The sequence below is a fragment of the Haemaphysalis longicornis genome, unplaced genomic scaffold (genome assembly GCF_048455015.1).
Source record: "Haemaphysalis longicornis isolate Haplotype H1 unplaced genomic scaffold, Haemaphysalis longicornis Haplotype H1 scaffold_4, whole genome shotgun sequence".
NCBI lineage: Eukaryota > Metazoa > Arthropoda > Arachnida > Ixodida > Ixodidae > Haemaphysalis > Haemaphysalis longicornis.
Window position 1 is genome coordinate 223,245,545 of NW_027526361.1, and position 60,464 is coordinate 223,306,008.

Here is a 60,464-nt window from a genome sequence, read left to right on the forward strand (position 1 = left end):
TATCAATTTTGCTTTCTGATGCTTTTCGGTGCCATAACGCGTTTCAAGTACCAAATTTACGTTGAAAGGGCGCCTTTTTGTGAACTTGATGCTCCTTTCCCGCACTCAGAATTGTTGAGGGGATGCTAGCTGGGACACTGCACTGGGCGGTGACGTTCTTGTTTCCCGCCGGCAGAGACGGCCTTTAGAAAATCGAACTCGTCTTCAAGAGACAAAACTTTTCCTTTTCTAGCAGCAGAACTCATCGCCGACGACCGACACCACATATATTAGTGGAGGCGTGCTGCTACACTCCGACAGGAAGGCCAAGCACCCAACCGACACTGCACTCACACGTGGAAAGGAACGGTAGAGTGCGGTGCGGGCCATATTCTCTAAATTGGGGCAATTCGCCTGCGATTTTTTAGGAAAGGGGGGAAAAACATTTACTCATCGGCGTAGCGAATTCGTTAAATCAAGGATAACCGTCGCAACTCATTTTTTGCACATAGGTCGCAAACACATAGGCTTTAATGGAGGTAGAAATGGGGAAATGAAAAACTTCGTTAAATCCAGGAATTCTTTACACGGAGGTTCGTTGCATCCAGGTTTAACTGTAAACAATTTTGATATTGTGTGCCTGCAGGTTTCTTTGTGGAATGTTTTTCTCACACACCAAAACCGCACGGCAAGCGGTTTTTCTTGTACCAAGTACAGAATTCCGTAGAACTCCCATTGCATCAGGGTGATAGGTTGCAATCAAATAAAGCGATTACCAACAAAGCTCCCGTGGTAATCGTGGTTTGCAAACACAATGGCTTTTTAATTATAAGATTATGTAGAGCCTAACCTTAGCCCTTACCTGGTTTGCCTTCGGTGTGGCGTCGGAGGACTGTTTCAACTAAAGGGTTTCGACCATATGTCATATCTTGAACCATAGAACAAGAGGCCGCAAAACGAGTTTTGTATGACAAGAGTGCGGCAACAGCTTGAATTTAAAACAGAAAAGGAACAAACACCACATCGTAAGTTTAATTTTCGTGTAAGAAACTTGTACGGAACGTTTCCTGTTAGTTGTCGCACGGTTGAAAACATCCCTTTTTCTGTAGCGCCCAAACTGTTTTCTTCCAGAGGATGTGCCGACGCAGACTGTCAATGCATGGAGCGGAATCGCGTCTCGGCGGTGGCCCACGCGAGCCTGAGTGGCTGCGTCCTGCCCTCCCTCCGCGATGCTGCCGAGCGCAGTCCAGGACGTTGCTTTACTGGCTCGGGAACAATCAGTGGTGAAAGGCACTTTTCAAGGAGCCCTGCAGCACTTACCATCGACTACCTACTCGGAATGTATTTTGGGGTAAAGTCTATTGTTCCAGAAATCTCCTACCGCAAGAATTATGAAAATCCATTCTCTATCATGGAAACTACGCGCGATGAGAAATCGGGCATACTTTTTACCTCTCAACTCGACCGCGGACAAGGCGATGAAAGCGGCGCGATTTCTCCAGGAGAGTGGGGCTGCCCGCGGCGTTCTCTTCAGCCGCCTTTGATATATCACATGCCGGGAAGTTTTCTCCTTTTCTCCGCAACGTGGAGGGGGTCTATTTCCGGTATGTTGGTGCAAAAAAGCAGGCATGGCTGCCTGCTCACAAGCGCGCGCTGAGGCTGGTAGGGCGTTTTTGCATCTATAAACGTTTCTTCTCTTTGAAAACTCCAACCTCCGCGCGCACTCAAACCCCCAAAGAAACGCCAGAACTGTGCATACAGGTTCAGGCATACAAGAGGTTGGTACACAGCGCCTACGGCGGCGGATCGTCGCAGGAAATGCGACAAATAAGGCGCGAAGTTGACCAGCGACCACCAATAGGACAGCCATGGCCAAAATGACATCGTTGAGGCCATGTCAGGAGTGCAGAATGAGGAGAACTGAAGAGAGCACGGTTGTTTTTTCGGCGTTGTTCACAGCAATTTGCGCAGTCACCGCTTCTCGTGCACGTGTAATATTTGGCTGAGGTGTCCTGGCACTGTAATCTAAACGTCACGCACGTTTACTTGCACTGCTCAAAGAGTTGCAGGGTCCCTTTAAGAGCAGATTTTCGCTTTCCGGTCCCACTCCGCTGGCCTTGAATAACATTTAGCATGGATGCGGAGGCCTGTGGATCTCTTTCCACAAACCCAGCTTTCTTCTGCAGCCACTTGCGGCCCATGCAGCTAGCGCGATCTACACTTCCAGCGTTGCCCGGTCTAAGGGTCCATCTGCGACTTACTTGCAACCAAGTGAGGGTGACACCGGTGTCCCCGGTTTGATAGTATGCAGGCAACGACGCCAATATCTTCATCAGAACAAATCCCCCCCCCCCCCCCCCCGATGCAGTACCTAAACCCAAGAACTCACAACAAACACAAACATCGCACTGTTCTTTTCGAACACACATGCGACACAAAACCTAATTCACTCCCCTTGTACAAGCCAGACATTCGTTAGTTACCTAGGTTGGCTTACGTGTTTGCTTTCTCTAGCGCGTAAGCAGACTTCACTTCTTTTCTCCAACATCGTTTGCTTCGTACTTTATCGCCCCGGCGATATACCAGAGGCGGTGGATGATTTCCTAACTGTTATGTCTCTATAATGTTTATTGTTCTTCCCCAGAGCTCACGAGATCTTAAAGCTAAATATACTCCCAGTAATTTAGTGGGCGGTTTCCATCCACCGTTTGGTCGCGTATTATGTAAATTTAAAATGCTGCCCCTAATGGGTTTTGCGCAGTTGCATGCTTTAAAGGGGCCCTGAATAGCCTTCCAAAGGTGTCCATTTCAATCGCGCCATCGCTAGAGTACCACTTCACGACAGCATATACCAAATGTTACACCTCTGCGTAAAGGAGGGACCGCCACAAACACGCAACAAACGTCGTTTCGTTCTTTCGTTGTTTACCTACCGCTTCCTCGCCGCCATACTGCCTCGCTCTGACGTAGTGCTGGCTCTGACACAGCCTCTATGACGCACGAAGCACTGAACCCATAGAGTTTCTTAGTAAGTATACTAGAGAGGAAACTGCGCCTCGTAAGCCATGTCGTCGTGGGGGTTCATGGGAAGACATCCTTTTTGGCTTGGGCTTGGCATGACAACTGGATTCTTAAGAGGTTTTTGGGATTTGGTTTCTTCACTATGCATTCACATGTTTACGAGATACAAGGAAGCCGAAAGCCTCCCGTTTCTGTGGTAGCCGTGTTCAGTGAAACAGCAGGCAATGCGTGATCGCACCTGACGTTGCTCATGCCGCAATCGAAGGACGTATGACTGAGCGGGTAATATGCCGCCGCGAAATTTGTAGCCGACGAAAAGAAGAAACAAAACGTACTTCGACGAAGACAAGATACGGCAGATACGGGCGCTTGTATGCGTCCTATCTTGTCATCGTCCACGACTGTTTCAACGCCACGTTTTCATTTTTCTTGTTATACCAGCTGGCGGTCGCGGTGCACCGGTTCACCACGAAGGCAACGTTTTCATAGGCACTCTCAAAAAACTTTCGAAACTCTTCAAACAACCTATTTTTTGAAATAATGGTAAAATTAATAAAATTACATTCTCTAATGATTTACCCCCAAATAATAACATTGTTCGTAACTACAACCTTGGCCTGCGGAATAGCAGGCACAACCGTTCCGGTAAAAATACGCTTTACTTTTTTTTCCTTAGTTTAAACAGCCTGTTTTTATTTTCCACTTTCATAATTGCACACTATTCTTCGCGTTTTTGAGGCACTTTGTTTAAATTTGCGGTCACTAAAAAGTTTCAATCCAAGCCAATGATGAAACTAAGGCGAGCGCGATGTATAATGGCGGTCCATGACGACACAGACGACCTAGATGTGAGCTACATAGACGCTAGCGCCATATTCCTCTCTAGTGTATACTGTAAGAAAGTCTATGACTGAACCACGGCCGGACTGGAGGAGCGGCGTGCGCGCCCGCCGCTCCTCCAGCCCGGCCGTGACTGAACCTACCTTACGGCGCAGTTATTGGTGCGCCCCTTTAAATGTTGTAGCCAATCAGCATTCCCGGGCCAACTCTGGGGAAACGCGGGTGCGGTCCTGGCAAGCGGCGCTTCGGCACCGGCGGCACGGCACATCCTTGTAGGGACGAATATCGATCGTCGCTATCCGTCACACAAGCTTGGCTGAGTTTATAGGTACAGCGCGTCGTTTACCAGGTATGAATAACGCTGCAAAACACAAGAATCCCTGCAGGAGGAAACGCCGCTACACGCGCGACCGCGGCAAGCGTCTGCCTGCACAGCTGACAAGGAGCCCACTGCGCGGTGTATGCACAATATGGCATAAACCGCCGCAGCTAAAACTTGTCACCGTCCGGCAGAACGACACTATTGCAGAAAATGAGTTTATAAATGCGTGAGAGGGGGTGCTAGTGCAGTGAAAGATTGCGCTGGTGATCGTTATCGGCGCGGCTTCGCAAAGCGGTGACGGTGATGGTAAGCCTTTTCCGAGCGTCGGGGCTTGTTCGCCGCTACAGTGCCGCATGCGGAAACGCTAGCCGGTCGGTAGTCGTCGGTGTAAATCTTCAATTACCGTCATGGGCGAGCATGTTGTGTTTGGGACCCTCCTACCTGGCCTTCAAACGCTCGTTTCTCGTTTTCTAAAATTGACGTGCCGACGCGACCACGGCCGACGGGCGGAGCACGGTCGCCGGCAGGTTCCCGACCGGTCCCACTCTGCAGTTGTAGGAGGAGCCTGCGCTGCTAAAAAAATTGGCCTTGTATCTGCTCCTTTCCTTGCAGATGGCGACAAAATACTATAGGTCTTTGTCGACAATTGCAAGTAAATGCCTCCCTTCGCTTTACCCTCACTTCTCATGTTGTTCCTCTTGCGTCGCGCTTCTCCCAAGATAAACACGCTAAAGGTTTGCTCAAGCCAGTTTATATTCACCGGGTTCCACTGCTCCAGACCGGGTGTCTCGATGCCAGCCCTGCCGTACGGCGGAGACGCGCGTGAATGGAGGAGCCCTAATTCAACGTTTATAGAATCGCGTTCCCTAGTCCACGTGCGTTCTAAGCAGAACGTGGAACCTGTGTAGTGAAACCTTTCGTAACTCTTGGAGCTTGATTTCTTAAAATGCCGCCAGAAGCTATAGTGGCGTGGGCGACAGCAGGCGACAGTGTTCATTTTTTTTTTCTGCAGTGGATGCAGTGTTTCATTTCGCAAAAATCAAGTATCCATGATTTTTTTACCAAGGAACACTGCAAATATCCCTTATGTATTGATTTGCTGCCATATATTTGCGTAATGTTCTTGTTCAAGAATGTTGACAAGTATTAAGATATAAACCGGACTTAGACGTTTAGATTTCGCTCTGAGTATATAAGACTATTACGAAGACTTCGTTTCAATTTGGCCGGGTGGCTGAATCCAGTCACAGACAGACAGACAGATAGACAGACAGACCGATATTTGTGGGTTGAAGTAACCCAAGAAAGACTATCGTCATTTTCGCGGCAGGACGTTCCTTGGATAGTAGTCCAGCTTTTGCGCACGTAAAATTGCAACCTTTAAAACCCTGTTTACGGCCACTTTAAGTGTTTTTATATATTTTTTTCGAGTTAGGGCTCACGGGTTTTTCTGATCAATAAAATCACGCTTTATATTAAATGCAGAACATTTCAGTAACTCATGATGTCACCCGCGTTGACGTCCGTAGTCCGCATCGCTCCCCCTACATAATATAAAAAAATAGCTACCGGCGCCAGGTTTCGATCCCACGACCCTGCGGGCGGAACGCTAGGTACATGGTGCTCTACCGACCGCGCCACAAAGACGACACAGAATGGAAGGTTACGCACGCGCCTTATATCCTTGACTCATTCAACCGTCGGCCACAGGTGCGCCCTCTCCTCCGCGTCCTCCTCGCCTTCTCTCAGCTCGCAACACCCTCTCTCGACGCGTTCGGTTCGGGCGCACAACAGGTGGGGACGTGCGCAACACCCTCTCTCGCCGCGTTGGGTTCGCGCTGAGCAACAGCCGGTTCGCGCGCAAGAACAGGTGGGGGCGCTCGCATCGCGCTCTCTCGCCGCGGTCGGTTCGCGCTGCTCCGGTCGCTAACATCTGTGGCGTGATCGTGACGTCAACATCAAGCGTTCGTGTGGTGGCGCGATTTCGGCGCTATAACACTCTATCGCGAGGGGCATTGGATTGGATTCGATTGGATTGGCTTGGCTTGGCTTGGCTTGGATTGGTTTGGATTGGATTAAAGTGGATTGTGTTGGATTGTGTTGTGTCATAGCCGCGCCACGTTGCGTCATAGCCGCGGCAGGGGGTTCACGGCACGTTTCACGTTTCACCATCGACTTCATCGACAATGTCTACGCTGGATGACAACAATTACAACAACAACCAATACGTAATCCATACGACTTGCAGGCGCGCCCCCCGCGGAAATGCTCTGCATTTGATTGTGCCCCTCGCGAGGGGGATGTTTTTCATTTGGTTAGCGGTCCTCGGCCGAATTACGGCAAGCGAACGGCCGCAGAATTTTCGGCAACCGGTGTTCAACAGGAGACCGGCCTTCGTAAGGTATCAGGTTATACGTCATTATCCGAACAACGGCGCGCGTTTGGGCGCCCAGAATTCATGCACAGACGTGCTTGGAAGAAGACCCGCCCATGTAGGACCGGTTTTTTCCTGGGTGAAGAAAGAGCCGTTAGGGAGTCGAATGGCGCAGACACGTTTTTCATCCGCTCGGTGTTTCTGCGTTTTAAATGAACGAACTACGTTTGTCAAACAGTAATGAGTGTTCTAGGTGAACGGGCAAGGTGCAAGGACTCACTGGACATTACCAGGGAAACGTTTAGGCCATCGAAATGTCATTTATTGCCACAAGAAGACTGTGCCACACCGACGGGTGAGCTAAGCCTCGCCAGTCATAGCCGCTACAACGCCTCGCCCGTCGGCTTCGTCGACGCATCAGCTCGAGGCTATTCGCCCCCTCAAGAAATGGAGACCATTGGAGACATCGACCAGGCAGCGATGTCCGACCCGAGATGGCGGTGGTTCACCAAAATAAGTGGCCTTAAAGGGTGTCGACCAAGCGGCCACCACGCAGGAGCTCAACCGGCACCATGTCAAGGACTCCCCACCAAAGAAAGGCAAGGGAGCGCAAAAGCGCAAGTCTCCGGCTTTTGTTACGGGAAGCAGGTAAACACCACTGATACATAGCTCCAGGGGACCCACGCCGAGGAGAATGAAGCAGTGTATGGCACGGGCTCAGCTCGAGTTTTCATGGCCGTTCGTACATAGTTCTCCACGTAAATATATAGCTGCACCATCGTCCAATATCCGTCTCATCTTTACCTTTTCCCCACGTAACAATTTAGTGAGGGTGCGGTCTTCGTCCCCATACTGGTTCCCCAGCTTCACCCTCGAACCCAGGATTCCTGCCCAAGCGCCTCCGCGGAGAGCAGCGCCTTCTGTCGGCGTGTGGCGGCGCGACGCTCCGTAACTGAAGGGAGCGAAAAATGAAAAATCAATAGCTCCTCACCCAAACCAGTGAGCTAATTGCTCTCCCGGTTGTATGCAGAACAGCTTTCACTCTCCATTACTGTATATTTTCAATCATGTAACTCGAACGATGCGCGTTACCTGGGCATATAACTTTTTGTCAATGGCGTCTATAGGCAGTCCCTGAAAAATGGACCACTTGGCTCTCCTAAATCGAGCACTGTGTCGCTGCAAGATCAGATATCCAATTGCTCTCCCGGATTTGAGTACTACAGTATGTTAACTTCAAGACGCCATAAAATTCCACGTGATTGGTTCACAGAAAAATGTTACTGGGCACTTTTTGTCTGGAGTCTGATGCCAGGTTAGAGAGTGGGAACGTGTGGTGCCCTCTCTCGTAGTGGTCGGCATCCTCTACAGCCCCCATAGCCTCCGCGGTCGGCTGCCGGCGGCGGGCCGCCGGCAGCCCCGCTCGGCTCCGGTCTTTTCGGTGCAGGACGTTTCGGTACAGTGCGTTTCGGTACGGTCTTTCCGGCGCACAGACCTTTCGGAACACGGGCGTTTCGGGACGCGGACCTTTCGGGACACGGGTGTTTCGGTACAAAGGCGAATTCCGGCATGCGCTGTAGGCTGCGCGCGTTGTTTACGTGGTGGTTGCGAGCACGCAATTCGTACCTAATTATTACAGATGTTCTTGTTCGCAGTTCTGCGTTATTTTAGGCCAGCAGTTGGTTATGCGGCCTTGCCAAAAAAAAACTTCTGTTTATTTGTTGAATATTAGCTGGGATATTTGTAGCATTTATAAAACCTAATTGTTCATTATTCTTTTTGTAGCGACTTATTAAGTATTTTATATAACAAATCAGGGACAGTATCACCGTATTTCCTCGGTCGTGTTTTGACGACTTATTATCGCTTTTTTTTTGAAAAATCAGTGAGAGTAACTATTTTATTTTCACACTTTGCGGATCCCCTACGACAAAGGCTGCGGAAATGAGGGCCACTGCGCGGGAAAAGGAACCTGTGCCTTTTTAGACCGCTAAATGATGTAGGGCAACTTCTCGGCATTCCGCATTTGTATGCGTTGGTTTTTTTTGATAACGCAAGTGGTTAATAAGGCGTTTTTAGAAATGCATTACGGAAGGCACCTATTATATTCGTCATACCTGTCACCCTCTCCATCTATGCTCTTTCCCCCTTGCCCACCCCCACACAAAGTAGCAGGTCAGAGACTATACGATCAGGCCGACCTCTCTGTGTTTTCTTTCCATGCAATAAATTACTCTCTCTCTCTCTCTCTCTCTCTCTCTCTCTCTCTCTCTCTCTCTCTCTCTCTCTCTCTCTCTCTCTCTTTATCGCCGCACGCTTCCGTCCCGGCTTCGTTGTTAGCAGGGGCTGCGGCGGGTTTGCAGTGTTTGTTTTATCAGAAGTTGGAAATGCTTTGTAATAATGTTTTCTGCAGCATACGTACAGATAATTAACTTATCAAGGACTACTCATTTGGAATTTTTCTAAGGAACAATGCAAATATCTGTTATGTATTGGTGTTTTATTTCAAATATGTTTAAAGTTTTGTTTCGGCTCAACAATAATCACAAGTATTGACATTGCCAGCGGACTTGATTGTTTAGAACTCTCCTCTGCATTAACTTTGGCCGGGCGGCTGAATCGAAGAACAGAAAGACAGGCTGACAAACAGACCAAGAGAGATACCAAACTTTCCGCGTTTAATGAGCCCCTCAACCGTCACGAAAAAAATAAAAAGGAAACAAACCAAAGTGCCTTTTAATTAAATCACGTGTGCATTCGCCTTTCCTGATATTCTCTATCACCCCGTCGTCGTTGCATTCGGTGTATTGAAGGACTCTGGTTCTACTGAAAAATAATCAGCTATCGCACTTACAGTGGCGTTGCTAAGGGGATTGACCAGGGAGGGGGGGGGTTGTTGCTGGAGAACCAGCCTCCTAGGTCGGGGGTGCCATTTGTGCTTTTCCACTGTGCAAAGTGGGCGCCGAAAGCTTATAAACAACTGTTGCAGCTCTCGCCATACCAGCCGATTAAAAGTTCCTTCCTATTATAATGGGAGCAGGCGAGGAGACGTCTGCATCCAACAATGTCGGAAGTGTTATTATACCCGGCTTGAAGCCGTGGAGGCCAACGGGGCGAAAAAGGAGCGATTCCTAGAAAGGGGCGCCATCGGTATGACCAGAGTCCTTCAATGCTTTTCTTAAGGGACTCTGGTATGACTAAGGCAGGTATGACGGCGAGGCGCGGAAGGGTGCAGGGAGCAAGCCTGTTCCTTGAGATGGGCGACACTGGGGCGAATGAGACTGGTCATTGTGTCCTCGGGGGCTTCTTCGGTGGCTCTTTGTTGTGCAGTAAAGAGATTATGTCAGCTCATGGTGCATGTATAGCTATAGCACTGCCATGCACCCGGCCACAGAATTGACTTCGTCGGGACGGCCATCGTCGAGAACGAAAACTTGGTGGCACAACGTCACAATACCTTAATCGCTACCTTTGGACTCTCACTTTTGTGTATACGCATGGCCTGCGCTAGACAGAGAGGGGCTTTGTGAGATACCTAACGCGTTGAAAGGCTATCGGACGCGGCAGCAGGCTGACCCCAGTCACCCCTGGGAAAGAAAGCTGGTTGTGAAACGTCGGCTTCTCCATTTATTGTACCATTGTTTGCAGTGTAATTATAGCTTTTTATTTGTAGCCTCCCAACCAGACAGGTCGCAGCCAAAAGTTTACCTTCACTGCATGTTGTGTGGGTCCTACAGAGGAACCAATTGGTAATGGGCTTACCCAATTTCCCATTGATTCCGCTGAATGACGATCATTTGCAACCCCACAAGCACGTGTGCATACGAACTTTTAGAGATATTCGAAGGCACGTCATCCCGCGGCTCACAAAACTTGCACAACATAGGCAGTTTTTTTTTTCTTTTTTCGTACCACCGGTGTTGGGAGTCTAAGCTACTTTCTAGTAGTCGACCAAGTGATAGTAAACAAAAACAAAAGAAAAGTGATTATGAGCGAGCTCTTTAATAACAAAGTTTTACTCGCAAATAATTGCAAATCGGCACGAACAAACTGGGTGCGAGAGTACAAGCTTTCGCTTTTCAAAGGCCTTGGAGATTTTTAAAGGTCGATAGTCGTGCTCTTTTGTCTCAAACGGCATTTCAATCAAATGGTTTTGAAAAACGTTGTGTGTCAGCTCAAAGGTGGCATTTTAGTCAAATGGGGATCCGGACATTTCAGTGTAGGACATTTCGGCGCAGACATTTCGGTGGACGGACATTTCGGTGCACGGACATTTCGGGGGTCTAGGTCTTTTCGGTACAGGGCGTTTCGGTACGGTCTTTCCGGTACACGGACATTTCGGTACACGGACATTTCGGGGGTCCTGGTCTTTTCGGTACAGGGCGTTTCGGTACGGTCTTTTCGGTACACGGACGTTTCGGTACACGGACGTTTCGGTACACGGACGTTTCGGTGCACGGACGTTTCGGTACAGGACATTTCGGTACAGGACATTTCGGTACAGGGCGGTTCGGTACAGGTCGTTTCGGTACGAAAACGAATTCGAGCGAGCGTTTGAGGCAGAAAAATCCGCGCCCGTTGTTAACATGGGAGTTGCAAGCACGCAAATCGAACGTGTTTATTACAACTGTTGTTGCTCGTAATTTTACGTTATTTTAGGCCAGTAAAAAGATAAAAGAAAGGACACCAAACAGGCGCTGAAAGTTTATTGACGAAACCACCATGTATATATAATACATCCATGGAACGGAAACAAAAGCCCACATATATGACATACTTTTCATGATGTCATACCTTTCACTTTCTTTTGGAAGCTCGCAGATACTGCAGATGCTCGTTTTTGGTGAGGACTTGTTTAAAGCACTAGACACATGAACGACCGGCGCATGCGATTCGCATGCGACTGATCGTTACGACTGATTGTTAGGACGGGTTTTGGCGGATCAGTGGCATGCGAATCGCATGCGCCGGTCGTACATAGCGCCTGTCTTGCGTTTTTCTTTCTGTCCTTGTCGTCTGAGCTGTGGAATCATGACGACGACAATTGAGTGCTGTTGCGGCCGTTTTCTCGATTTCCCTGGGAAGGCCGATATGAGTGCTCTTGTATTAAAACACCAAGGTTCAGGGCCTTTTATTCTTACAATTTTCGCATGCAGGAAAGTCTGGCACATCCTGCACCCCAGACGGACAGAAGGGTTTGCGTGTTGAGTCCACACAGAAAAGCTACACTTTTAAAATGTTTTGAGCGGGTTTCCAAGTTATCCGATGTAAAAGGGTTGAGATTTGGGCGAGTTCGTAATAATGCATCTAAAAAAAAAACTGCGCGGAAATTAACGGGGTTCTCTGCTGTCTTCGTGTCTTCTTGTCCCCGTTAATTTGCGCGCAGTTTTTTTTTTGTTTTGTTTTTGAGATTATCCGATGTGCCTGGAGTGGTAATATTACTGCGTAAGAATGTATGTCCGCAGCAACATTAAGTGTCGAATTGGTTACGCTGGAACATGTAAGTGTTATAGTAGATTAAATGTAGATTGATAGCTCCCAATTTTGTGAGGAATAATCGAAAAGAAAAATCACGAGACATTCCAGGTGAATGTGGATTACCAGCGAAGCTTGTCTTGGTACGTGACACGCAGGTGGCGCCAAATTTACCGGAAAGGTGTAAACAAATTTAATTTCTGTTGAAAGTTGACGATGGGCATCCTCAAGGAAGACATATACATTTATCCACGCACTTTTATTTTGACTCTAGCGAACAAACAGACGGTGCATCATATTAACTAGTCTACTGATGGTGCGGATCGAGTGTTGAGACGCATAAGCTTGAGGTCAAGAACGGCGAGTGACATTGGTGGTGACCGCGTACTGACAATGCCTACACCGGGACATTTTTTTTCGAACGCCCCACTCTTCAGATACGTAACTTTTTGTTTGCATACATGCAAAATACAAAAAAACACTATGTATTCAAATGAGCTTCGCCTAAAAAATGTATTTGTCATGAGGCGGCTCGCTGTCGTTGTTTCGGAAGCCGGTTCCGAAAAGAGAGGGTGTGGGTAAAGCGGGGCGTAGGCGTTGCGCTGCTAAGCACAAGGACGCGGGTTCGATTCCCTGCTGCGGCGGCCGCTTTTCTGGTGGAGGCGAAAAGCAAGAACGACCGTGTGTCCGGGATTTCGGCGCACTTTAAAGATCCCCAGGTGTTCAAAATTAATCCGGAGGAATCCACTGTGGTGAGCCTAATAAAACGTGGAGCGGGGATTTCCCCCTTTTGACCTAACGCCATTGCTCGTGACCCCCGCACTTCTTTATGTGTATCCAACATGAATGCTTACCAATTCACTCCAATTCGCGGATTGTATTCGGCCTTGTAACAGGAGTACATATATTCGGGGTGATTTAAATTCAGAATTTTTCTACAATACGTTTCGGAGTTCATATACAGTGAGCACTCATGTTAGCGCAGTGTCCTTGTTAATCTTATATCGCCTCAAAGGCGTTCTGCTGTGGTAAATGGCGCGTTGGCAACGGGAATTCTTATTTCTAGAAAAACAAGAAAAACGGAAAAGAAAACAGTATATGTGAATACTTTTAAAACGAATAATTCTCGCGAATACCACGGGCTTGGAGGGCGACCGACAACATAAATTAATGAAGCCACCTAAGGTTAGGAGTCTTCATGCGATCGACATCGTTTGCAGGAAATGCAGTAAAATTTAATATTCATCAGACGCGATATCCGTGCAGTGAATTGCAGTTTTTGTTCTGCCATGAGGCGAGATCCTCATTTATGTGTTGGTTTGTTTTATGCGTTTCCTATGTTTAGCGTTCATTTTTATATACCCCGTTCACGCATTACTTGTCACACATGCTAAAACTTGTACTTGTGTCTTTTTTAGCTTACCTTACTCAATGCCTTATCGAGGAAACTGAGAGATAGTTATAAATAAATAAATAAATATATGTAGAATATTACTCATATGGAAGTTAAGCCATTAGTTGAAGCACTAGTTACAAATCTTTATCTCTAGTGGTGTGTCCGTGAGTTCGCATCGTGCGGAAAGGTAATGATGAGCAGTGACAGAGGAATTCTGAAACTAATTATTGATACGTCACGATGTCATAAAATGAATCAATTCCAGAACTTCATTGAAGTAGCTAAGGTGACGCACCGGGAACATCGCTCGCAGGTACTGTTTTGAACGCGTTTTGAAATTTCATGCTTTCTGCTCACGTAATTAGATGCGTCCCTGCAATTTGAATTTTCTCAAAAGCCATTCAAGAATACCAAATTTCGGAAGAAAGAAACGGGGGCTGCTGCCGTAGCATTTTTTTACTCGAAAATATCGTTCCGCAGTTGTAGCTGTCCGAAATAAGTAATTATTATCCAATGCTTTTTTTTTTTCCGGTGGTATGAAATGTGCGATAAACAGGAAAATAGCGTCGTAGATAGACATAAGCCGTATATCTAGTAGTTGTCGTGAATTACTTCGCAGCGGACAACCTTTCCAAGCTCCACCAAAATCCTAACGCAGAGGGCATCCGCTTTCAGAGTAGAGGGCAGCGCAATGAACGGGACGAAGCGAAGACGAGTGTCTCGTCTTCGCTTCGTCCCAACTTTTGCTCCAACCGGCTCAAGCTTCAACTATTCTGAGGCATCCGCTTGCCATCCCACAATAGTCGCGGGGGAACTCCATTGAAGTGACTCCCCGCTCACAGACGAACAATTAACTTGAGGAGAAGGAGTTGACCGCGCCGTCGCACTTGACAGTCAAACCGGTCGAACGCCGCGACCGCCCCGAGAAGAATGAGGGAAAACAGCCGTGTAGGTACAGTGCCTAGAAGTGTAGGCAAAATTCCATTCGACGACGGCACGTGGTGGTAGCTTTGAGAACTAGGGGCGCTTGGGCAGGAATCCTGGACTCGGCCTCAGCTTCTGAAGGGATCTCCTCGAAGTTCTCGGATCGCGTCGGTCATCCCAGCCCCGGGGAGCTATGGACGCGCCCGTTCCCCAGCCCCGTATCCCCAGCCAATGGCCCGCCGAGACCAGACGAGACGTGATCCGCCGTGAACTGCCAAGACGACGCCTCCGTTCCTCTGCCCCGCATTTCCGGCGTGTCTCCAGAGGCTTCACACGTTCCTTCATTGCGTCGGTGGGCATGGGCACGGCTGTTCCAGTCCCAATGTTCGTCAAGCTCACCATCGTCCGTGGCGACAAGGACTTCACTGTATATTACCATCTCGTCTCATCATCGTTGCACCCGCTCAAGTACTGTGACCTCGACCGGGACGGTCGCCTTTGACGAGGGGGATATGTTACCGGAAGTAGAAAAAAGACACTGGCACGCACATAGCTCCGGGGTATCTACACTCAAAGAAAAAAGGGTGTGGTAGTTTCTCCCTAAAGGGTGAAACAGGAATGTATCATATATTGCTCCCTAAGAGGTAGAAAGATTCTCCCTTTAAGAGGGAGGAGCGCGTTTCTACCCCTAGGAGTGGAGGAAGATTTCCCCCTTTCGTGAGCTAATAGAGGAGCGTTCCTCCCCTGGCAGCGTCACCCAAGCGAGGCTTGTCATGCGAGAAAGGCCTAGCGAGCTGATTGGTTTGAGGATCGAGGAAGTACAAATACGTAGGTTACTGTGGTTGTGTGCGCTTAAAATGCGCTAAAATAACCAAGAAATTACCTACTGAGCACCAGAACTGCGGTTAGCAAGCGATGTCGCCAATCGTATATGCGCGACTTCTTGCATTCGTCTCGCTGCGCGCCCCGCCTACGCGTTCAGAGCGAACGCGCCGCCATAAACACAGTAGAAGTCATACCGATTGCTTTCAAAATGCCACCTTTATTTCCAAAAGGCTCGTAACCCCGCCGTCCAGCACACACGAGATCACAAGCATCCAATGCGGCCGTTTGAGAACAACCAGTTGTTGTTAGTCGGCTTACCTTGCTACAACCGATGCATGAAAACGCGGATCGTCTGCAATCGTAAATCTCAGCGCAAAGGCAATGCAGGCAACACGAAAAAACGTACCCGTCGCTGTCGCATCCTCGACAATGCTCGCCCTCTAGCGTGCTCGAAGTAAAACAATCGTAAACGTTTTAAAATGACCGATAGATGACGCAAAAAAGCAGTAGGGGTGGGGAGGGGCAGCTACTAAGCATCAGTGTGCCAAGGCGTTTCCTTGGTTTCCTTTATGGATAACGTATGTTATTATAGCCAACATCACGGAGGCCGCATGGGGGCGGGCACATATTAAACATAGCACAACACAGTGACATACACTTCATTAAAGGCAATGCCAACGCACAATACACGCAACACACAACATCGAAAGCGTATACACGTATACACCATTACATATAGTACACTTTTGACAAGTCCGCATGATCACAAGCCACTAAACTATCAAACGGCCACAAAGTATTTATAACCCTGATCGCCGAGAATGCAGGTAGGAACAGTGAGCTTGTTGCTTGTTTCAATAACCCACGGCAGTGCGTGAGCCTTAGGTGGGTTTTGTTATTTAACCAAATGTAACGCGTGCAATTGCAAACTTTTATTAATTTGTCGTTTTGTAAGAAGCAGTGAAATAGCTCAAAGAAGAAAAAACGTCTCACGAAACAGTACGGCAGGTATGTTTGGGTAATGACGCTCATTGCCTCGCCTTCGCTCTTTTAGCGTAGAGCGCACCGCTGGTCTGGCAACCATTCAGCTAAGATGTTACCGAATGACGGCCTTTTGTTGTTGGTTACTGCTGCGTCAATGTGCTGCGGTCCGTGCTCGTTGACGACAAAAGGGGCAGTTTGCTATCATCGCTGACCTCTTTTACGCTTGGGCGTCAGTATAAAACGTCCACAAATGCAGTGGTAACATTGAACAGGGCGCAAGCGAGTCGCCCACAGCAAGCATGCAGCGGTGCCCACAGAATGTGCTTCAAACACACGGCTGGCGAGCCGTGCGTTAGCGTGGCGGGCACATGGTAATAATAAAAAAGAAAGACAGCGAGAAAACAAGCAAGCAGCACACCGCGGGGGAGGTGTTGCTCATAGTCCTCGTATGCGCCCGAACAGAGAAAGCTACAGTGCAACGATGAACGGTTTCGTTTTCGGCGTTGGCGCCGACAGCAGATTGCAGACGACAGGAGAGAATATTTCCTCCCCCGTTTCGGTGTTTCGTAGAGGCCGTACAGAGGGCGCTACGTGTAATTAGCTAAAGGGAGAAGCTCGCTTGTCCGGTGGAGAAAACCCTCGATTTCCTCCCTTTTTCTACCCTTTTTTCTTAGAGTGTACGCCCATGACGATGAATCAGTGCGTGGCACGGGCTCATCTCGAGCTGTCATGCCTGCGTGTACATAATTCATCCATGTAAATACATCGCTGCTCCATCGTCCAATCTCCGTCTCGTATTTACCTTGTCGCCCCGTAACAGTACTTACTTTCCATATTCAAAGACTGTTGCAAGTTTAAAAGGTTACCAGCCATTCGTGTGCATGCGGTGGAGAAGAGGAAAACTTGAGGGAGGAGAAATATTTTAGCACGTTTTGTGTTTTTAAATGTGCTCTATTCTTGGCTGCGGCGGTCGCTTTTCTGGTGGAGGCGAAAAGGAAGAATGCCCGTCTGTTCGAGATTTAGACGCACTTTACAGATCCCCAGGTGGCCAAAGTTAATCCGGAGCCCTGCACTACGGCGCGCCTTATCACCTGCGTAGCGTCGGCGCGTTAAGCCCCACAATCAATCAATGATTTTAAGAGCACCCAATTCTAAGTGCTTCTAAACCTTTCGGGGAAAGTTGTAAAATCACCTATTGAATTTTACTCTTCACATCAAGCTGCACAGCTAATGAAGGCTCTCAGTTTAAAGGTAAAAGAACCCCCTATTTTGCACTTTAGAGAGGTTGAAACCTGTATAATAAAGTGCGCTGTCCATAACGATACCTCTATTGATTTAGGTGCAAATACTTCTTAGACTGGTCGTTACACACTCGTTTGTGCTTTATTCATACATCGCAAATGTTCTTGAAATACAGTAAATAAGTGCGTGTTCTCATTACCTTTGGCAGGGCACTAAGCACCAGACCAAGCATTACTGTCGAGACGCAGCCCGGTTTTGTTCAATCCCTGTTCACAACGTTCCTTTTTATTTTTAGTTCTTCAAGATATCGCACTTGTCGCGTGCTTTGGAGTCATTACTGAATCAATAATGCCGCCATTCACGGGCTTAATTTGTGGATCACCAAAACGGGCATTAGATATACACTTTGGAGGCCATCGCAGGAAGCGTAGACAAAGGGGTGGAGGAGTATTTCAACCGGATGGCAAGTGACACAGTGGCGCTCGCTGCTGGCGATAACATTAGCACAATAAACACTTTAAGAATAAAGTAAAGGCGTTTTCTGGGCCTGCTACAGAATGCGTTTAGGCAAAGTTTCGAACTTTTGAAAGAAGTGTTTTGCCTAGTGTGTGGCGGCTGCAGCGAATACTGCTAAATGAAACAGATGTTTCCAGCAGAATTGATTCTCATTATTTTCTGAGAAATTATTTGTAGCAAATGTAAACAGCCATGGGTGCGGAAACTTACGGTGTCCTTCCCAGCTGCTTATCACAGGTAAGCGAAGTTCTTGAAGTCAGTTTCAGCACATTTATTTCGAACCTCGCTTTTATAGGCTTAGCTTTTACACAGAGACTGTCGAATGTTCACACTTTCACGTCACAACAAGAAACTCGCCTTCATGGGTATTCCACAGCTTGCATGCTTAAGACATGATACAGCAGCCGTGGAGAGTTGCCAGCAGAAAAGGTGTGCATATAGTTGGTAGCTGTGACTTTGGTTGCAATAAATCATTGTTTTATATACAGCGTGTTATGACGATTTTTGGAACATTTTAAAAACTTTTACTGAGCGAACCATTGCCCCGCTTTCGCTCAAAATTCACACGAAGGTCACATATTGTGGTCAGTTTCGTTTGACGCCGAGAACAAAGCCAGTACTCACCTGTTTATTCAGAAAATAAATAAAAATGATTTTAGCCTATCGGAAAATGGCGGCCGATTTTGACGTGTAAGCCAGTGCAAGCTGATCTTTGAACGACGGTGCCACCTCGGGTATGCACAGCGAAACGTCCAAGTTCCAGAAGGCACTTGTGCTCATCTAGCTGGATTTTATTTTTGGTGTAAGATGAAGCCAGAAAAACCTAGGGGAATTTTGCATACGTTTCGTAGTGATGCTCCGGTAATTAGGTATCTCTAGGCATTGAACTGGACGCATGAACTGGACGTGAGGCGCCTCAGGATACTGGTTTGAATGAGACGGCAGGTGATTCGCGCTTGAGGTCACATACACCTACTGAGATCAAGAACTGTGGGAAATGTAGGTGAAGTAGCGGTGATAGAACCGTGTCTCAGCATTCAGCTTTAAACAGTACGTCCAGTAGTCAAAGTTTAAGAGTTGGGAAGGATTTTAACTGTCACATCAGGCCTGCGTTAGAGAGCAGCCCGGAATGCGAGTATGGAAAAGTTCCAGTTCGGTTTAGTAACGTGATCGATTGGTCCAGATCTTATTCCATGGTTCCTAGACTTCAGCGCCAAAAAAAGACAACGATTGCGAAAAGACGCGAAATAAGTGCGCTTGTGTCGTGTCTTTTCGCAGACCCTGTCAATTTTTTGCGCTGAAGTGTGTAAGTAAAGTGCGGCCTTCTGGGGTTCATTCCGCGTGGACTTCATGTAGTCCACGTGCAGTGAGGTACACTATGGTGGTACCAATGGGATGGTAGACATGGTGCTTTTTGCTCACAGCAAAACCTTCCTTTGTTCATAAATTGATGTCATATGCATCGAAGATATCGTGTAGGTCAAGACTTTTGCAAGAAGCTTTCGAAGCCAGAATAGTGCGATATTGAGGAAGAAATCGAAACGACGGAGCTCTGAAGTCTTCCTCTGTGGCTTAATTGTAGGTCGTAGGAAAAGTACGAATGAAGGCATTCCTCCTCCTCCCTCCCAGCGCAAGCGAAACTGTTTCACGCCTATTTTCCAAACAGCGCAGATTGCTATCGCGATGTTGTGAAACAGACCGCTCTGGCGCTAAGTTTCAATTTTCGGATGATTCCACTTTGCCGAATGGTATGATTGGTGTACATATCTGGGGTAGGGGCGAGTAACGGGCTTTGTGAAAATTCCTAATGCGAGTGCTCCATGGAGCTCACCGACCATATTTTCATTGTTCAGTTCGCAGCGCAATACTTTATTCCAAAAACGTGGAAGAGGAAGTCAAAACTCCGACCCGTCTGCCTGCTTAAACTGTCCCTCGATTCTCTCAGAGGTTCCTTGCGCTTTCTGCAAGCTTCCAAGCTGAACTCTGGGTACCTGTTATATAGAGCGCGAATATTGTGTAACCCTGTTCACCCTGTGGTGGCCGGGGTGACGTCTGGGCCATTTACAGAGAAGCTGGTCAGTAGCCGTTGCGAAATTACCTTACACTACCGTCAATGCGTACACTAAAGACGTCCTCTCAAGCCCCTGTCCGCACATTGACAAATGTGGGCAAATGTGTTTGAGCGGCGTTCCCTCTCCGTGTGCTCAATGCCTTGCACAAAGACTGGCTATGGCGTTTAAATTTTCTCTACAGTAATCTACGCCTGTGTCACTTTTTCACACTTGGAGCGGGGTAGTACTGCCGCAGATCGTTCGTTACCACTTCTAGCGGAGACAGACACTGGCTCCTAGTTGTAAGAATCTGACCTGAGTAGCCGTTTCGGTCTTTCACGTTAGATCGAAGAGGTGCAGGATGATGACGCTTAATCGCTATGATTCTCAGGGCAACACGTCATTTTCATTTTTCCAACTCATTCGTAATACCCGCTTTCCTGATAATTAGTTTCTTTTTCGTCGAGTCCAGTGTTTGATTCCTCAATGTCTTATATAATCCTTTATAGGACTAATATTGCTCCCTTGTATAAGAGACGAGGGCCAACGACAGTTTCACGCGGAACATGTTCGACTTTGTCCATCACATTATCGGTATGAGTACGGCTCTCAATCAACTGTTTTATACCGATTTGCAGCTCCTGCCACACGTCGGGTATCAGCGTGATCCAGACGGGACAATCGTTGCAACTGGCCTCGGCGGCTACGTGTACAACTTGATTGTGGAATCCATGAACATCACGTGAGTTGTCATGCAGCAAGTCGGCGGTGTTTCGTGAGTTTGTAGGAAAGGGGCCGTAGACTCGATGAGTTTTGGACCTCCTACATTTATTGTTGGTGCGCGAGGCCCGGCCGGAACTGGGAGGCGTAGACAAGCGGCCGCACAGGCGCGCGGTCGTGTTCGATGTCATGTCACGTGGCACTGCTGACGCGCCATGCTCCGCACCGCTAATGGTGACTGTGGCTTGCAGTTTGTCATAATGATAGCCGCGCTGAGAGTGGATGAAGCTGGCGCCACTACGTCCCCGCCTCCCCCCCCTCCGCCCTCCTAGTTTGTATGTAGCGCGTTAATGCAGAAACAGAAGTACAAGCTATGTACAGCTATGCACAGATAATTGTAAAGCTATATTCGCGTTCAAGGAATGAGGGTAAGCAGTCCTCGCCAGTCCGGTGCGAGCGTCCGGGGAGTAGACGGCCCTCAGGGGGCATTGTCTGAGAGTGGAAGATGGGACGAGCTCCGTACTGGTTACCCATCCCCAGGTGAAAAGGGTGATGACGGTGATGACGGTAGCTTTGATTCCATGTATATATGTATGTGTGTTCACGATTAAACTTTTCAGTTGATAGTAGCCTTCGCCCGTAGTCTTCCTTGTCCAAGCGCCTTTTCCGCTGTACCGATCATGAGAGAAAATTAGCCGTGAAAAAGTGCGTTACAGTTGACCAGCACTCGTAGATCCAGCAAGAAGAGAAGCTGATCACTCGCCTGCTGACAGAGGTGGTCCTATACATAACCACTGCAGCAATAACATCATTGTGCGCGGACCGTACAAACAAGGGTGACTCTGGCTAACCAAGTCTTCCCCCTGCCAAAGATGACTCTACGCCAGCGGCCAGGAACTGTTGGAGCCATATCCCCCCGCCTTATTTGACATAGCACAAGAGAAAGCGACGCTTTGTGTAGAGGTTCACTGCCTACAACGGACCCAGAGTCAATCTCTACAATGTAAGGTGTGTAAGACTCGGCGGGTTCATTTACCACTGCATTAAAATTCTTGGCGTCTTTTATTCCGAGCATGACGGTAAGGTGCCGCGAACTTGGCGCCTTTATATTCCAACCGTTTCTTGGGTCAAGACCCAAATCTTAGAGGCACCTTTAATGTAAAAAGTGACACGCCACTGAGCTTAAGCTTATTGCCACGCCGATAAAGGACCTCGCCGGGCTATAATTGTCGAACCTCCTGCGAGGTGCATCCAGAACAATAATTTGTCTGGGACTTGCGACAACAGGCATTCAAAGTACAGTCGGCAAAAGGCTTGTCTATAACGCTCGAACGGCGTGCTCCGGACTGTGCGGGAGACGCGCCTGGTTTGAGATAGGTAGATAGTAAGCGTGTGCGGCCCGTATCAGCGCGACGGCTGTGTCCCTACTCGCTGTGCCCGTCACCTTGGCCTCCACACCTTCTTTAACCGTAATAAGCGCTGCTGCCTGCGCTGCCGGGCCGGGAAACAAAATCGGAGATTATCCGTCTTAGCGCGCGCTGTGCGAGTTTTTCGTCTGCATTAGCTTCGGCGCACAGCTGTTCAATGTTTTATCCTTCTGCCAATAGCTGCATAAGTACCGTGTGCACCACTATCCGGTTTCTAGGCTCGGCTTTGAACGTCACTGCTGACGGGCTAACGCCACAATACTTAATGCACTGTGCAAGCAATCACGGACTGATATCTAGTCACTCTAAAACACCGGCAGCGATGCGTTTTCGGCGATTGTTGTTGGTTGTCTTGCATACAGAAAAAAAAAGAACTCCTGTCTAAATTACGTAGGGTGCCGCAAAAATTAAGCGTTGCAGGTAGTTTTTACTCTTTCGCTACCGCAGAAAATTGACCAATTTTGGGGGGTCCAAGAAAACATTTTTTTTCTGCTAAAAAATTATTTAGGCACTAATTGCAGGAGCACAAAATGCAGATTATTTAACGGCCTTTCCAATAACACGAGTTTTTTAAAGGTTTTCATATATCATAGTTGTGAAAAAAAATAACAAAATCAAAAGTTTTGTCAAGTTGTCGAAAAAAAATGATAAAAAAGGAGTTGTGTATATCAAACCACCGGTAGTAGAAAAAAATTAGAATATACATTTTGCAGGGAAACATTTCAAAAACACACCCTAAAAAAATGTCGACTTGCGCGGAACAGTTTTTCAGATATAAAAAAAAATGTTAGCACGCACGGTGCTCGTGTCATGCGGTGAAGCCCAACCTCTAATTCAAACTGTGCAATTTTGGGTGGTTCCTTGGAATAAATCTGGCGGTTTGACGTTATCAGAGGCACCAATTTGCCCCCACATAACGTAAAAACATCTTGTCAATGGCTGACTTTGCATTTACAGCGAGCACAATATTTGGGACAAGCACGCGATGCAGAAAAAAACATGCATGAAGTTGAAAACGGAACGCTGTGGCTGATGTTTGTTGTCGTTCACGGTCAGTTATCTCTCAAAACATAAAGCTGAGCTTTATTATCACATCTTACTCGCAATTGTAGCCTTGCTCGCAAAAATGAGGTACGATGAGCTAGAATCGTCCCCTGCGATCTTTGGCCGAGTAGCAGTCGCGCGCTAAAAAAGATCAGCACAACGAGTCTCCTCTATTGCAGCGTCACCTAACACTTTTCAAATGAAACAGTACAAAAACTTATCAGAGACTTCGTCCGAATAGACAGTTCAACTAAGCAGCAACATTAGACACCCGGATATACCCTCGCATGAAAACGAAACTGGAAGGCGAACAGCTGGCAGTGTAAGGCCGGTTTGAAGCGCTGTCCTCGGCGGAACAGATATCTGGCGACTGGGTGTGACCTTTTGACTTGCATCTGAAGTTCTTATCGCAGAAATCGGGTTAGGGTGGGGGGAAATGAGGAGCGGCGTGCTTTGTTCGAGGATCAGTCGCGGACGCGGGCGCCATGGCAGTTAGCCTTGAAGTTGGGTAACTGCGTAGTTGCGCTAAATATGAATTTCGCGATGCAGAAACGAAACCGAAACTGTTGTAAACTGTTTGGGAATGGTCCTGTGGTAAGTAGAACTACCAGAGTACTTAGGACAACTTGCGCAAAGGCAATAAAACTGCCTAAAATCATAAAGTAGCTTTGCAACCAGGCACTGCTTGACATTTTCAGCCGATTTCTGGGATTATTACTGTCAGAGCGTGAACCTGACGATTGAAAATCGTTTGCTAGTTCCCCATTCACGCCCTGATAGCAAAAAACAAGCGCTGGTGCAGAGTAATTACGAGTTGCACGCATTCTTCGTTGGTAGCCTTGAGGCGCGATGACCACGCCCCTTTTCCACAACCAGGTGATTCAAAAGCGTGTCAAAAATCACGTTTCCGTTGCAAAAATGAAAACAAAACTGATTTTGAAAGGCCATTTTCTGATCTAACTCCGAACAGCTTTACTTGTTCGAGAAACGCCTCGAACGCTATGAAAAGGCGCTCCCAAAAGTATCGATCAAATTGATCGATTTTGATAGGCGCGGTAGCGAAAGAGTTAAATGCAGCCAACGCTGTACAACCATTCGCTAATATCCACTATTGTTTCCCGGCCCGGCAGTGGAGGCAGCGCTTCTCACGGCGAAAGAAGGTATACGAAGGGCAAGGCGACGGGCACAGCGACAAGAAAAACAGCCATCGCGCTGATGCGGGTCGCGCATGCTCACATTCTACCGGTCTCAAACCAGGCGTTATCACTAGACGTCTCCTGCGCAGTCCGGAGCACGCCACTCACGCGTTATAGACAAGCCTTTTGCCGACTGTACACAAACGTAAACTGAGATTGACCGTGGCAAACGTTTTCGAAGGGACCGGCGGAAACATCGGTAAGTTGCTTTTAGTAATTTGGTCAAACAGTTGCTTACTTAATATTAAACAGGGAGCTGTAAAGTTCTTGACGCTAGCCATTTGGGTTCCGAGTTCTTGTTAATTGAGTTGACGACGACAAAGCTTCCCAGTAGAAAAGGACCATAGCGAGGCTATTTTAAGCCGCCTATGAACTTTTAGTTCCAACCCCAGACAGCGTTCCCTCTTTGGGTCAGGCTATCAGTCGCTTATCGTACACATATTGCAAGTAAATTCATTTTCTTAAGGGGTAAATATTTTAAAAGAGCCGTTCAAATAAATTTTGACACCACAAATTATTATCTGCAGACATGCTCATTAGGTTAGAGAACAAACATCCCAGATATCGTCGAGTAACAACTATGATTCACCAACACTAAAAAGTATCGTAGGATATCCTTGAAAGCCGAGTCGGTGTCACCTGCTAAGCCAACATTTTAACACGAAGGGGAATCAGACCTTGGAGGCTTGAGCAAGCAGGCAGTAACCGCTCATAACCGTATAGGCGTCAGAGTGACGTCAACGAAATATATACGAAGTACCAACAACCGCCTAATGCAAAACACCACTAGAATTAGCCGACGTACGTTGAGCTTTCGTTAACTCCAAGACTACAAAGCACATATGTTTCAACTAATCCGACGACAACCACGTTAGCCGGACGTCTCTATTTTTGTGGGGTATTCGCGATCGCCACAGTTATTACGAACATGCCCAAATCAGCCCGAAGCGCGAAAGCACTACCTGGGCAATTCCAGGATGCCCAGCCACCACAGCACAGCCCGCACTAGCCAGTTATCACCTGGCACTCACCAATACCCGCGATGAGGCCCCGCCTCCTCCTTAATGCAGCCACAGCCACATCCCAAGTCTCGTGTCCAAAGTTCAGGCGACGCCAATTTAACCTGCCCAAATGTAACCCTTCAACTGGTCTTCCCGTGTACGTCTTCCGCGCGCCATCCACGAGTACACGGGAAGTAAAAGTGTGGGATCGGTCTCTTGAGCATGCCCATGAAGAGCCATCAACATTTCTCTCGCCTTACGAACACGCACCCCCTTATACTGCTCAAGGTAAGGCCCCTACAGGTTTCGCTTCTGCCAATCGACGCCAGCGCCGCTGCTGACGTCGCAGACGACAGTAGCGAAAAGAAGTTTCCGAACTAGCCCTCGAGCGTCCTCTAACGTTTAACCCTTATTGCTCATACTAGAGGGCCGATCATGCGCTCTCACTACTCGCCATTAGTTGTGCTCTGTGAATGTAAACAGTCCCGTGGACATTCGGTTCGCTAGGAGCCCTGCAACGACGCGAACGTGACTGACGACTTCGTGCTCGCTGTTTCAGCTGCACGAACAGCCAGAAACCTGGTCACAAGCACGCCTGATTAATTTCTCGGTCTCCAGCCTAATTGTTTGGGCCTTGCGGCCCACGCTACTTACTGGTGTTTCAAATGGCTTTGTTCCTTGTCCGTAAAGCATCCTTAGCCTGACGCATTTGAGTTCAGACGGCCGATGTTTTCTGAATATTCATACCCTTGCGTGCACTAGTGCGCACTATAATAAAGCGTATTGTTGACGACGAACTATTCCTCTTTTGTTTTTTTGTTATGCATGTAGGCGCTATTTCCAGTTTCGTACAGCCTGTAAACCGTGTCGTTTTATTACACACGGCTTATTTAATGTTGCGTGCGTGAAGGTGCGGCATGCAAGCGGTCACCAGAAAATCCTCCATTCGTCCTCTATCTTCGTCATGAGCAGTTTCATCTTTCACCATTAGCAGCGGCGCATGACTGAAAAAACCCGAGACACCAGCACCACAACCATCCTGCTTTATGATCTGGGCGATATGGTCGATAGGTTATGAAAACATCCGCGATAGATTATGGAACAAAGGAACAAAAATGCGTTTTACAGGCGCCTGGTTTTAACGCCAGTTGTAAAAAGACATCGATTTGCTTTAGGAGGTAAGGCCAAATGTATACGGATATGAACTAACAGCAAAACGAACGACGTAATAAAAAGCAAACCTTAGAACCCTTAGAAATAGGATATTTTTTGGCGTCTTCCCGTCCTGGCTACAATTAAATCGGCCATGAAAACTCAGGTGAATAGGTCGTTTCTTGGGAACTTTAAAAACAGCAGATTCAGAAGGAACTAGTGCAATATTTCGCTTCTTGGCATTTGTTCTGTATGAATACCTGAGTAGACTTTCATGCGCTCTTAATATCTTACATATAGCCCAGTGCAGGTGAAATAGCAGTTTTGGGCGAGATTTTGGCTTGCTTCTTAAAGGGGCACTGACACAAAAATTTTGCATCTTGTTTTTTTTTGTTGCGATAAGTAGCCAGTGACCTACTTCTAACCTGTAGAAACCTCATTTGCTTCAGCGTGCGAAGGTTGTTTAATTAGAAGCATTTTAAATGCGGCCAGTCGCAGTTTCGGTTTCAGCGATTGCCGCGAAACGATGGATTTTGGGGATTTTGTGTGAACAAAGCTGACCACGTGACTATCGGAGGGATATCACAGAGCAGAGCCGCCGTAGCACTGTCGAATCCGCATCGACGGCAGTTTCTGCGAATGCCCCCACGTACTGATCTAGTGAGGCGCTTAATTAAAAAAATACGCCATATCCACGGAATGAATGATCATAAGTGGGGCGAAGCTCGAGAGGGGGAGCTGATCGGTAACCGTAACTCTCCCGTGAAGGTTCGCCCATTACATCATTAAGAAAGACGTAAGACTGTGTGCGTACATTGTACAAATCAACTTTTATTTTCGGAGTCAATGCTCCCAGGCCCAGACCTGGTGAAAGACCCCGCGCCATCGAGGACTACCCCGCACCTCCACCACAATTTGTCACGTAGGATGGGACACAACGGTAAAGAAAGAACTTTTATTTAGGGCGAACTTGTGCCCGAACAAGACGAGAGGAAACGAGCAAAGGTCCTTGCGTCTCGTTCGATCTCCGAGAACGACTGCCTGCGTTCGTGGCGTGATCTCTTGCGTGATCTCCCCCTCGCAGTGCACGTGCGCTCGCGCCTCCGTTGGCGAACACAGACAAGCTCGCGCTCCCGGTGCCGAGTTTGCGCTGCCGGTTGCAGCCGGTTCTTGCGCGTGCAACGCGGCCCACTTTGCGACATCTCCGAAAGCATGAGGCGGTCACGTACCACGAGACACAAGGGGTGGACAGACCCATGGCTTTAGGGGCGAAGCGACCTTGGATGTGACGCAGGCGCTGCGAGTGCAAATGCTACCGCGGCTAAAGAACGACGCGCAACGCTCGAGACGGTGGGTGGCAAGACGTGCGCTGGGAGCAGCCGGCCGGTCTGTCTACAGGTCCCGCCTACAGATGTGTTCGGCTTAGCACTGCAGCGGATATTCGAGTGCCGCTCTCGTAAGCGGTGCAGCTGACAATTTTTAATGCAACCCGCCATCGCATCATTAACTCCTTTCTCATGTAAGCCACCATGGTCGGGACTTGGGGACAATTTCGTGCAGCGGTAACAAGCTATCACTCGAGCTACCTGGGCCGGCCTGGGCCACTTTGCGGCCGTGGCCGCCGCCGGCACAGCGACCGTGCGGCTAGCTCAGTGGGCTTTTCGTGCCTCCGGCGCGTTTTCGCATCCAATGGTAATAAACAGTAATAGAAACAGAGTGCCTGGAATCGCTGTAGAACTTTGGTCACGGCCAGCTGCCCTATGAGCTGACGAAATTACGGCGCCTCCGCCGCCAACGATCGGGTCGTTCGTTCTCGAGAGCAGAAGCTCCGCCCTCCGGCCCTCCGATTGGAGCGGCGAGCTGGGCGAGCCGGAGAAAAACGCCGGCAGTGCGGAAGCGGCAAACACAAACTCGTGACGTGTTTGAAAGTTGTTTATTTACACAATATCCTCGGGATGTCGATTGCGCGTGGTCCTCTGCTGGCTGCTCGGTTGCATTTCGCACACTTTAAAATTGATTTTAAATATGTTCTATGCTGTATTCGCCGCTGATATTTTGCAGATGATGTATATGTGTTCCCACCAATGTATCTCCGAAGTTATCTCGCCTTCAAAATTTTGTGTCAGTGCCCCTTTAAGAAAGTGTGCCAGTGTTGAAGGTATGTTTGCTTAAGATACTCTAGCAGAGAAGTGGCAAGTGGCAGCAGCCCTCCGGCATCGCATCTGCAAAGGAAGAAACCACGGTGGTTGTTTTTCCTGCACAGGAGAACACGAAAAGGTCCTTAAAACCCGTCTTTATACTTCAGGCATGTCGTGCTGCCTACGAAGGACAACCGTTTCGCGGGAACGTACCCCAATGGCACATGGAGCGGCCAGCTCGGCATGATCACACGAAATGTAAGTGTTCCGCCTTGTGCGACCAGCAGGAATATGTTTTTGTTAAATAACTATCCTTTTTTACACTGCTCCGCGGACTTACAAATAATAAAAAAATGTGGCGCCGTGTGTGACCCGCAACACAAAAATCAGATACGACAACGAAGAGGCTGCGTTCAACCGGGTATCCATACCAAATATGTGCAGTCAGTGTAGTGTCCGTGTTCTATAAAGTAAAAATCAAGGTCAGGGGAACAGGAGTAAGATGCTTGAAAATACGCGGTATACACACAGCGTGACACACAACGTGATGAGAGTGGTGAGTAGGTACTCTTGAAAATACGCGGTATACACACAGCGTGACACACAACGTGATGAGAGTGGTGAGTAGGTACTATGTTGGGTAAGCGCCGCGCTAGCTGTCGGAGTTGTGTCGGAGCGTCTACCTGGTTAGGACAAAAGGAATCAGGCTTGCGGATGAACTCACACCATGTGCTCTGTGATCATGTGGTTTCTGTCGTGCACGAGTTGCCACTGAGCTGGGGCTTGTCTTTTATTGAGAAAATGGTTAAGTACGTCAACGAGTGTTCCTGTGAGCTCTAGTCGACATTCAGAAACGACCGACTTGTGCACCTGCCATCCCGCTGCGGGATATGTGGCTGTTAGACCATATTTTCTCCGTTAAAGTTGCTGCGCATCATGAGACAAAATGCGTCATGCAGGCAATTAGAGGCTTTTTAGTTAACGAGAGAGTCAGAACTGTGTGACCTAAAAGTAAGTGTGCTTGCGGGGGAGAGTATTTAGGTTGTTATGGCGGAAACTATGGCAGAGCATGGGGCTGGTTTTTCGCCTGAATGGTGTGTGCGCTGGCCGGTTGAGGTGTCGCTGAATTTAAATAGGAGGATGCCCTCTCAGGTTAAACTATAATTTTTAGGGAGCCCCTGTCCTGTTTACGCATTTCTTTGTTTCTCTTGTGTTCAAATTATGGAGATCCATACGTCAAGCTACACCGCTGGGCTATGAAGAACGCCGTGGTGCAGGTCTCCTGATTCATTTTGCCAACCTGGGGTCTTTGCGTGTTGCAAAATCTCGACACAAGGGCATTTGCACTTGTTGCCTTATCTAAAAAGTATCCGGTGTGGCTGGGATCAACACCACGTTCTTGGGCTCAGCAGCACACCTTCGCCACTGAGCTACCGCGGCCGATTATCTTTGTCTTACTGCATTGCATTTTTAGTTTGATTGGAGGCTGAACTATTAATGTCTGCCTTAGCCAAATGTGCGGCCTCCTTGTGTGTTAAAATGAAGTTGCGAAAGGTCATTCTTAATCTCAATTCCTCGTAGCTCTAACCTCAGCCATATGCAACTAAACCTGGGATGCAAAGATAATCTCATTGTATTTATTAATAAATAGCCCATCACAACGGCACGCCTGACATTTTTTTTCTGTTTTCCCTCCTGTACTATATCAGCGGTGTTTGACGCGTGGTATTGTTCAGAAAACAAATTTTGGAGGCCAACTTTTCCCTACCCTGTTCAAATGCTATGGATACAGTTGCTGCACTGTAGTATTTTCATGCCTTAATGCCTTCTTTCTTTGATTAGGAATGCGACTTGGCTATAGGGCCAATTGATCCGACGGCCAGCCGGTACACGGTAGCTGCGCCTCTACCACCCTACGCTCTACAACGTATAACGCCGTGCGGTGGCACGAAGCGCCTCTTCAGGACAGACATGTTCGTCATTATCACCGCTCTGGACGTACAGGTTTGTGCACGATATGAAGCAAAGTAACCTACTACCATCGATGCAATTGGCTCTGCATTTCAACACAGTAACTCTTGGGGACATAAGAGACACGAAGTAGATGGAGACGCGTATAGCGTGGAACTTCCGTTCTCTCACTATCGTTTCTTTCTATCTGACTACGTCTTGAGAATTGAGCACAAACTTCTGTGGAGCAGCAAAAGCCAGGTGTCTATCCAGAAACAGAAATTTTGAAACAACAAATTGAGTGTAACAGGGCGAACTTGTGCAGTAGTGTAGGGTACGAGAATGAGTTGAGGGCAACTTTGTGGTCGTCTAGAAATCATAGTTCGCTCGAAGCGTAACTGCGCGTTAGGCCTAGCTACGCTGTGATAGCATCATGTGTCTGTCTTCAACACAATCAACTAGATGGACCAATTCATGCAGCAAACATCACCGCTATGGCCGTGAGGCCATACGAGTTGACCAAGAAGTCTGGTCCGCAAACTGCGGCATTCTGCAATACTTACATAGGCTTCCGCTTAGCGCTGTGCCACAGCCGAAGTCACATTTTTAAGTCGAATGCTACGCTAGGTATTTTCATACAAACAATTGGCTTTGTTTGCAGCATGTATTTCTCACTCGAGTGGACATAGCGGAAGCTTAATCACAGGATTACTTTACAATGTGGCTTTTATTAACCCTTCAGCCGCCAACCCCGAGCTGTAGTCGTCACCCAAGTTTGTACCAATATCGCAAACGACGAGTCACGCTCGTCCGGCCTGATTTTCCGCTCCTTCTGCCACCAAAGACGTATCACGGTCGTCAATTGCTTTGCTTGCCATTTTAAACTCCAGATGGCGGTAGTTGTCTATGGAAAACTTAATTTCGTGCCTTTCGCGCGCGAAAGGCGCGAAATAGCCATTTCACAATGCCACCAAAGACGTATCACGGTCGTCAATTGCTTTGCTTGCCATTTTTAACCCCAGATGGCGGTAGTTGTCTATGAAAAACTGAATTTCGTGCCTTTCGCGCGCGAAAGGTGCGAAATAGCCATTTCACAATGGCGCTTCGCAAAAGGAATGCTGGTGGCGGCGACGCGCCAAGAAAAAGAAGGGCTTCTTGGAGCAGTGAAGAAAGCAGCGTTGGTGAAGAAATGGATTTTGTGTCCGACAGTGACATGGATGTTGACTTTATCCTGGATATTGCTTCAGATGACGACGAGAGCGACGGCGATGATGACGACAACGAGAGTGACGCACTGACCAGTGCACGTGTGTGGCAGCGCGTGGACACCGATAACCCGCCATCTGCACCTCCACGGTTTCCCTTCTCTTCAGTGCCCGGAATCTTGCGGAAGCCCAGTGACGAAAATGACATTCTCAGGTGGTTTCATGTATTTTTTGACTGGGACATCATTGACCTAACCGTCACGGAAACAAACCTATTTGCGGTAGCGTACTTTGCTGCCCGGAGTTCTACATGGAAACCGGTAGACGGCGATGAGATTATGGTCTTCCTTGCACTGATAATATTGCAGGGTATTGTCGGCAAACCTCAAGTTGAGACGTACAGGTCAACAAATGAAGTTTTGGGGACACCAGTATTCAGCAAAGGCATGAGCAGGAACCGCTTCAACGCGTTGATGCGATGCCTTCATTTCACCAACTTGAAAACCATGGATGAAGCTACTCATCCACACCCCCGGCTATGGAAGCTGTGGCTTGTTATCACAAGGCTGAACGAGGCATTCCTTGATGCCTATGTGCCAGAACAGGATGTGTCCGTTGACGAGAGCCTCCTGCTTTTCAAGGGAAGATTAGCATGGAAGCAGTATCTTCCGCTGAAACGTGCCAGATTTGGCCTGAAATTATTTCTAGTGTGTGAATCTTCAAGTGGCTACATCTGCAATTTGATAGTATACACTGGCAAGGCGACAGTAGACGTGACCGGAGATGAAGCCATGGGCACCGAGGTAGTGATGGACCTTATGGAGCCCTTTCTGGACAAGGGATACACCTTGACGGTTGACAACTACTACAATTCACCGGAACTAGCTGACATTCTTCTCAAGCAAAAGGTTGCTTGAGCGGGAGCATGCAAGCGACTCAGCTGACACTGCTGGGCTGGCACCGCCTTGACAAAGAGTGGAAAGTTTGTTTTGTATTTGCGTAAACTAAATGATCCTTGCGTAACATTTTACGTCACACGATTAACGAATGGCAGGGTACATGTATACTAGCGAGTAGGTGAGGCATTGCGTGAAATAAACAAATTAGGCACCATTAAAGGACGCAAAACAATCACCAAATCACACGACTGCTGCCTGCAGAAATGTGTACTTCTATATTTGCATAACATAACATAAAACAGCCGCATACACGGCGCGCGACCCCGAATATTTACATACGATCATCACTGACTCTGTTGGTTATCTTCGTCCCTAACAATCTCAACGCCGACACGCCAGTTTTGTCCTCAAATAGAGTTAGCCGACACGCCAGTTTTGTCCTCAAATAGAGTTAGACAGCGAGAGAAGAACAGAAAATTGGTCGCTTTCAGTTGAATTGTCCCCCATCTTCACACTTCGCCAGATTATTGTCAAATAATTTTGGGGATTCGCTGAAATTTTTCCGTTTTGCATTCGAAGCCCCCCTGCCCCTCCAACCCGATTTGCCGTCCAGCCCTCCTCCGCCGTGTCGGCTGCATGCCACTCGGCCCTACACTTCAAAACGTTGCTGACCCTCATTCTAGCCTATTAAGTTTGAACTGGGAATATCTGATGCAAGAGCGTAATTAAGTAAAGTTAGTGCCAACAAGGAAAGCGAGCGGCCTCTCGATTCGCCCGACCGCTTTGTTTTCCGGTCACTAATTTCGGAATCGCAAAACAGATTTCACGCTTCTGACGCTCGCTGAATTTTGTCACTGAGACACACAACAAAACGCCAAGCTAACGCTGCACCATATATTCGTAACGGCGACGCAAACGAGCACTATTTAATGAAAGTGCACGGATAGTGCGCGGCAGCAGGCGAGCAGCGGTCCGCCGGACTCGCTGGCTTTTTACAGCGCCATCATCGCCAATTGCGTCACTCTTTTTTTTTGATAGGCTGTTGTTGAAAAGTCCTTGTCACCTAGACCAGTAGTTTAAACTAGAAGTTTGACTTCAAATTTCACTTTATACAACCATCAATCGGTGAACCTGCGAGTGGCAGAGTGCCGTCACCGTCCCGGCATTTTCGTCGGTGCTGTAAACGTATTTAGCGCTGCAAAGCTTTTTCCCCTAATGCCAAGTTCATCGCCATAAAAGATCGGACTCATCGGGGATGGGCTAGTGACCATGTCGCAAAACAATCGGGAGCATCGAGCTCATTTTGCTTCTGTCAACACGGGATCCTATGGGACCAGCGCAGCTTTGTACTACCCGGAAGTACTGCCCGGAAGCCGCTTGCGCAGCGCCCCCTGGGCACCGCAGGAGGCCTATACCCCGCCCACTACTCTACCATCTGACTGATCGTGTGAATGTGGTCCATTGTTCATTAAGTTGACTGATATCTAAGGTAGCCGAAATTATGTTAGCGATTAGCTTGAGTAAGTACCTTGTAGACGACTGAGAGTAAGGTGATCGGCCTGTTATTTTTCAAGTCCTCCGTTCCACCTTTCTTATGGATTAGGATGGTGTTCGCGTTATTCCAGAATTCCGGTACACTAGCGGTCATTAGGCATTCCGTATACAGGTTTGCCAATTTTTCAAGTTGTTGTTGTAGTCCTTTATTGATTGAGGGAAGGCCATGCGGCCAAGTAGGGGTAGGAATGGAAGGGAGGAGTAGCCCAGTTAAAAAGATGATGCGTCCATGAAGACCGCACAGGGTTTCCCTTCAGACCGCGGAGGCCAGGCTAAGGTTAAGATCTACCATTATGGATGGGATTTTCACGACCGGAGTAGGCCCCGGTCTACACTAATCTTTAAAGACCACTCTCTACGCCAAACAGCCCAAGGGCTCTGATAAAATTTGGATCTTCAAATGGAGGGTCATCTTCTGAGGCATCGGGAGGCATAGCGTTGGTAAGGATAGGCCGGTACAGTGAAAACGAAGAGCAGCGCCAGATTAAGTGGTCAAGGGTGGCGAATATGGCCATCCGGCAGTGGGGACAGTAAGGAGATGGAGACGCTGTTGGGTAAATTCATTTTTTAGTGATGTGAGGTAAAATTTGCGCCATCCTTGAAGAGGTCTGTGTTATCTAATCCTCACCAGGTGCTTTGCCCCATTGCATTTTTTCAAAGCCTTTTTACTTCTTGTGTCGTTACTGGTGGGATATCTATCTCCTCTGAACTACTTACTCGTTCGCTATTATTCTGGATGTCGCGGCCACTGCACACATCTTCATAGAACTGCTCGGCTACTATTCGGCTCGGCTTTGTGCCCGTAGCCAACGGCAAATGCTTTGGTGTTTTTGTAATTAAAAACTCAGGATGCTTAGTTTCGAAGGCTGAAAGGTATTTCTTCATATTCTCTTTGTTGAGCACCTACAACAGCCTTTCGGGATATTCAACCAGTTTTTTATAAGATCATCATACTCATCATCATCATCATAATCATCATGCTACTCAGGTCCTCTCCAGGACGAAGGCCCCTTCCATTGATCTCCAACCGCTCCTGTCCAGCACTGCTTCAGTCCACAGTTTACCACCGAAATTTTTATTTCGTCCCTCCATCAGATTAAAAGATTCCTTGTCTTCCTGGCCTTCCCCTTCTTCTAGTCTCATTGCATGATATATTTGTTACCTTTTCCTCGACATTATATACGTGTCTTACTTAAAGTATGTCAGCAGATTAAAGTGTTTTGAGGAATCCTAATACAGTTCCCCGCCGGTTGCCCAAATTAAACATGCCTGCCACCTGCTGAACTCAAAATAAAGGACTTGTCATTATCTCGTCTATGCAGAAGTCAGCGAATCCACGGCAAGGATGAGCGAGGGAAAGCCGACATTTTAACGAAATCCTTGCGTTGCACCTTGTGTGTTTTGCAAGCTGAACTTGCAACACTTTGTGGTTTTCTCTGGTCACATACTTCCGGGATGTGAGCATGTTCCCAAGTCAATTTGACGTCCATGTGAGAAATAAGCATCAGCAAAGCTGCATTGGAATAAATACCAGCAATCAAATCAGATCAGATCAGCTGTGTTTCAAGTTTTGCATCAAACGGCAAAACTGCGGAAAGGAAGGCAAAGGGTGTTGAATCACGTGACGAAGGCCAATACTGCCCCGAAATACAATGAAGAAAAAGAACTTGAAAAATGCAAATTACATAAAAGAACCAAATATTGAAAATGAAACCGTAACAGCGTTCATATTAGGCTTGAAAACGTGGAAGCAAAACTAAAAGTATAAGGACTAACCCTATGTTTATTACAAATAAAAGAAACGGTACAAGTCAGTGCTAGTAAGCATTTCAAGACAATTCGTGAACTTCGTCATCCCAATGCTTGGTCTTTATAAGCTAGAATTTCCTTAACACGTTTTCTGAATTTGTGATTTCATATGGCGGCGTTTTGTAAAGAAAGAATATATATAATGGGGTGAGAATTTAGAGTGTTAGGTATTCGCGATGCTTACGTCTGAGAGCAAATTGGTACGAGCTTTAGCACATTGAAATTCTGGACGCCCATCTTATAAATGCCGGGTTTATACAAGTGTATCTTTTCAAATTCTCCTTCGCCAGGTTTATTTGATTATACATGTACAGCGCTAATTTTCTTGTGAAACTTTGTTGTATCGTAAGCAAGCAATGCTTGTGGAGAAGCCGTCGGGTGGTCTGTATATAGGGCACGTTCTCGATGACAAGAATTGCCCTCTTTTCTAGTGTAAGCAATTTTGTTTGTTAATTACCTTGCTATTTCCTTCCACTCAAACTCTGTGCATGACGAAGTATTGTCGAGTTGGTCTGAAAATAATAGCAGAACTGCTGACGTCCATGCCTGATTGATTGATTATGAGTTTTAACGCGCCCACGCTACACAGGCGACGAGGCGCGCCGTAGTGCAGGACTCCTTAATAAGTTTGACCAACTAGGGATCGTTAACGTGGCCCGCAATCTCGAACACACGGGCGTTTTCGCTTTTCACCTCCATCAGAAAAGCGGCCACCACCGCCGGTGATCGAACCCGCATCCTTGGGCTCAGCAGCACAAAGCCACCGCCACTGAGCCACCGTAGTTGGCAAAGTCAGTGCTTATCGTTGAGCATGCTAGCAAATTGCAAGTATTAGCTCCTTTTGTTAGAAATGTTTTCAGTGAGAATTATATACAAACCTAATTATGTTTCAGTAAAATGCATTTTTATAAGGTCTACGGGCACCTTTGGTTCACTAAATGAGCTTGCTCTCGCTGTTTGTTTTTCATTAAAAACAGGTTTGGGCTGCCCTGCTCTCAACGCTGGTGTTTCTAGCAGTGGTGTTTTCCGTTCCGGCTTCACGGACGAAATCTCGGTTGCAAGTGTTTATGAATCATCTACTTGACCTGTTTGGAAACATGATGTTTGAAGGTAAATTTTCTTTGCATTTTGGTCTTACTCTGAAATAACATTTTCAGGCACCTTCCCTAGTATATACAAGCAACTGTATATTCAAAGCATAAAGTTGGCAGTAACGGCTCGTATTCTAAGCGTTTTGAGCTCCCAAGGAACGGGATAATATTAGGGAAAAAATGTCCACATTGGCAGCGATTTTCGTATGCGTAGGTGAGAATAGCGCTGAGAGACCAGGAGCAGGAACCCCACTGGTGTGCTCAATGTGGGCACGTGGCGGAAGTAACCTCTGTCGCAATGTTCGCACTCCTCTTATTTTGCGGCGTCGGTTTGCTACAGCCAGCCTGACTTTTGGATGAGGGCAAAAGGTGTTATTAGTGCAAAAATTTGGCCGCGTATCTGCTCATTCAGCTGCAAATGTCGTCGGAGGACAATAGTCTCTCGTCGTTCTTGCCATGTGAATGGCAAGGATGGCGGAACCTCTCATGCGCATCCCCTCTCGTCTCGCTCCGCACACGACAAACACGGTAGAGGTTTGATGAAGTCAATTCAATTTTCCCATTCCCACTGCTCGGGCCATCTACTGGAACCTTTTGTTAGTGTTGGACTTCTGGAAGGCTACCAGAGGTCGCTTTCTGTATTTATGATTCAAAACATCATTCTAAATGTGCATTTTTTTGCTCTTCAAAAATTAAGCAACCGTGCCTTCTTAATTCAAGGAACATTGTAAGAACTACCCATGTATTGCTGTTATGCCTCACATATGCCTAATATTTTATTTTTGTTGAAAAATGCTGGTGAGTATGGTCATCGCGACCACATTTGGTAGTTTGGCAACGTATTGCCTATTAAACATGTCGCTCCAGAATTCTTAATCCTGGCGCCTGAATCAAGATGGACATAAAGACAGATAGACCAATATTTCTGGGTCCTAGAAGCCCAAGAAAGATAGTTGCCTTTAAAAGACAAGAACGTTGCTACATGCAGCCGCCGGCATGAGCGGCGCCGCCTAGTGTCCCGATGATCTCGTTCACTGGAAAGCGGCATGAACCTGTTTTCTAATTTCTTGTCTGTCAGGCTTCGCTTCCTTTTTTAGCAAAGCTCCCATGACTTCTCATTTTTTGCTGTTTCTACTTGCCACCGCGTATTTATTCACTGTGTAAAATGGTGCCTCCATCTAAGATGAAGGGCGCAGAAATGGGCATTAACTAGCGGTATTTTGCACACCAACGTATAGATACTGCCAGTCAAGTTCTACATATTTACGCGGTTCAGTAACTTTGTGCTTTGAATTCTCCCTCCAAACGATACAGGCTATTTTTCTGACGTAAATATTTCTATGCCTCAATTTTAGCATCGGACAAAAGCTCCGCACCTGCTTTGTGGTTGGCGCTTTCTATGAGAGCTGATTGAGAAGTAAAGTGAGGCGCGAGTGGGAAACAATATTGCAATACGTAACAAAATAAAACAAGAACGAAATGACATAGCTGCTGCATTCTTTTTATTGTAACTATGGAGACCCTGTGACCTTAAAGACCAACTGCAATGGAATTTTCGGATGCTTAAATTGTTTCCCGATGGTTTTACTTCAAAAGTTCCTACATGCAAAATCTGGAGGCCCAAATGTGCGTTGCTGCATTGCAAACGAAGATCAAAGATTGTTCTTTTCTAAAAATCAACTGGAAAAAAGCGGGTATGACGGCCAGCCAAAAGGAAAACAACAGTCAACAGTCGAGTGGGCGCGGCCGGCGGATTCGTCCACTACTGCCTTCGAGAAGACGGCGCTCATTCGCTGTGTCTCGGCTCGTCTGTTTCCTCAAAATGTTAAAACACGCGGTTGGGAAGTCCGTGCAAACATTATTACCTCACTGTTGGTGTGTGAGACATGCCTACAGTCGTCCGGTAAAAGGTAAACACAGGCATCGCGAGTCGTCGTAATGAAGCTGAGGGCTAGGAAATAGGTGCACAAAAAAACGGTGTTCCGCGCTTGATGGGTGCCGGCATCGGGCATATTGACTGTGTTGATCAACCCAATCTGTGTTTGTCAGAGAAGAACGCAAAAAAAGCTCCCGTGGGAGTACAGCGACGAAACATGTCCGCCTGCGTGTAAGAATTCAGTTTCAGCGCATGTTACCACAGCTCAAATGCTAACTTTTATTATTATTTTTGTTTGCACGGGTAGTTTTGTTCCTGGTAGCAAGGAGCCCGCGCCAAATCTTTAGGTAATGACTGCTGCCCCTATGAAAAGCCATGCAACGGCGAAAGCACTGCAGCGTCTGCACACAGGCCGTACTCGCGTTTCGTGTGCTGGTAGACTGGACCGAGAGCCTGCTGCCGCCGTCGCAACCTCAAAATCAACCGTTGTACTCGCTCGCCGACGGAGTATCGCTTTGCGCCGACCGGCGCCGGAACTCTATTTCGACGCTTCTTTCTGTGGTAATTTTGCGAGTTCTGCAATCATTTTGGCCAGAACACCTGCCTCATCACGAATGTTTTCTCCGTTTGCCCCTCCCGGGTCCTCCACGGAGTCCGCCACCGTGCAAGGTCCTCGCAGATCGAGTGACGGCGCTACTGGAGATCCTTACATGGTTCCCCCTGCCGAGAAGCGCCTCGCGGCCTCAATGCGCCCTCACCGGTAATCGTTGGCGAAGAGATTACTAGTTATGTTATGTCTGAAGTACACAATGCCAGTGAAGCTACTTATAAAGGAGACGATGACATGATTGTTGCTGGGAGCGAACTAGGCGTAGAGATGACTGACATCGATGAAGAAGGCTTTAAGGTCTTGAACCATCGCAAAAAACGTTCATTCGGCATACCTGTGCTTGTGTGCCCGGCTAAAACGGATCAAGACATCAGGAAGGTTAACCCCATAGTCCTAATCTCAGCCTTCAAGACATTGCTTGGTAAAGCGCCTATTCGCAGTAGGTTCACTGCTCAGGGTGCCTTGCTTCTCGACGTAGCGACGGGAAAGGAGGTTAACGTTTTGTACCGAAGCGACCAGGTAGGAGGAATCGCCATTTCTGCTCGATTCCCACACTCCTACGTGCTGTACACATGCATGGTGTGCCCAAGTGGTATATGCAGGAGGACCTTCTGGAATACATCAGGCTTCAAGGTGTACTGCACGTGAGAAAAATTCTGCGTCGAAGTGGCTCGTCGGTGAACGAATGGAAGGAAGACCACTCCATCTGGCGCTGTGGTGTTGTCATTCGCGCCGAACAGTGAACGGAGGAGAGCCATCAACCTTGGATTCACAGGGCATTACACGACCGACTGCACGGAGACTCCTCCTCGTTGCTTCAAGTGGCAGCGCTTTGGCCACGGGGCAAAATTCTGCAGAGGAGCTCAGCGCTGTAAGCGATGTGGCGGCCCGCATGACTTCCGGAAATGCACTGCGAGTTTCGCTTGTTCCAACTGCAGCGGCGGCCACCCTCCAAGTTACAGCGGCTGTCCATTTCGAGTCAGCGCTCTGCACAGGAGGAAAGCCTTCGTCGAGGGACCCGAATCCTCTCCAGCACTGTTGAAAAATCCCGACAAAGACAGCTTCCCGGCTCGAAACCACAGGAAGCCAACAATGAATCCAACACGACGGAAATTCCGCCAAGTACTCAACCACCGGAGTCACGAAAGCCCGCTCCTCGATCACCTCATCTCGGCGAAGACTTCAAGACTGCGGAAGTTCAACGGGGACGTGAAAGATATGCCAACGTCTTGAAGGAGCGCCGTGTTCATTCTACGGAAACTAAGATGGAGGACGAGCCCTTTTTGTAGCCGTCCGGTCTCACCTTGCGTCTATGGCCCCAAGATTTTTAAACACCTTTCTTGAGACCATGCTTAGCTTGGAAACATTAATATTGGGATTTTCTGCGACGCTCCTGCCAGAGCTTGATGTCTCTGCTTAAGCAACCGATGACCACAAAGACAAAATCAGTGCCCTAAATTATGCAATGGAAATGTGGTGTGCTTACCTGTCGATTGGCTGAGCTAAATATATTCCTCAAAGAGTCACCGATACCGATATTGGCTTTCACGGAAGCCGGATTAGTAGGGAAAAGATCACTTTTTGGTTACGTTCCTTATAAAAATTCCAGCACTCCCACTCTTCCACATCGGTGCGCCGCTTTGTACGTTCGAGGTGAGGTTACTAATGCTGTAATATCTGTTAGGGACGTTGGCTCAGACGTCACCGAAGTTGTGGCTGCGAGCTTGGAAATGGGCTCCAAGAAATTGAGTATTGCATCAGTCTACCTCCCACCACGGAAAAAGGTTGATGTGAAGGCGTTCCTGGAGCAACTCTGGGGCCGTTGTCCAGCCCCACGTATTGTATGTGGAGCTTTTAATGCGCACTATCCGCTGTGGGGAGGTAAAGCGACAGGCGCTCGAGGAAAATATCTTATAGACGACATTGATAGGCTGCACCACTGTGTTGCAAATGATGGCACTCCAACCTTCTTCATGCCTCCTAGTTCTACTAGTGCCATTGACTTAACACTGATTTCCAGTGATATTGCCACGAAGCCAAAGACGACACAGTTGTCTTCAAGGAAAACAAGTTCATTGGAGCAAACTTGTGCTCTCGTAGCAACTCAAAGAATACACAGGCGGCGAATCAGGAGTCTACAAATTGACGTCGAGCAAGCGACCACCGGAGAGTCGAATATCGCGGCGTCTGCTGTCCGGGATTTTATCTTTGGGTGCAAGTGTTTCTCGAACCGTCGAATTAAATCCAAAACACTGTAGATCAAAGAAGATTATCCTAGGCGGTTGAAGTAAGTTCGAAACGCTCTCCCTATCCAAGCATATAACACGTGCGGTGTAAAAATAAAGAATGCAACAAGCGCTTCACTTGACACAGAAATAACACAGACCGGGGCAACCGGGCGGCTAAGACAAAACATAAACAGACAAACACAATGCAAGGTTAGCCGCATTACTCCCCCTCTATGAGTGCATCGACACGATGCTAAAATAAAAGACAGTCCGTACAAACAAACAAAAAACGTCAGTAATCGTGCGTAGTAAGGTTTAAGGAGAACCACGTGGACGACATCGGGCCGCGTGTGTCGTCGTGATATTCTGGAATCACCATCGGGGATCAGCTCATAGGTAAGTTGGCATGCACGTCGTAGAATCCGGTAGGGTACAAAATACCGTCGCAGAAGCTTCTCACTGAGCCCGCGTTGTTGGATGGGAGTCCAAACCCACACACCATCCCCTGGGCAGAACTCGGCGTCTCGGCGTCGGAGATTGTAGCGTCCGGCATCCGCCAGCTGCTGGTCCGTTGTACGAACTCGAGTGAACTGGCGGGCCTCCACCGCACGCTGAAGGTATCCTTGGACTGAGGTCGTCGTCTTCTGCACGCGGCGGCATGGCGTCAAGCATCGTAGTCGGCCGTCTTCCGTAAGCAAGCTCGAACGGCGTCATCTGCTTAGTTTCCTTGATATCCGTGTTGTACGCAAACGTGACATACGGGAGCACTTCGTCCCAAGACTTATGTTCAACGTCGAGGTACATTGGCAGCTTACAACAGTTTGCTTCGCGCTGTTGCGCACATCTGCGGCTTCATCTGTGTACCTGGCGGGGAAGCGTAAAAGCATATCTGCGATTGTCTTGTTGGGACGTTCTGTTAGTCCGTTCGCTTAGGGGTGGTACGCCGTCGTTCTTCGGTGATCTGTGCTGCTGTAGCGTAATATTCCTTGGATCAGCCCCGCAGTAAAGGCCGTTCCGCGGTCCGTGATTAGGACTTCCGGGGCTCCATGTCGCAGCACAACTTGGCTTATGAAGAACTTTGCAACTTCTTGTGCAGTTCTCCTCGGAAGAGCGGCGGTCTCTGCGTAGCGCGTCATGCAGTCTGTCGCTACGACAATCCACTTGTTCTCGGATCAGGATGTAGGGAACGGGCCCAGAAGGTCCATTCCAATCTGTTGGAAGGGCGTCGATAGGACGGTCATCGGCTGCAGAAGTCCGGCGGGTCTCGTCGGTGGCGTTTTTCGTCGCTGGCAGTCACAGCAGCTCCGGTCGTAGTGGGTGACGTCGGATGTAAGGCGGAGCCAGTAGTACTTCGCCTTCATTTTTCCAAATGTGCAAGCTGTGCCGAGATGTCCGGAAGACGGTCGTCATGGCCAGCTTCCAAAATTTTGTCTCGATGGTTTGGGGGGATGACAACCAGATAATTCGTTCTCGTCCCGGTGCTGAAATTCTTCACGAGGACGAAGTTTTTCAGGTTAAATGCTGGTAATTTACGTTTGAAGGTCCTAGGCACGGCGACGTTGCGTCCTTCGAGGTAGTCGATTAAGTCGGGGTCGGCACGCTGCTGGGCTACTAGGTCACTCTCTGTCACGACTCCTAAGAAGGCGCTGTCTTCATCAGAGTCTTGAGGTGGTGGGTTGACGGGGGCGCGGTGCAGGCAGTCGGCGTCTGAGTGTTTCCTGCCGGATTTATAGACAATTGTAAGGTTCAACTCTTGCAGGCGAAAGCTCCACCGCCCAAGACGCCCAGAGGGGTCCTTCAAATTGGGAGCCAACACAGCGCATGGTGGTCTGTCACAACCATGAATGGTCAACCATACACTGAAGAAAGAAATTTTGAAATCGCCCATATAATAGGGAGGCACTGTTTCTTAGAGGCAGAGTAGTTTTTCTCCTCCTTCGACAGACCACGGCGTGCAAAGGTGATTACTTTTTGGCAACCGCTTTGCTTTTCAACGAGGACGGGACCCAAGCCGATATCACTGGCGTCCGCGTGCATTTCTGTTTCGGCGTTTTCGTCGAAATGAGCGAGCACGGGTGGCGTTTGCAGGAGATTTTGCAGCTCGCAGAATGCTGTTTCTTGGTCGTTTTCCCAGCTGAAAGGGGTGCTCTCTTTTGTCAAGGGTGTGAGTGGCTCTGCAGTGCGTGCGAAGTTTGCGACGAAGCAAGCATGCGCAGAGCCCGAGACTCTTCGCACGCCCTTGCTGTCTTTGTGCCTTGGAAAGTTCGCAATGACTGAAGCTTTTGCCGGGTCAGGCAGGACTCCTGCGGCGTTAACGACGTGGCCCAAAAACTTAAGTTCGTCGTACGCGAAACGGCACTTTTCAGGCTGCAGCGTTAACCCGGGCGTACGAATGGCATCGAGTACAGACTCCAACCTTGCAAGGTGTTCGTCGAAAGTCCGGGCGAATACCAGAACGTCGTCGAGGTATACGAGGCAGATGTGCCACCTCAGGCCAGCAAGCACAGGGTCCATGAGTCGTTGAAACGTTGCTGGCTCCGTGCACAACCTAAATGGCCTCACCTTGAACTCGTATAAGCCGTCCGGGGTTTTAAATGCAGTCTTCTCTAGGTCTTTCTCGTCCACGTCAGTTTGCCTGTAGCCGGTTTTCAGATCCAACGATGGGAAGTGCTCTGCGTGGCAGAGGTGGTCGAGGGCATCGTCGATTCGAGGCACGGGGTACACGTCCTTTTTGGTAATTTTGTTCAGTCGCCGATAGTGAACGCAGAACCTTAATGTGCAATCTTTTTTCTTCACGAGTACGACAGGTGCACCCCAGGGGCTTTTCAATGGCTGTATAATGTTGTCGTCGCTGAGCATATCGTCGACTTGAGTTAGGATGGATTGCTGCTTGTGTGAAGAGACGCGGTACTGTGATTGCGGGTAGGCCGGGCTCCATCTGAGGTTATTAGTCGGTGCTTCGCCACAGATGTCTGAAGTAATTTTGATTTCCACGAAAAACACTCACTGTAGCGACCAAGCGAAGCCAATAATTTGTTCCGTTATTCTTGCTGTAGCACCGGATTCACGTCAAAGGGATGCGGAAGCTTCAAGGTGTCTTCGGGTGCGCGTTCCAAGTCGGCGACCACGACCACGTCACTTGCGTCTTGCGTTTCTTCGATGAAAGCAATTGCCGCGCCTTTGTTTAAATGCTGGTACTCCTCGGTGAAACTGGTGACTAAAACAGTGGGATTGGCGTTGCTTAAACAGCGGAATGCATCTTGCGATGGGGACACCGCAGTCGAGAAGCAAACTTTGGTCACTCTCTACAATAGCTTCGAAGTCAGGAGCAGTCTCTTCACATTAGATGGTGATCATCAAGCTTGCGTGGGATGGCAGGGTGAAGTGATCATCTGCGATCCGTACAGCAGCATAGAGTTTTGGTTTCGGCGTCATGGAGTGATCAGAGTAAAAAAGTTATCGACTTGCTCTGCAGATCAATTATTGCACCGTTGTCCGTCAAAAAGTCCATTCCAAGAATTACACCGCGGGCTCAGCGAGGTAAAATAGCGAACGCAGCAGCGTACGTGGTGCCGTCAATGGTGACGCGTGATGTGCACGTTCCACTTAGCGTCACGAGATGGCCTCCTGCTGTTCGCATGTGCGGGCTGTCCCATCTGGTCGTAACTTTCTTCAGCGTTGACGCGACTGATCCGCTCATTACTGAGTGGTCGGCGCCCGTGTCTATGAGGGCAACTACAATAAAGCCGTCGATGTAAAAGTGAACGTTGGAAGCCGCCTCCCTCGAGTTCAGGGTGCGTCGGGGCGTCGTATCTCGGCTTTTGTGTGTTGGTGGTTGGGCACTATGCGTCGTCGTCGTCGTTGTCTTCTCAGCGTCAGGCTAGGTCATGTCGGGCACGCATCGCTCCGTGTTGCTGTAGTGGTGTTGGAGATTCACATCAGGGTTAGATCGGGTCGTCGGGCTGAATACATGTCGTAGATCATTGTCTTCGGCGAGTCGTTGCGTCGTTGGGGGGTTTTCATTTTTCCACTGTTGTGCAACTTCATCTCCAGATCCAGAAGTGGCTGCCTTTTGTTTTCCCCGCGTGGGTTGGGGGAACTTGCACGTGCGAAGTCATCATTGCTGCGGCGGGTTCGGCGACTGGTATGGGTAGGGCGACAGCGAACGGTCGAAACGGGCTGGTGTACGGCTGGTGTTGGACAAGTATTCTTTTATTTCAGATGGGCGCTGTCCGGGTGGGGGTCGTGGTGCGTAAAATAAGAACCCGCGCAAACCGAGTCGTTTTTGTAGGGGCATCGACGGTAGATGTGGTCCGCCTCTCCGCAATGGTGGCACAGCGGACGATTATCAGGATTTTGCCACACGTCGGTCTTCTTCGGTGCCTGGTATTGCGGTGCAGGTGGTCGGTCGGGCAGGTGACAGTAGACGGCGGTACGGCGAACAGCCGCCGAGTAGGTCATCGCTTGGGGCTCGCGGGGTTCTGCGGACGGTTTAGAAGTCCCAAAAGCGTGTTGAACTTCTTCGTGGATAACGTTGGTCAGGGAGGCAACTTGAGGTTCTGGCGTCATTGGAAAAAGTTTTCGAAGCAATTCTCTCACCACTGCACGGATGGTCTCGCGTAGTGTGTCGAGGCTAATACACTTGCAACCAACTGTCTCCGAAACCCAAGCATTGATTGGGCGGTCGTACTGCCTCGTTCGTATTTCAAGCGTGTTCTCCAGCGCGGCCACTTCAGCATCTAATTCGGCAACAGTTCGGCGACAGCTCTTGCTTAACCCCTAGCATCAGAAACCTTAGTTTCTTTTCTTCGCTCATTTCTGGGTACGGACGGGAAAAACTCGCTTCAATTCCTCAACGAACACGTGCACGCATTCATTAGGATGCTGCGTGCGTGTCTGAAGCAGCTGCTCGGCCCGTTCCCTGCGTACCAGAGTCGTGAACGTTTTCGAAAGTTCGGTCTTGAATAACTCCTAGTTCGTCAGTGCACATTCGTGGTTCTCGAACCAAATGCGTGCGGAGTCTTCAAGATAGAAAAACACTTGCCTGAGTGTTTTGTGGTCATCCCATTTGGTTAAACGCTGGGACCCTCTCGAGATGCTCCAGCCATTCCTCAGGATCTTCCGTAGGTGACCCGTGCAATGATGGTGGCTTCTGGGGTTGCTGCAGAACTACAGGAGAGCTCGCTGCGTTGGTCATCGTGGATGCGTTGCTCATGGCACCAGTTGTCACGTCTTCCGCCTTCAATTTATCCGGCAGTAGTCTGAACTTGGCTTTTGGCCTTGCTGGTGGCGCCTGGCACGAGTTGGGCTTCGTTGACCACTGAAAGAGGGTTTAGGGTGCATGTACAGCGCACCTCGACAGATGTCACGAAGCCAAAGACGACACAGTTGTCTTCAAGGTAAACAAGTTCAGTGGAGTGAACTTGTGCTCTCCTAACAACTCAAGGAATACACAGGCGGCGAAGCAGCAGTCAACAAAGTGGCGTGCGCAAGCGAGCGTTGGGGAGTTGAATACCGCGGCGTCGGCTGTGCGGGAATTTATCTTTGGGCGCGAGTGTTTCTCGAACCGTCGAATTACATCCAGAACACTGCAGATCAAAGAAGATTATTCTAGGCTGTTGAAGTAAGTTCGAAACACTCTCCCTATCAAAGCAGATAACACGTGCGGCATAAAAATAAAGAATGGAGCAAGCGCTTCATTTGGCACAGATTTAACACAGACCGGCACAGCCGGGTGGCTAAAACAAAACATAAACAAACAAACCCAATGCAAGGTTCACGGCAATATTCAGTTAGGGTGGAGAGTGGCACCTGATAGAATGGGTAGTGATCATTACCATTTCTTTATTGACGCAGCAGGATATCGACTACGGGCTTCTAAGATTGTCCAGGTTATCAACTGGGACAAGTACCGATAGGAATTAGATGAGGCTTTGGGCAACCTATTAGACACCATGACAGCAAGCAAGGAAGCAGCGACCACGCTGCTCAAGATACCGAAGCACTTCCCGGTCCCTCACTTTTAAAAACCTCTGTGCGGAACGAAGGGCGGAGCGTCAACTCACGCGGACGAAAGATTTAGCATCGAAGACGTCATTCAATAGGTGAAATTCAGCCATTCGGCGTTAGACAAATAAACTCTGGGGAAACCAATGGGAGGCATTTTGCGCAACATTAAGTGTATTTACACCATCGCCACGTATCTGGGGAGTGGTGAACTGCCTTCCTGGCAAAACTCGCCCTGTGAAGCCGTCTGGAAATGGCTTTAATTATTTAATTAAAGGCAAGACTTTACCATCTATGGCTGAGGAGTTCGCTGACGTGTACGCATCTTCGATATCACCATTCGTAACAGACGTGTCACTGCAATTACGCAGTAGTCCATCAACGGCTTGCGCTTACTCCTCAGTTTCAGCAATGAATACCCTATTCACACTGAGGGAGCTTTAAACAGCCCTTGCTAGCTTACGGAAACGGTGTGCAGCTGGCCCTGACGGCATCACGAACCAAATGCTACTTAACTTGCCATTGGAGGCCCAGAAAAGTGTCGAGAGTTTTTTAACCATATTTGGACGACAGGCGACCTTCCGTCATCGTGTAAGTGGGTCTGGGTGGTACCGGTGCATAAACCTAACAAGGATACACCAGACCTCTCATCATACAGGCCGGTATCGCTTACTTTTTGTGTCTCAAAGCTCATGGAAAAGCTACTGTGTGCCAGACTGATGTGGTGGCTAGAGCATCGGAAAAAGCTTCCTACCTCATTGACCGGCTTCCGCCGATGGCTGAGCGTCCAAGATAGTGTACTGGATTTGATCAGCCACTTGGAACAGTATAGAGCATATGGCTTGTCCACCGCTGCTGTGTTTCTTGATTGGCTAACTCATACGACTGTGTCCTGCGAAGTGCTATTTTCAGTCGTCTGCAACAAATGAAGGTGACAGGACACCTACTCCACTTCATTCGAGTCTTCTTGACCGAACGCTTCATGCAAGTGCGGATAAAGAATGTTTTTAGCTCAAAAAGAACAGTAGTACGAGGCGTACCCCAAGGCAGTGTTCTGTCGCCCATTCCCTTCAATGTGCCCATGGCTTCCCTGCCTTCTACTCTGAAGAATCATCGGTCAAAAGCTCGTAAGCCAATATTTGCGGATGACATCTGCATCTGGCTCACCGGATACCAGACAAAGCGCTTGCGTGTAATAGCACAACATGCTATTTCGTCTGTTCAAGGGTATCTTTCAACAGGTGGGCTGACGCTGTCAGAAGAGAAATAGTGTTTTGTTCTATTTCCTGGTGTTCGACGCAGGTCTGCACGTCGAAGGATAGAACCGAACGGCATCCCCATCCGCCAAGCTATTCATGTACGATTTCTAGGAAGTGTTCTCGACCATTGGTTGAATTGGCGAAAGGCGATCGACTCTGGTTTACTCTGTGGCGCCTGAACTTAATGTACTGCGGGGAATTGCCGTTCTGGCGTAGGGAAATCACCCAGCCTCTATGGCAAGTTGCACGAAGCCTTGATCTTGAACCGCATGCTCTATCAGCTTCCTCTCATATCGCCTCCAGAGACACAATACGAGCGGTTAGAATCCTTACACAGGAAATGGCTTAGGCTGTCTCTTGGCGTTCCTCGAACAGCTGGAAACAACAAGATCCTCCATGAGGCGCAGTCAACACCTCTTCTTCTTCAGGTGTCTCAACGTTTGCTTATGCAAGTGTTGCGCGTCGGACAAACAAGTCCTGGTTTAGCATTACTGCGGTGTGCGTGTGGGCGTGTACGCGTGTGTACACGCACGAACGCACACACACACACACACACACACACACACACACACACACACACACACACACACACACACACACACACACACACACACACACTCATGCACTCCTACGCACACGACCACACGCACACGCACGCGCACACTCACACACACGCACACACGCACGCAAGCGCACACGCACTGTGACTCTTCGAAATTGTTTTTTTCCTCTCGCCAACCCAGAGCTTCTTCAGCTTCTCGCTTTGGAAATGCGTGAAAGCAATTATTTTAGAAAGATGCATGAATTACGCTGCTCGCTCCTGTGAGACCGCACGTAAAAGAGCCACTTAGGAGAGATGACGGCAGCGCGTTGGTTCTGACTGTAACTTAACTACCGGAAGCTTGCCGCAGTGGTGACCAGTTCTGGCGACACTCCGCCAGGTGCTCCCTTAGATGAAGCGGCGTGTTTTCAAACGGCTTGAATAAAAATACTGCGCTCGTGTGGACTGTAAAGTTAGGTTGCAAGGCACTTTAGAGGTGTATACCGCACTTTGAAGCAGAGTTTGGGGCAGGTAAAGTTTTGTTGCAGTTGGCCTTTAACTGGGCCTAATCGCAAAAGACACCAAAAGACTGCCGCCTAAAGATACGTAACACAAGGTATGACGAGCATTTGGCTGTACAAAGGTGTAGTGCTTCAAACCTGCTTCCTGCTACAAAACTCTGGAGAACCTGCTATACAAAACTCTGGAGAGAAAACGGCAGTGCACTCCTAAGTGTCGCGTCATGTAGAAAATTTGGTTGACCTTTTCCAAGGATAATTGATAATTTATTGATAATTTCCATGCAGTGGAAATGATCCTAAATATGCATTATAACATTTCATGACGAAGGCCACAGAAACAGCTTTTTAATGGGCAGCCCTATCCATGAACCCTCCCTGTTTGTATTCAATAACTGTATTTTATCAAAAGCAGCTCATAGCGCCCGAACATTATAAACTTACACAAAATTCTGTTCCTGTTTCACTGTTACCCTTCAAATTTCGAAGTGCTCTACGAATAGCGCAATATTAGTTGCTATGTGCCATGGCCTGAGTGAAGGTACTGAAGAGATGCAAATAAAGCCAGGTAGTCAGCGCATTCTTACGCTCGTAAAAACGTTCTGAGCATTCCCGAAGAGAAAACTAATCCCAAGCGCCGTGATGTTGTGAGCAAACTAACAAGAAAACACTGCGAGACGCTTTCTATTCCCATTACTTAAGTTTCTAACTAAAAAAACACCACTTGAGCCAATAAATCTCCAAGTAAAACCTATTTATTCTAATAAAAATGCCGGCATTTGAACCAACACAGAAATGCTGGAGAAAAACTTCGGCCATAAGAACTATAAAAAATGTAGGATGGTGAAGTACATCAGCCGTGCAGAAAGAATCCGAAAAGGTGTTTATGCAGTACCTTCAACCTTAATTAGCGCGACATATATAAGCTCTACAGGTACTTTTTCCAGAAAGGTTTAAGATGCGCATTTGGAAATAACCTGAAATGAACCTGCGTTCCCCTCTAGGCAGTTATAGGCTACCTATATATACAAAATTACGTGTATTTGGTACCGATTTATTTTTTGTGACTCCAACTAAATGTGATCACCCCCGTAGCATCACCGCAACCACAAACGGCGTCACATGGCCGATGGCTTGCTTCCTGCTGGTGGATCGTGGTGATGGTGGTGATGACAGGATTCACAGGTGTCATGAAGGCAGGCGTTATGGTCAAAGACCATACGGGACGCATAAGTACATTGCAAGACGTCGTTCAACGCCCAGACATCAAGCCCTTCGTCATCACTGGGACAATTTCTGAGACCATTTTAAAGGTGAGACTTTGAGTCGAAAAGAAGCAGGTTAACAGTAACCGAAGTATCGTGAAAATATATTTCATTAAACCTCTTAGTATTCCAAAATATGATGATGATGGTTTGAGTTTAATGGCGCAAGGGCAAAGAGCGCCAAAGACAGTTATGTGGTGACACGAATGTACAATTAAATCCTAAATTGTCGCAGTAAAAACAAAAGTGAAGCGAATCCGTAAAGATGGCTGGTGTATAGGGCCAGGATGATTATGCATGATATGAAAGCAGCTGTAAAAACTTGACGTCTGATAAAAACTGAAAAATAAACGCTTGTTAGCACACAGTGGATTCTCGGCCAAGATGTGCGATGGGTGTAGCCGGATGTGTTGTCTGTACAGTTCACGAAAATGTTTGCGTCGTGTGGTGTCGAGCGCATTGCATTGAATGAGTATGTGAACTACGGATAGGGCCTCTCGGTACCTGCTGCACTGGGGTGTTGGAAGATCCCGTGAGCCGATACGAGTTCGTTGCATGGGCGTGCCCTATCCGTAGCCTAACCAAGGCGACTTCCGTGTGTCTGTCGTGTGAGTCAGCTGTGTACCGTCACAAGTGTGGCTTTATTAGATGTAGTTAGTTGTCATTCTGTTCATTCTAGTGTGTTTGCCATGTTCTGCGCAAGTGTTGTCTTATGCGTGGCTTGAGGTCTGTGTAGGGTACCGTTGTTATGTCTATAGTTTTCCAAAATATCCCTTGAAAATTTGCAATTTAAGCTAAGCAGCCAGGAGGCTGCAGAAACGTTACCTGGGGGAACAAAATTGTAACAAACTAGAATTTTTGCCAGCCAGCCCTAAACCAGAAATATCACATTCTTGCAATTGGTATGAGGTTATTTCTGCATATATTGGTTGAAATATTAAAAAAATATAGCGGTTAGCCCGTTGATAAATACTTTTAGTAAGGGAAATCTAGACGTAGTAGGTGCAAACAATGAACGGTATATATCATGAACTGCTAATGCTGAATATTTTGAAAAACATAGAGGAAGGCGTTATGGAGCAAGAACGTTGAAAAAGTTGATGGATGAATGCTTGGAAAACAAGCAAGAAAGCAAGGAAGCGAGAAATTTCAGTTCAATATATTGGTATGCGCGACATTATCCAAAGGTAATTTACATCTTGTAAACACTTCCAGAGGTTGGCAGGTGATGCAGAAAGCATGACATTGTTCTATGTTATAAAATGCAGTTCGAAATACTGTGACTTTGATGGCACCGCAGACATGATATAAAATAGTGGAACAGGCAGCCCTGAGGTCACTGGCACAGTCACGTATATCTTAAAAGGAATGGATTTGGCGAGCAAGGAACTAAGGAGTTCCAGTATAGTGCTTCAAACCAGCTCAACAGTATAGCATGGCGCATCGCGGCCCAACGCTGTAAGGAAGCCGGGTAAAACAAGTGTTAGCATATCCCCATACGGAGTAGAAAAATTCGACGTAATCTTTGATTTCGAAGCCCAAATGTCGAAACCCTTCACATTACCACTGTAAATCAATATGTATGCTGGGGGTTAGTTATGCTATGTAAAATATGCCACACAGGTCACATAATAAAACGGCTGAAACTGGGGTCCCTATTGTTTTTGATTGTCGTGGAAATAACCGAGCGGCTGGCCTTTGTATGAGACCACCGAAAGCCTTTCGCGACGTGATGTCTCAGCGATGAAGATACTCAGGACACCGTATGTACTGGTGACTCCAGGTAGGTACGTAACGGGCACATCTAGAAAAAGAACACGACCAGCGATATCAGTGTCGAGTTGGTGAGGTGTGAATGCTCCAGGATGAGCTGCACTGTTAAGTTGCACTGTCGGATGCGGTAGCTTGGGGAATGGCGTGAACAATAGAGATTTTGATCTTCATAGCGGCCGATTTGTGCCACGCATTAACTAAGCGTTGACTCACGCGAATGCAAATAGGTGACGAAAAGTGTAGAGCGGTGAAAACAGCCCAGAACAATTCTCAAGACATCTATCGGTAGCCGTGACAAGGGCATGCGCAACAAATGATAGTTATGTCAAATAATGGCAGTAATACTCTTTCGAAGGCAAGAGATGCTTGGAGAACCAAGAATCGCTGAATGATTTGCCGGCCCACTTTGCCGAAGCCGTGACGTGAAAGTCTACGACATGAAGCTGAATGGAATTCGCATTCACACAAATACAGGACAGAGCGTCCGGAACGGAGTTGTCTTTCTTATGTTTATTTTGTATATGACTCGTGAATTTCGAAATACGGTCAGGTTGTCAAAGCTTGTGTGGAAGATGTGAATAGCAGTTGCGAGCAAAAGTAGACGTCAAAGGTTTGTGGTGCATGAGAACAAAAACCACAACTTATCCTGAAGCAGCGGAAATTCTTCACTGGCAATTTAGCGGTTAAAAGATCGTGGTGCAATTCTCCATGAATAGAAAACGAGTGGTTCCATTATTTCTTGCAGGACTCCACCACCAGAAACCTATGAGACCTCGAAAAGGACAAATCATATTTGGTCACTTGTATACGTCGAAGAGCCATAAAACCACAGCACTCGCTTAGAACAGCGCACAAAGGACATAAAATAAGCTCTACTGCCTAAAATAGTCTCAAAACGTACTCAGTCTTTCATCATGTTGCATAATCACGCCTTCATACCTTGTTCACAATTCGTGTTTTGCTGGAAAGGCTGGGCTGTTTAAAGCCATCAAAATGCATCTGTCATAGCTCAAAAACAGCCGCGTGTGCTTCTATGCCCTATCGAAACGTTACAAACATCCTTTTAAAGTTTATTTACTGAATATTCAATGCTTCGAACTGACCAAATCTATTACATGAAGGTTCTGCACACCATTTATAAGCAAAAGACCCACAATCAAGTTAACAATAAAACTTCTGGCTACCATCTCAGGCATACAATACGGCACACTCCAAAAGTAAGAATGAGCTATGGTGAGCAATCTTTCCTGTACCAGTCAACTGAGATATTAAATAAATTGGGAGAAAAATTTAACTTCGACGCCAGTGAACTTACGTTTAAAAAACAGGTCAAAGAAGTGTTACTTAAGCAAAACGCTTGCAATACTGATATATAATTAAGGGTATGAAGGATATGTCTACATGTTCCACTAAATGTAGAAATTAAAAACAATACAAACAAAAATACATTAACACGTAATTGTGACACAGTAGTGTGACTGATGAAAGTTCATGCGTACGAATTCTCCGTTTATGTGTACACTGTGATCCTTCTGTGAATTTTAGACCTATGGTTTGTATAATACATAGAAAATGTAGTAATCACTTTGGTTTGTGCTATTTCTCTATTACGATTGTGCTATTATGCTTAAATTTGTGAACAGACGTGTTGTTATGTACGCTGCAAATCGGGTGGCTGAGGCCTCTGTCAAGCCACGTTCGCCTTTAGCCTCAGCCTCCCCTTGGTTTTGCCAAGAAATAAAAATAAATAGATAAATAAAAAAGTCACGTAAGTCTTTGAAAACTATCCTCCTCTCATCTCCTAATATCGTCCTTTCTTTAACACAGTTCGACTCAACGTCAGCCTCCGTTTACTTTTGCAACTCATTTATGCCTTAGTCACTTCCTGACGTTGCCTAGTCGTGTTAGTTTTTCATTTTCCGAGCTGGCTGTACTGGTAAGGTTGGCTTTTTATTCTTCATTTGTACGCTAATGCGGGGTATTTAGCATATGCTTCATTTGACTGTTTACTTGCTAATGCCCGGTTCAATAGATCTAAAGCTGCAAGTGCTACAGAATAAATTAATTAAAATTGTCTACAATCTTGTTATAACTCTGTAAGGACAGTCCTATGGCACTTCCCTTCCCCTAAATCGCGATTAGTGATGAGGACTAAACACGTCTGGCAGTGACGTTTAGTAAAAACCTAATAAACGCTCTATATAAGGTTGCTAAAAGGACGCTACGTTCATAAATGTTTTAAGCGGCCTTGATGAGAAGAACTTAAACAGCAAATATAAAAACCTGACAATTAGTGCAGCTCAATAAAAATGAGCCCTCCTTTCTAACGAATAGGTACCTTGGCATGCATAACTCTTCTATTATGATTCGTAGTTGAAATATTATGGGTCGTATCTGCTGGAAATTTGATACGCAGGCGTATGCCATACTATACATTATGCTAGTGCAACGAATTATCTTGTTTTGCATCCAGAATTCGACTAAAGAAGTGTACCAGCGCTACTGGAGCCAAGTTCTCCGTTTATATGGCGTTACAACGGCTGCCAAGTTGTTTACAAAGCCAGTTTTCGACATGATATTGGAAGGGAAGGCCGTCTTCTTCTGCGACGAACTCATGCTCTCGGGAACGCTGGTGCGTCTATACCCGAATGGTTTCGAAGGAGAATTCTACTTGGGAAACGACTTCTTCATCAGCAGTGCGTCCGGCATGTTTGTGCGGCGAAGCGTAGACAAGAATATCATCAAACACATCCACAAAAGGTATTTTTCCGATGGCTTCAACATGCTGATAAATATGACGCGTGTTGTAGATATTTCATACTGATTGCACTGTCAAAATGTTGATGCAGCAGTATTATGTAAAAATCCGTAGAATGTAGAACTGGGAAAATTACCAACACCTAATAAGGTCAGTCTGAACAGAGGACAACGTTACAGTTTTCACGATTTCTTAGTATGTGTCTAGCTCGTAGATCAATCCAATCAGTAATATTTATTTCAGCATTTTGTCGCAAAAAAACCTGTAATAACTCAGTGAATTTAAAAAATTTTTTCGAGTTGACAACGAGTTCACAGTGTTGGGGATAAAATTTTATAAAAAATGAATCGCGAGCTTCCTGTTAATTATCAGTGCAAATGACATTGAGAGAAGGACCCTCATCTACGTTTGTGTAAAACAGTTAGCCAGTACCCATTCGTTGCAAACAGCATGGGTGGGTAACAGTAACGTCATTAGAGCACTGAGTCTGGAGGGAGACACGGCGGCATGTGGGAGTACCCGGCACCCCAAAACATAGAAACATATTAAAGTAAAGCGGCCCTAAGTAAGGCCATAATGAGCACAATTATGAAAGCTGTGCACCAAAAACTTCGAGTGGTTGTTCGTTTGTGATCGTGCATTCTCACTCAAAGAACGTATATAGTGTATCATGATGACATTTATTCGCGGCACTGCAGGCTCCGTTGGCTGTGGGAAGGTGGCATTCCTCAGGAGTGGAGGCGGAAGACAGTGGAATCGGCGCAGAGAGAGACCCAGACTGCGGAATTCGGCGTTACCGCCGTCAACCTCAAGCTCACCGATGTCAGCGCAATCTTTAGCCTCATGCTAATCGGCCAGGTCATGAGCTGTATCGCCATCTTATCAGAGGTCGCTGCCAGCCACTGTGTCCGGCACTCATCCGATTCCACCGGCCATATACCAGATAAAAGCGCCTCTGGGCCCATCCGAAAACCACTCCACACATCCCGAAAATTTCCTATACTTTACCAACTTGAGGCGGCCGTACTGGCTCCCGTTTTTAACACAGGGAAGTTCTAATTAGAATGTTTAAATGTTTCATCTTGGCCTTTACCAACCATATGTCTTAAAAATCAGCCATATTTTACTATTGCAATTATTATTACTTTCATTTATACTTTACTGCAAGTCTTGATACTGCATCAAAATTTACTTCTGTAAATATAAACCAATAACCTTTTATTTAAATGATTACCCAAGAAAATTACTTGCAAAGCACTCAGTGGTATTCCTCCCAATCTGTTTAAAACATCATTCTCAATTCCCACGTTCGTTGGCGTGCTTAATCAATATAACCTTTGATTTTGTGTGGATATTTAAGAAGTCTGCAATCAAACTTTACAAGCACAAGAAAACACAAAAACCGATAATCCGATTTCAATGCAGAAAGGTGCCATAAACAGACTTGAAGAGTAAAAAAAAAGCATTATCCGTCACATACAACAAGCAATAAAAAAACAGAACTCATGGGATTCTAACTCGGTTTCGCAAGTTTTCTATCCAGAAATACAACCACTACACACAAGACAACCTCTTCAGCTGTGTTAAATATAGTGTTGGAAGCACGCAGACGCATGTTCAAACGTGCTCCTAGATGGCGGCATGTATCCTTTAGCTGTGATCACTTTGAAACACCTAACGCATCCAGGATACCGTTGCGTCCGCCACTGAGTCGAAGATATTAAGAAAACGTGACGCAGTCATCAATATCAGATTCAGCATGCTTCCATTACACGGCCACTGACAGAGACACAAGCAAATAGCTGCCAGTTTGATTGGCCACCGTACCTCTACTGAAGGAACCCGCGCAAAGTCCCCAGATAATATGCGATTCCAAATCAACTGCGAGAAACCTTTCTAAATAGACACATTTTTCCGATTCACTACGAGGTACTGGAAATCAGTTACATAAATTATATGCGATGAAAAGCCAGAAATTTCATTTTATACATTGCTGGAAGTTTCGCCACAAGGGGGCGTGTGTAATCTCGTGTCCTAGAAGGAAAGCTTGATTTACACGAGCCCGACCTTCGGAAAAGCGGCAGGCTATGACTGGCCTTCCTTTCAAATTAAACTTGCAATTTTACCAACGAACTTCCGCTTCTTCATTTGCTTAATGGGTGGTTCCTTTCATTGGAGAATAGGAGAAACTTTGGTGTGATGCCGGTTAAAGTCGTCCATCAAACGTTATCCTACTCAGATAACTATGCTTCGGGAGTCCTGGGGTCCGCTCAGAAATTTTTAGTTCGGGTTGACGTTTTTCTCAAGGAAAACTGAAGAAATTGTGAGAAAAGACAGATGATAATAAATTTACAATCTCAGCGCGAAAACCAGCAAGCGCTCAGGCTTCATCCAGTTGACCGAGTCTGGGGAGAGCTAAATGTGTGGAATTTTATATTTATGACCTATTAAACACTCAGCTTCTGCATTATGCTATCCACCCAAAGGTCAGATGTTACAGGCTTTAGTTTGAGGCTTGGTGCTCATCTCTCGCTGCTTGCCCAGTCCATTGCGCGAACACATGTATCTTACCATACAACTATTCACGCTAAATTGTACCATAAGCTAACAATGTGAGTGAAGTTTTTTTATTTATTTATTCTATTTATTTATTTATTTATTTATTGTTTATTTATTTTTATTATTTATTTATGTTGTGGGAGTGTCGGCCTTCAAGCGCTCCGTTTACAGTGTCTTCCGCCCGGCGTCCAGCGGCTTGTGGAGTGGACAACCCCGCCGTAACCCGCCACTGCACGGCAGACGCTGCTTTCTCTGTGGGAGTTCGCGCGCTCCTCAGGCGTCGACCACCGAATGTAACCTTTAAACTCCGCCCCCCCCCCCCCCCCTTCCTTTCTTCCCCATGCTGACCGACGCGTACACCTTCTGTAATAAAGTTTTGTTATGTTATTTATTTATTTATTTATTTATTTATTTATTTATTTATTTATTTATTTATTTATTTATTTATTTATTTATTTATTTATTTATTTATTTATACTACTGCCAATATCTCGGGCGAGACCATGGCAGTTGGGCATTCGTACTATTTCAGCCGGAACAGCAATTGGCTTAACACTGGCCAACAACCAAAAACAAAAAGAAGCTGCGCAATGGAAAGGTACCACACGTTTGCACTTCACATGTAGATCCGTTGAGTTATTCATCGTCGTCATAATTGTGGTGTTCCTCCTGAAACCCTTGCGGTGTATTACATAAGGGGAAGCGCAAAACAACGGTACAGCCAAGAATACGGACCACAATACAGATATACAGACATGTAAAGAATCTAAAGACATACAGATATGCAAAGTCTTTGCGTAGCGCAGACCACCGCAGTTTGGTTTTGGGGTGAAGCATCCAAATTCGCTCCACTCTGACATCCAATTCACGCTTGAATGCGGATAAGATGGCTTTGTCTCCTTTTTTTTTTTTTCTTTTGATGTCCAAGTGACGAGTAGAACAGAAGCCTGGAGTTCTCCGCTCACAAGAACACTGCGGGCACCAGTCCCCACCTTCAGTTTACTTCGGCTCAGGCCGGCATCCGAAAGCCCTCAGCTGTGTCTTTTTTATTCACAGAGCGGCAGCATTTGTTCTTCGGGATAGCCAGAAACGTTCGAAGCGTTTTAAGCTGTTGGCACTGGTCCTATACTCGGTTACAACTCAAGAACGGCACCACCTCAGGTAGTGTATCACTCCGCCAAAGCGCCGGACCCGTGACGTCAGTGCGCGCCCGTTTTGAAAGGGGTTTGCTATGAATGCGAGATATCGTCTGCCTTGTCTCACGCAGTTTGTTTGTCGTCACTGGAGTCGTTTATAAGCATATTAAGTCCAAAAAATCACGGGAACGGCTCACGCCATGTTCAAAATATTTCCAGTAACGCCCTACTTGCGCCGCGCGGAGAAACATCCGGCTACGGTGATAAGGCACAGCGGCAACTTCCGGGGCCGTTCTTAAGTTGTCACCGAGTATACAAGTCCCCATTAGTTAAAACTAAGAAAATTTCAGTCACATATTAGGCAAAGCGAAAGTACTCAACCAGTAGTTCCCGAGTTCTTTCAGTTAGGATTACACGTTGTGTTGCTTGTTACGATGACACGTAAAATCTATGCGTCGAAAATGGCGCCCAGAAGGGCTCTAGCACGTGCGAGTTAAAAGGAAGCACAGAAATCGCCCGCGTGCCTCCTCGCTGCGTGGCAAATTTTTTCGAAAGAAGAAGGTCCTCTATCGCTCCTGCCATGCAAAGGTCTCTCTTCCCTTTTCAGCGAACCTCTCACGCTGTCTCTATCCCGTCTCGCTCCTTCCACAATAAACAGGGTGGAGGTTTGGGCAAGTTTTTTCAATTTTCCAGCGCGGCACTCCTCGCGCCACATCTATTGAAACCTGTCGTTACTGTAGGACTTCTTCGAAGGCTGCCATGAGGGCTAGGGTCGTGCGCGAGTGCTTTTTTGCTGGGAG

At 47.3% G+C, this 60,464-nt stretch overlaps 1 protein-coding gene across 3 annotated transcripts; it reads left to right on the forward strand.

Moving 5' to 3' along the window:
• Nucleotides 1-20,588: 20,588 nt before the first annotated feature.
• On the forward strand, nt 20,589-57,445 carry LOC144178084 (glutamate receptor ionotropic, delta-2-like). 3 transcript variants are annotated; one of them, XM_077705611.1, is made up of 6 exons: nt 20,589-20,691; nt 28,795-28,885; nt 30,470-30,631; nt 37,022-37,154; nt 51,269-51,486; nt 56,668-57,445. In XM_077705611.1, exons 1-6 carry the CDS (start codon nt 20,681-20,683, stop codon nt 56,806-56,808), a joined length of 756 nt encoding a protein of 251 aa, XP_077561737.1. In that variant the 5' UTR covers nt 20,589-20,680; the 3' UTR covers nt 56,809-57,445. The 3 variants fall into 3 exon arrangements, 2 of the variants coding, with proteins under 2 accessions (XP_077561737.1, XP_077561738.1); XR_013323939.1 differs by lacking the exon at nt 20,589-20,691 and adding an exon at nt 24,447-24,535; XM_077705612.1 differs by lacking the exon at nt 56,668-57,445 and having other exon boundaries at nt 51,269-52,253.
• The last annotated feature ends 3,019 nt before the right edge of the window (nt 57,446-60,464 follow it).

Excerpts from the sequence above, each read along its gene's own strand:
- LOC144178084 (XM_077705611.1), top strand. Across the intron at positions 30,632-37,021 it reads TCACCGCTCTGGACGTACAG|GTTTGGGCTGCCCTGCTCTC; the intron begins GTTTGTGCACGA and ends CATTAAAAACAG. Across the intron at positions 51,487-56,667 it reads TTTCTGAGACCATTTTAAAG|GCTCCGTTGGCTGTGGGAAG; the intron begins GTGAGACTTTGA and ends GCGGCACTGCAG.